The sequence below is a fragment of the Styela clava genome, chromosome 7 (assembly GCF_964204865.1).
Source record: "Styela clava chromosome 7, kaStyClav1.hap1.2, whole genome shotgun sequence".
Taxonomy (NCBI): Eukaryota; Metazoa; Chordata; class Ascidiacea; order Stolidobranchia; family Styelidae; genus Styela; species Styela clava.
In genome coordinates this window covers 22,247,698-22,303,662 of record NC_135256.1, presented here as the reverse complement: position 1 = coordinate 22,303,662, position 55,965 = coordinate 22,247,698, and the positions used below count along the sequence as shown (strand labels likewise).

Below are 55,965 nucleotides of genomic sequence, written 5' to 3'. Positions count from 1 at the left end.
GCATACTATTGCACCTATGGAAATTTGTTTTTTTATGGATATTCGAACCCATACTGACCCTAACCCATGAATTTTAGTACCCTCATGAACTCGCGGATATACGGGTGCAAATGTATGGGCTCAAATGTACGTGGGTTCAAATGTACGGTCACCATTCTTGCACTAACGTTCGCGTGTTTCTATATCCTTAGTGAAGAACAAGTGAGGTCTGTTAAAATATGGTGTTGTATTGCATGAAAGTATGAGGTGCTTTTACCAATTTAAGTCTATGCGCCGGACAAATTGAAACCAACTTTCAATATGCCTATAGTTTTCTACTGATGGAATTTATAAAAATCGCTATGATTCGAAAAACAATGCCATCATCGCAGCATCTCCGCTGAAGTGTTTGTATCCCTTTGTTATACGCACTGCAGTTCACTAGAAAAGGTTTAAATACGGTGTTGTGCTGTTACAAAGTTTACGAGACGGCAATCACACAGACTTTTTTGTTTGTGTATTATATTTGTAAACTGAAACACATCGGTGCCAAATTAAATTAAATACGGTAGTTCTCCGTGTTGACAGAGAAATCCTAAACTCCTCATTAATAAATCTTATTGATCATTCTTTTGTTAGTATGTCTGTGTTACTCATGTTTGGGTATACTCCCAAAGTATGTGAACCAATATGGCGGACATCGGAGCGTAGTATGCATACCAGGTTAGGGTTACTTAGGCCATAATTGAAGGTACAAATACTACGGGAGTCATTTGACTAGTCCTCGAACTCTTACTTGAGCTAAAATAAGGAAAATTGGAAACGTTCCGCCATCTTGGTTCACATACTTCGTGAGTACCCCAAATTTGTATTTTTTTTTTCTTTTTCCCAGCTAAATGTAGTCAATTATACATTACATCACCAGCTTGAAAAAGGTTTTCCACGCAAATACAAAATGAAGATAAACAACTCCGGTAAAAATGAATTTGGAAGTGAACGAAACTTTTATCCGTGTGCATTAGGGTTTGCCATCGCCATTGGAGCAGATAACGGTGAGAGAGAAATAATAATATTGACAGTTTGTAAATTTCGAAACAGTTGTGAAGTGAAGTATATATGGTGATTCATCTACATTTTCTACTTATTATATAATAAAAATATTATTCAGGTCTGGCGGCTTTACAGAGTAGCATGAACGTTAAAGGTGGAATCGGCACAAACTCTCTTCTTGTCAAAACCACAGCTGCAATCATTGGAAGCTTGATTGTCGTACCTGTTGTACTCCAAAGATATGGACCGAAAGTTGCTCTGATTATTGGAGTAATACTCAATATTTTCGTAACTTTGGCAAATTTTTACCCAGGTAGGTTATATGATATCGGAGAGCTGCTGGCTACCTTCTATTTCTAAATCGATATCAGAACTTGAATCGATGCTGAAATATAAGGATAAAGGGGCCAAAGAGAAGCAGTAGTCTGTCTTACCTTATGCAGTAACTTATTTAATCTGCTGTTCGGAACGGTCATAAAACTTCCGACTTCCGCGTAGAACGATAGTGGTCACAGAACCGCTACAAATGATTTTCATTAATTTTGAAGAGGTCATCACACAAAATTTGAAAGTGAAAAATGAATCGCTAGAGCCCACAGAAAGTTTTGAGATAAATAAAAGTAATAGCCTTCTGGCGAAAACTACAATCTTTAATCACTGAAAATTTTATTGTGCCAAGAGTTAAGAAGAGCATCTCTAATTGCTCTGAATGGGTTCGCAGGTTCGAATCCCGTGTGGGGTGTTTATGTGCGGGAGAATTACTGTACTCCTCCTCGTCGTAGGGTGGTTCACGTAACCGCTGGTCAGTTACGGCTTCCTCTATCATCAAGTCCATGCTTCCGAAACAAATAACTGGCTAACTAATATCAAACCCGACATGAACTGGTAACCGGACAAGAGAACGTGGTTCGCCTCATGATTGAGCCGTATAAGCGGTTTTCCTCTCCTTCGGGATAAATAGATAATCGTGGTCCAGTATTTAATGAGTAAGGCGATTTTTTTTATAACGATAAGAAGAAAAATACCAGCAACAACAACAACATAATAATAACAAAACGATATATTTTTAATGAACATGAAAATGGTGAATGTTGATGCATCATACCTGAGATTGATATGATCCATCCAATATGTACACTTCGTGCTTAATTACAGATGAGTGTTGATCAAATTACCAATGGATCATACCAATGTCAGGTATGAGGCGGTATTATTCGCCATGTTCAGTAAAAATAAAAATTATACTGGTCATTTTTAATCTATCTTGTGTACCCTATCATTTAGCATCTGTAACAAGCGGTCGTTTCACAAACACCACGCGGTAAATATCGAAAGCCCTGATAAGTTGGCGCAAAAACCTGAAGGTTTGTGTTGAAAAAAACTTAGTTTTGAGCTATGAATCGAAGGTTTTGCGTTTATCATAACTTGGCCTTCTCCTTCTCACATTGGATTGTTTGATTTAAATGCAACCAGTAGCGTATCTAAAGTATGGCAGTCATGGGTGCACTTTAGAAAAGGTCGCAAAAGTTTTATTCGTAAAATGTTCCATTAAAATAATTTAAAATTGGAAATGATTAAAACTCAGATTTTTACTTAAATAAAAGCGTACATGTATCTCAATTCAACAGCAGTCGTTATAAATTTTCAGTCATCGATCAAAAGGGCGCATTTTTAAACTTCACCACGGGCGCCATTTTTGGTGGATACGGCATTGAATAAAACGTGGATTTAATAAAATAAATGCTAGTGCTGTCAAATTCTCGACCATTGCAACCGAATTCAATGTTTTAGCCGATATGTGCAATGCTTTCTTTGATTATAAATCAACTTATTAAATGTCTTCTACCGGGACTCGAACAAACCTTGCTTGCAGCCTGCGTATAAATCGAGAATTTAGGTCGCGTTATGTCGTTCGTCAGTGAATTTATAACCGTTCAATAATAAGGATTAATATATACAGTAGGGGAAGGTGGGGTACGTTGGGACATGGGGCACAGTGGAAAATCAGCTATCACACTGATACTATATCCGCAATCCTGTCCGCGGCTCAATGTTCCAATCCGCCCTTCGGTGAGTTACAACGTCCCCGCGAACGGACAACGGACGGGTAGAGCGGCGCAAGCTATGGGGTGAAATTGGTTTTGGGAGGTTGAAAAAAAAATTTCACCGTTGCAGTTTTTTCTTTTTTTTAGTTTAGCCTTTCCAACGAGACAAACCATCGTCTGATATTCTTTAGCGGCAGTCCACTGTAAAATATTCCTAACGTTAGCGAGTGGCTGTGCCTTCCGAATTTTGCCGTGGGATGGTCTGAAAATATTTGTTTCCTATGGGGAACAATGGACCGGGGTTCAGTGGGACATGCTCTACAGGGCACAATTCGACAGTGTTTGATACAATAAGTGCTTAGAGACTTAGAGATGCGTTATATTTTGTGTAATATAATGGTTTCTTTCGACCCGTGGCCCAATATGGAATATATTCGAGAATCAATAATATTTCCAGATTTAGATTCGAGGAAGGAAATAATCAAATTTTTTTGCAAAATGTTTTGTCAAAATATCTGAACTATTTCAGTTGAACATTGATTTTAAAAATATTAAATCTTCAAATCCGAAGTCTCCCCGTACTTTAGACGATTATGCTGATTAATTGCTTATTTTTAAGGACATACTTCGTTGAATTTTGACAGACTGACCCATTGTGCCCCAGGGTCTGTCCGATTGTGCCCCACAAGTGGGGTACAGTGGGACACTTGACAGACGTTTTTCAAAGCATTTTGGTGGTAAGATGTATGTCGCAAGGGAATTTCTTTGTTGCTGAGTAAAAACTACATTTACCCCTCTATGCATTAGTCCCGCAAACTTAAGATAATATGCAGAACTAACGGCTCAAAATATGCAAAAGAAAAAAAGTGTCCCAACCTTCCCCACTTTCCCCTATGTTGTTTTGTTCAGTTTGGTACACAATGTATTCTACGGCATTCTTTGCTGGCATAGGAATGTCCTGTGCTTGGGTTGGATGTTCCGTGATAATTCAAAGTATTGCATCCAATGCTGATATGCATCAAGACGTAGATTCATCTTCACAAAAGTACTTTGGGATGTTTCTTGCGATATTGTCTCTGGCACAAGTAGGTCATTGTAAAAGTTAGGTTTAACGACAGAATTTGGATGATTATCAATATTACCATTACAAATAATTAGAAATTCTTATATAATTAAAATTCTGATCAGTTAAAAGATTTTCCGCAAATGTGAGAATAATGCTTTCAAAATTTGATCCACCATCTTTCTGTGCAGTTTCACAGCCAGAAGAAAAAGGTATTTTAACATTTCGGGTCGCTTATACACCAGGTATTCACAAATATTGTGACGCAAATGATACTTGACTGGAATAACATTGCACGATACATTGGTAACTTTGTTGATGGGGGCTCAAATCACAGCAGTACTTTTCTTTCGTATAATATAACGTCTGACCACCTGTTGACATGCGGGGCGAGGGATTGTCCGGTGAGTAGTCTCAAATTTTTTAGGTGTTTCGATGGAATGACCCATGTTCTCCGATTACACGAATGTATTATAATGCTGTAATACGCCTTGTCATGATAGATAGATAGATAGAAGTTTATTCATCATCCAGTCATTAGCCAATAAATCAAACACAAACAACAACATTCGATAGGTAAAAGAAGAATAAATCGACTAACAACGGAATTGATAGGAGGTTGGAAGGACCATACGGTCACTAAATCGAAACAACTCTCCTGGCATAAAAAGTTGTTTTGAACTCCCATTTGAGATTTATTATTCGTTGCGTTTGCTGTTGACATTTTTCACTTTGTCGACAAAATCACAGAGTTGTTGTCTTCATCTAGGCAAATATATATCAATGCTTATTTAGTAATTGCGTATTATCATATTATTATATTGTAGATTTTAGTTCTTATTGTAAACAACAGTGTAAAAACTTGCACAGCCTTTTTCAACGCGTAACAAAATGGTTGGTTTTTATAGTTCTGTGTGGCTATTGACAATTTTCCAGATTTACACCTGAACGTGGCATTGATTTAAACAATTTTTTAGATTGAGTACTCATTTCGTAAGACGTCTGGCAAATTTTCCGTGCTGATACCGGATCAAACATTGCTACAGGTTCTAGGGGAAAGTGGGGAAGGTTGGGACACTTTTTTTCTTTTGCATATTTTGAGCCGTTAATTCTGCATATTCTCTTAAGTTTGCGGGACTAATGCATAGAGGGGTAAATGTAGTTTTTATTCAGCAACAAAGAAATTCCCTTGCGACACACATCTTACTACCAAAATGCTTTGAAAAACGTCTGTCAAGTGTCCCACTGTACCCCACTTGTGGGGCACAATCGGACAGACCCTGGGGCACAATGGGTCAGTCTGTCAAAATTCAACGAAGTATGCCCTTAAAAATAAGCAATTAATCAGCATAATCGTCTAAAGTACGGGGAGACTTCGAATTTGAAGATTTAATATTTTCAAAATCAATGTTCAACTGAAATAGTTCAGATATTTTGACAAAACATTTTGCAAAAAAATTTGATTATTTCCTTCCTCGAATCTAAATCTGGAAATATTATTGATTCTGGAATATATTCCATATTGGGCCATGGGTCGAAAGAAACCATTATATTACACAAAATATAACGCATCTCTAAGTCTCTAAGCACTTATTGTATCAAACACTGTCGAATTGTGCCCTGTAGAGCATGTCCCACTGAACCCCGGTCCATTGTTCCCCATAGGAAACAAATATTTTCAGACCATCCCACGGCAAAATTCGGAAGGCACAGCCACTCGCTAACGTTAGGAATATTTTACAGTGGGCTGACGCTAAAGAATATCAAACGATGGTTTGTCTCGTTGGAAAGGCTAAACTAAAAAAAAGAAAAAACTGGAACGGTGAAATTTTTTTTTCAACCTCCCAAAACCAATTTCACCCCATAGCTTGCGCCGCTCTACCCGTCCGTTGTCCGTACGCGGGGACGTTGTAACTCACCTAAGGGCGGATTGGAACATCGAGCCGCGGACAGGATTGCGGATATAGTATCAGTGTAATAGCTGATTTTCCACTGTGCCCCATGTCCCAACGTACCCCACCTTCCCCTACTTGTTGTCCATGTCTTGATGCATATTGTTGGAGCTGCCATTCATTACTTTTTTATTAAAGGCACAAGCTATGCGACTGAACAGGGTATTTTAAATTAATCATGGCCATAGAAAGGGTTGCTAAAAAGGTATATTGTTCAAATAATATTTGAGTTTTGTTGCTTTGTCCAAACCGATCGTCGTCAAGCTTTAACTTCAGAAGAGGAAAGATTCAAAACTGCAACCTTTTACTTTAGCACTAGATTTGATTGCGAAAACAAGTCGAAAAATTAGTGTGTGAATATACAAGGTTCTTGTATGTTTGTATTTGAAATTTTCCCGGAGAGAAAATCTCAGAAAAATCCATCCGAGGTTTACTTACGCAAATAAGTAAGCAACGAGCAGTAACGTAATATAATAAAACTGATGTAAATCAAAATCTGCTTGTAAATTAATTATACGGCAGCGCGGATTTCGTTTTGTTTTTCAGTAGAGAACATTCCATCGATGACACAGCCATTGCTAACAGATGAAAGTAGCGATTTATTGTCCAGTATCAAAAAAAGATTCAAATATGCCATGTCTTTGCAAGAACTTTTGACTTGGCCTGTGAAGTTGCTATTCGGTATAACAATAGCGTATATTTGGACGGAACATAACAGGGCATTTGTGTCTTGCGTTGTTGGAGTCGATAAGGTTTGTGGCATATTTTACTTCAAATTTCTTGAAATGAGACGCCGTTCGGCATGAAAATATGCAGAACATTGACTAATAAAATATTACGACACAACGTAAATGATGTCAAAATTGAAATGGTTACCAATTATTTGTAAGACGCAACAATTTGTTATCGAACGCAGCCAAATTTTGAAGAAAGACCGTTTTACATAACTTTTCGAACATCAATGTGTGATAAAATAAGTTTTGACGTGCACATATTTAATGCAAAGTGGTACTACAAATTTGATAGTGACTGAATAAATAACCTGTTACGCATCAATTTAAGGTTGGAATATGTACTGCTATTGTTGATATAATGTCATTCGCAACATCTCTAGTTATTTCGAAAAATTCGAAGACTATAGGTTTACCAGTTATATTCACTGTGGGATTGGTTTACGATTTGATCAACTATACTTGTTCGTTGTTATGGAGACCAACAGTTTCTACTAAATTCGTTTCATACATTTTGTCGGTTACTTTTGGAATTACACATGGCATCAGACGTAACATCTCATTCTGTGAGTACAACTTCATATTTATACTACTGACCGGTCGCATTCAAAACCCTTAACATGAACTTTCGCAATCGACTAATAAGTTAGTAGCGAAGAAAACGGTTTTCCACGCTGCTAGAATTTAGCAAATCGATACATAATTATGTCTCTCTTCGTGTTCAACAAATAAACAAAGGGTGTAAATTTAACGACTTATTCATTTATTTGCAGTGGTAACGGCAGCTCATTCGCCAGATAAGGACACTGGGTTTACCATACAAGTGCTATTGCACTTTCTGGGAATAGTTATCAATACTGCCTGGAGTATTCCACTTTGTGTCAGTGTGAAAATATACATCAATATATCATTGACCATAATCGCTACTTTATGCTGGTCAATTGCAAAGGTTCTTCTAAACAGAGATAAACTGCCATAAAAGAATTACAGTACAATCACGAAATACGAAGAAATAAGTTCTACAACGGGAATATCAAGGCACTATTACAGGATACTATTTTTCTGGATAAAAAATAAGTTATGGCGGATCCGATTTTATTTTTCCGATGTTTGCAAAGAACTATTCCTCTGATGTCAACGATTCTGGGGTGATCGGTTTGGTGTATGATGTTTCTAAACAAGAAGTGAAATTGTGTGGTTTGGGAATCCAGCCATGATTTTGCGGCAGTTCTAGACGCCACAAAATACTTGCAACTGCACTCGCAAATTTTTGATTACTGCGACTAAACTCAAGCTCTTAGGAAGACATAATGACAATTAAATTACGACTAATTTTATAGAAACACAGCTGAAAACTGACTAATAACACGAAAACGAGCCAAAGTTTGATTGACCATGTTTGAATATCTGTCCGGGGGACTTTATAAATTACCATCATTACGTCATCGTAGATTTATTGCTGATTGCATAGTGTTAGGGAAATAAACAAAGTAATCCATTTTCGAAAAACATCCATGCTTAAAGATTCTTCAGATGCGTGTAATTTGATTTAATAAATTATTTATATTCTGGCGTACTTTGGGCGGCTTAATGATAACAAATAAAATCCCAAGTTTTAGGCACTATTATATCATAGCTAAAAAACCTCCATGGTAGCGGCGTCGCTAAAGTGTTTCATTTTTTAATTCTATTCAAAAATTAGATGGTGAGTTGCAAGATGAATTATTCGGCCCAAAAAGTGATCTAGAATGTCGTTCCGCATTTCAGTCATCGATTTCTTGATATACGAGTGCTCGCATGGTACCCACAAACACTTATGACACCATCACAAATCTTAGTAAGCAGCAAGCAAATTGTATTCACTAATTTACCTAACTTGAACATGACATCTTGTACAATTCTAAAAATCTGTTTGCTCATGTATTCGGAGTAAGACGTTTGGCTTGGATACTCTAACTCAGGGTGGTCCAAACCACGGCCCGCAGAACAATTTTAGCATGCAGTAAATCATTGGCAGCTATTTGTATTTATTGGCAGAATATTTTTGAATTATTTTTAAACTATATCAACTGGAAATAGCTCTTTTCCTAATCCCGATGTCGGGATTCATGCTGGTTGGAAACACGAAAATTCAATGTTGTATTTATAAACGCCACGACAGTGCCAATATGGGAATGACGTCCTGTGATCGATACAAAGGAGAATGGATTGTTTTGTGGACCAAGTTGGGTCGCGTTTTTTAACTAAATATTGTACCTTAATCTCGCGTCAAGTAACTCCTCATTTGGAGAGACGTTATGTGCCTTTATTTTCGGTAAAAACACTCCTCTCTTTTCAAGCGTTGGCCATGTGACATCAGTAACGAACCGCAGAGCTGACTTAACGTCAGACGGTCTAGTTTTTTTTTACTGGGTTCAGAGTCCCAACTCAAACAAACTTGAAAAGATATACAAATGAATTTTAGTGTGAAAGTAGACGCGATAAACCAGTAAGGTTATCGAGCAGCGCCCCCTACGCTACGAGGGGGTAGAGTACAAGTAACAAAATTAGTCAAATATAACAATTCATCATTCAATGAGTGTAAAAACGTGACCGAGGTGAACTGTGAGGAAACGTATTTTCTCACCCACAAAAACGTTTAACCACAGTATCTGGTGTGTTTTCAAGTAATATCTGTCACGAAAGAATATAATTTAAAGCGACATGACAAATCCAAACACGAGAAAAGATACCGAAAAATACCACGGTATTTCTCGGGAATCAATTTCAAAATAACCAAAGGCTTTATATATCTTCCTCAAAAAACTGGTTAGATCGGTAAACTCTCATTTCTACATACAGTATATGTAAAGTGGGTAAACGGTGCATTTATAGATCTGAGAGTGTCCGTCACAAAATAGTATTTGAGAACATTCCCTCATTTGAAGCACTTAATAGAAAAAATCTGTGTCTGTTTATAAGGATATGAGATAAGGTGTAATAAACGGATTGAATTCAATGCGTCATTTGCGTTCATGGAAATACGCCGAAGGCATCACAGTGGTGCGGCGGTGTGGATAATCCTGCTAAGCGCGGGTCGGTTAGGGCTTTCTCCGTCACCAAGTCCATGCTTCTGAAAAAAAAAAAACTAGCTAATGCCATACCCGGCATGGAATGGTAAGTGCGAGAGGCCGTGGTTCGCCATATGGCTAAGCTTTCTCAACGGCTTTCTTCTCCCCCGGGATAAATATGCAAATCCTATGACCTACACCACAGTATACCCTAATGTCTTCACTTTGGAAGGCATGACCTCGGCAAACATCCACTAGATAGCACGTCGTAATAATGTTTGTTTCTTGTTGTTGTTCTCCCCAACGGCCGGCTAACAACTTGCCTAATGGTATGCAAGTTCATAGACGCCATCTTGTGCCATATTTGGGGAATGCGAAACAATGGAGTCTTATGGGAAATTTTCGTCGTGTTGTTGTACCGAATCGAATAAGTCCGCTGTTATAAAGGCTAGAATGAAACCGAAGGGTGGATTTTGAACTTCAAGATATATGCTATCTAAATATATAACGCAATTAGGAACAAAAAACTATCTAATGTGTTAAATTTGACCACAAACAAAGCGTAGAACCATTTTTGGTCATTTTTTTAAAGATTTGAGAGTGATACGCCAATTTGAGGCTGTAAAATGTCTCCGCAACAATCCTACAATATCATTTGTTCTTCTAGCGCAGCTTGGAGCTGAGCAGTAGGGCATTATTGAGCTTGACAGACGAAGTATGTTAATCAGAAAATAGAAACGGCCATTGAAGCAAAGTTGGGTTGGCCGGTAATTTCGACAAATAAATACAACTTTTCATCTGTGACGTCATAAGGAACGCCATTGTCAAATGGTTAATTATGACGATTAGAATGGCTAATTTACTTCGGAAGCAACTCGGAACCGGTATAACTTGTCTTCACAAACAATTTAATGTACTATAAATGTAATTTGGCCAACATGAAAGGATATAACCATGTTCGGCCAAGATTCTACTTCAAAACGCGACCTTCAAAATTTTTCTACCTAAACTATTAGTGAAAATATTAGGTATGTTTCAATAATTGTGTTGGAACTTCTCATAAGGCGCCGTGTTAAATTGCCGAGAACAATAAGCACAAGATGGCACAAAGATGGCACACAAGAAGCACAAATTCTTCTCGACTATAGGAAAGAAGCTTGCAGACAAAATCCCATATAGCTCAAAATCTTTTATGGAATTCTTGGGTACTCCTCTGAAGAATTCTTTTTTCCTCGAGCAAACAACACCATCGGAAGTTTTTCATACCATTAAGAATCTGAAAAAGGGCAAAGCAGTTGGTCACGATGGCATCTCCTCTTACTTCCTGAAAATAGTTGGTGATATTATTTCACCAGCACTAAGTCTTTTATTCAATAATTCTTTCCGTTTAGGAATATTTCCTTCGTCTTTAAAGATAGCCAGAGTTATACCAATATTTAAAAATGGCAACAAAAATAATCCCTCAAATTATAGACCAATTTCTGTCTTATCTTCTATTGGCATTATTTTGGAAAAATTATTGCATACTAGAATGATCAGTTTTTGTACCAAATTTAACCTAATCGACAAAAGTCAATTTGGATTTCAGACTAGTCACTCAACAAGTCATGCTATTCTTGACGTTACTTCATACATTTATGATAAAATAGACAAAGGCGAGTTCGTCTGCTGCACTTTTTTAGATCTTAAAAAAGCTTTCGATACAGTGAATCACAGTATCCTTACTCATAAGTTAGCACATTACGGTTTCAGAGGTACCGCGGGCAAATTACTATGTGATTACCTGGCCAATAGATTCCAATATGTTGAATTGGGTTCCAATAGATCTCCAATGATGCCCATTCATTGTGGAATTGTGCAAGGATCTGTACTTGGACCTCTTGCGTTTCTGAATTTCATAAATGACTTATCTAACAGCTCAAATCTTTTGAGCAAATTATTTGCTGATGACGCTTGTCTGCTTGCCAGTGCGACAGATTTGACCACATTACAAAATAAGGTGAACACTGAAATAAATAAAATACATGACTGGATGACATGCAATAAACTTACAGTAAATATAGATAAATCTAAAGTCATGTTATTCAGTCCAAACTCTCGCATTAGACATATGAATTTTTCAATAAAAATTAAAGGCTCCGAATTGGAAATAGTCTCGTCTTATAAATATCTTGGGCTCCACATTGATAGTCAGTTAAAATGGAATACACACACCACTGAAATCCATAGAAAACTGTCAAGATCCGTAGGGATTTTAGGAAAGCTAAAAAATTATTTACAAAATTCCACCTTGAGAACCGTTTACTTTGCACTTTTTCAATCTCATATACAATATGCCATAGCTGCTTGGGGCTCTACAACTCAGTCCATATCGTTCGAATTTAAATTATTCATACCATAAAACTAGAGTGCTTAAATTGACTGACATCCATAAACTAGAAATCTCAAAAATTATGCATCAATTTCAAAACAATCAATTACCAGCAGCTTTTGACAATTATTTTGTCTCGCTAAGTTCAGTGCATGAACATAACACTCGTTCTTCAACAAGGCAAAACTACTTTGTTCCTCGCTTCTCACTTGCCAAATCCCAAAAGTCCATCAAATTCATAGGTGTGCGAATTTGGAATAACCTACCCCAAACCCTACGTGATTCTTCTTATGCCACTTTCAAAATAGAGTATAAAAAACTCATGATTTCCACCTACCGGTCCAGTTGAATTTGCAAAGTGAATTCTCCAGGATTACTTGATCATACAATGAGTTTACTCGACTTGATCCACAGTCCTCGAGTCCAAGTAACCTGTAATGAACATTTTACTATTCTTAATAAATGGAATTATCAATGTTTATTTGGCAAATTTTTCGGATATCTACTTAAAATACTTTTATTGATATATATTGTTAATATACTGACTCACTTATGCCCTCACAGATATATGTGGAGGTACATTTACGCTTTTTCAAAAAACAAAATGTCTCAAAAATTAGAGCCAGCATATGCCAGGATTCTGGTTCCAGTAGATTTGACAGCACAGTCTAGGCCAAAATGGGATTATGTTAATCAGCTGTCCGACTGACCCATACTATTAGTATATTTATTTTATATGTTTGTAATTCTGTGAATTTTCCATTTTTATAATTGAGTGACTTATATATTCTGCATGAATTGCTTTATCATAGTAGGCTATTGTACTGCTGTGACTTTAAATTTATGTAATTTATTGACATAAATTCTGCATGAACCGTCCTATTGAACTGTTGAACAGTTGTGTAGACTATATACATTTTTTTAATCAATGATTTCTATATTCTACATGACCTATTCGATCGCACTTCAAAACCGTTGTGATTTAAAATTCTGAAATTAGTTATATTTATGCCACACAAAATGACTATTTGTAAGTAATGTAACTCAATGCAATTACCTGGTTTAGTGATCTCTTAATCCGTTGCCCAAACCTGTAGATACATTTTATTCTTTTTTCTCTCTTCATATTATCCTCGTGTACAAATTCGTCCCCAGCCTTTATGAACCATGCATCAGCACAGTGCCGGTACCGTCCAACTCAGCTTGCAATATGGTGCTCCAGTCACTTAGACGTATTTGTGCCGTAGACTAGTTGTCATGGTTATCTGCCAGTCGGCGTTCGGAGTCGTTTGCTTAGTGAGTCCGGAAATATCCGGTCTTTTTAAACATATTTCTGCCAATGTTAGTATTTTGGCGTCCGACTCCTCACTTTAGTACTGTATTTAGTTCGATTTTTGTTCTTGTATAACCCAATGTTAGACTATTCATAGGTGTCGTTGCTCGATAACCAATGCTGGTTTATCGCGTCCCCTTTCACCCTGAAATGCATTATTTTCCTCTCTTTTCTTATCTCGTTCTGTATGTACAGTGTGTATTTCTTGGTGATAAAATAAATTACTGATTACTGATTACTGATGGCGTTCATGTCTGAGCGTTGATTCGCTTATATTATATATACGCTTTGGTTCTCCCTGCATCGATGTTGGTTCTACCGGTACGGTACTGTACCTTCTGACCGTACGTTCGATAAGTTGGGATTTTCAATTTTCCCTCCTGTTGTTGCTACTGATAGTAGCCTCGAGGAGAGGAAAAACTGTATGATGGCTTAATTCTATAATGGCCCTCCTCGCCATGGACCACTCGCCATGCGACGGCGGTTAACCACCTCAATGCGGTTAACGGGTACTGGTATGCCTGCAACTGCACGAAGACTCTTATTGTAATGGGAGATGGAAAGGTGGCTGTTTCACTGAGGAGGGTTGGTAGCATAAAAGTCATATTGGGGATGGCAAAATAGGGATGGCGAAATACGGTCGAAAGGTGGCAGATTAGGGATGGCGAAATAGGGACGAAAAGACAAATTGGGGATGGCAAAATGCGGTCGAAGCGTGGCAGATTAGGGATGGCGAAATACGGTCGAATGGTGGCAGATTAGGGATGGCAAAATGCGGTCGAAGCGTGGTGGCAGATTAGGGATGGCAAAATGCGGTCGATGGCTGTCAGTTTTTGCCAAATCGACTGTCATAATGCGCTGTTTAGTATACAGATAACAATAAACAATTGCCTCAAAATTACAAAGAAATATGGCCAAAGTGTTTAGATTTGGGGCTGATGAAATGGATTAGTACCTGTCAAATTCGGGCTTGGAAAACGACACTCGATGAGTGTCAAAATGGGATGGCGAAATGGGGTCGAAGCGTGGCAGATTAGGGATGGCGAAATGCGGTCGAAGCGTGGCAGATTAGGGATGGCAAAATGCGGTCAAAGCGTGGTGGCAGATTAGGGATGGCAAAATGCGGTCGAAGCGTGGTGGCAGATTAGGGATGGCGAAATACGGTCGAAACGTGGCAGATTAGGGATGGCAAAATGCGGTCGAAGCGTGGTGGCAGATTAGGGATGCCGAAATACGGTCGAAGCGTGGCAGGTTAGGGATGGCAAAATACGGTCGAAGCGTGACAGATTAGGGATGGCGAAATGCGGACGAAGCGTGTCAAATTGGGGGTGGCGAAATATGGTCGATTCCTGTCAGGTTAGAGATGATGAAATATGGTCGATGCGTGTCAGATTAAGGAGGGGAAATAGGGCAGTGGGTTGACGGGTGTCATGTTAAGGATGGCGAAATGCGTGTCAGATTTGGAAACGAACATTGTCAAATTTAAGGAACTAATCTGATCAGTGTTTCACATTTTGAAATTCATTTGAAAGGTATTGTCCATCGTGTCTTTATTTTATGATTAATTTTAATGTTTTATATATTATTACATTTTTCTCATCAAGTCTTGAACATTTTTTTTATATTTTTCTGATTAATAATTTTAATACAATCTTTTAATGTTTGATATATTATTACGTTTCTCTCATCAAGTTTTGGGTACTCCTGAAGTATGCGCACCAAGATGTCGCACCACCTGAACCCTAACCTGGTACACAACCTGAGTTCAGGTTATGCGCCAGCTTGTTGCGCATATTTCAAGAGGTCTGCATTGGCTGGCATAGCATTGTGGATCGTGCCATCATTTATGAGGTCATATGTTTTATCTCTTTCGTCATGGAAATTTCAATTTTTCCCTGGTATTATTGTCCCTACAATTTTTTACACCACCCCGAAGCCTGCGATATTTCTATTCCAAATACTGTTATTAAACAATTCTTTTCAATTACAAATATTTTAAATTGCTCAAGTATATATGTAGAAGAATCCTGTTTTGCTTTAAAATATTTTTGGCATAATTCACGCTCACACTGCATGAAGAGTTCATTCTCCGTGTTTCGTTAATTTCAATTCTCAAAATTTCTTTCGAAGTTAATTGGTTTTATAATTTGAATATAACCTTTTGATGTAAAGATGTGTTCGATATATTATGCTATAAAATGATTTTTATGATATTGGGTGAATTCCTATCTAGAGGAGAGTCTTTCAATAGGAATATACGTTGTAGTATTACTCACTTTTGTATAATATTATTCATGAAAACGCGACAAACTATTTGAACTGCGTAAAAATGAAAATGCGACTTTTGTATAACACTGGCAAAGAATCTACAAAAGGCAAGGTAATTAAACATAGGGATTTTGGTATAAACAGTTCAAAAACCAACTAATAGAAGATTTCAACACAAAATGTTGGAAACCACCAAATTCATCCATTTTATCGTTTTTCAGAGAGAAAATGTCGAAGACTAGTTTGACTTTTTAGGAATCTTCTTGCATGCTTTACTTCTTGAGGAACATAATTACCATTACCTGGTACAGAATCCAACCCATGTCTTACTGGATAGCGAAGGAGCAACTTATAAATTAATGTGTTACGTGTAACGCAAGTCTTGTTCTCTGTTGCAATTGAATTCCAAGGAAAGACGCATTTGCGACAAATTTTCCGTGCTGTTTGGAATAAAGTGGGTTAGACCTTGGTGCTATATATATCCGCATTGTTTAATATTTAATAGTGCTTATAACTGGCGTAGTTTCGTGCACCGTTATTTCGCGTTCAAATGCGTTTGATGAGGGATTAATTTTGAGCTAGTAATACGTTCCATATTCATATCTAATGATTGTAATATTTGTTCTGGTGAGTATAAGATAAAAAAAGCCTTTCTAGATTTTCAATTGAAATCAAATGAAATTATACTTTCAAAAACTTATAGGCGAAATGTTTTGAAAACATTCTGCGCTGAGCAGGGTCTCTATAATTGTACGGACATTTAGCGAAATAAAGCTAGTGAAATACTTCCCTGAATATTCGACATTTACACTGGAGTCAAATTACTACTAATCTGCAACTGAAAAGTTTCAATCTAATTGTTTTAGAACTTTACAAAACAATCTCAAACATTTGATGGTCAGAAAACGCTAATGTTTCATGTAGTAGTCAGGGAACACGCAATTTGATGGGTTAGTCTAGCAGGAATGGCGAACCTTTTTAAAGAATTGGGTCGAAAATTATTGTTGTATTGTAGAAAAGAAGACTGTGGTTCGTAAATAGGATTGTCCAAAACGAATCAAATATTCGAATACATTTTCGGCTGATTTTCGAATAATATATAGTCTCTTTTCATCGTAAACACGGTTTTTCGTTTTTGCGGGAATCTTCAAACGATTTTACACATTCATTTCCATTACGTCAAGAAATTGAAGATTATTCAATGTCGTAATTGTTATGATACCCAATAAATTGTCGCAAGTCGGAAAACAAGTCGATTTATTAGAGGAAATAATCAATACTTTTTCCCGCTTTATGGCAAATAATTTTGATAATGATATTTGAAAGTTTCGACTTTTTACTGGGATGATTTTCTGTTGTGCAAATTATTTATATCCATGACCGATACTAGCATATAAAATTATTATGCGTTATTAATTTAGTTTTGTTTAACTTAACTTATGGTTGCGACGACAATTTGTGAGCATAAAATGTGTAGTGAACTGCCCGATATTATTCATTTTTGATTCCTATTTTCGGATTTACTGAATAATAAAAGTATTATTACTCTGAAATCTACTGGAATTTGTGGACTTAAAATGTGTGGCAAGGTGCCAGAATATAATTAATTTCTGATTCGTATTCACAAAATAGTATTACTCAAAAATACACTACACGGACTTAAAATGTGTGGTAAAGTGCCCGAATATAATTAATTGCTGATTCGTATTTTCGTATTCACAAAATAATAAAAGTATTATTACTCCAAAATACAACGGCAATTTGTGGGCTTAAAATGTGTGGTGAAGTGCCTGAATATAATTAATTGCTGATTCGTATTTTTGTATTCACAAAATAATAAAAGTATTATTACCCCAAAATACAACGGCAATTTGTGGGCTTAAAATGTGTGGTAAAGCGCCTGAATATAATTAATTTTTGATTCGTATTTTAAGACTCTTGGAAAAATTGTCCCAAGTCGGAAAAATAATTAATACTTTATCCCGCTTTTTGGCAAATAATTTGAATAATGGTTGGTATTTGAAAGTATGAACTTTTTACCAGGATGATTTTGTGTTGCGCCAAATGTTCAAATCCATGACCGATACCACTATTTCAAATGCCTTGCCATATTAATTTAAATCTGTTAACGTAACTAACTCATGATTACGTCGACTTGTGAAAAAATAAAAGCGTTACTATTCTAAAATATATATCGCAGTAATCTGTGAATATGAAATGCCTGGTAATATAGCCAGTTATTCCATTGTTTATTGCATGCAAATTCTTTCGCATATTATAGATAAGCGTTTTTTGAACTTCAAATGTATTCGAAACAGTGAACTATTCGGTATTGGCCACTCGTAGGTAAACCCGCTACCGCAATTTTTCCGTTAGACTCCTAATCTTTGACGTTGAAGGACTAAGGTAATATCTTGTACTTGATTTTATGTAATTTGTGTAATACTAATTACCGAAATATGTTCCAACGCTACGGACTACGGTAAATATTCCCGTGGTTTCAAAAGAGCTTTGAAACGGGATTTCACTGTATGAGAATTGCATTTTTAGATTGGCTTTCTGCCACGTTGAAGTCACTACCACTCTAATCACAACCCTCTAACGACTACGTGATTGAAGAGGCGTTATAAACTCTCCATTTCATTTTCAGTTTTCCACGATAAAAACAGTGAATGAGGAGGCCTCTTTATTTCATTTTATTCAGTTTTCCACGATAAAAACAATCTCAAAACTTTCCAAGACTAGACTAACATTGAAAACATATTGAACGGTATATATGTAGGGATGAATTAAATGTCCCTGAACTAAATGACCAGAGAGTTTGACAAGCCCGTGAATCGATGCTCTAAGAACGACCAGAGATCGTAGGTTTTATGGTATTTTCAAATTTGAGGTAATGGCATTGGTTACTCAAGATATGTAAATGGTGAATGACTCAAAGTAAGGTATAAGGCATTAAAAAGTAACTATAATGGTCTAGTTGTTGTAACTAAGTAGGTTTAAAAAAATCATCATCATCAATCATTTCAAAATTGAGCAACATTAAAGTTGGCTCATGTAATATGATATGATTTTGAAAGCTTTATATTATAGAAACGAAAGCGCACTGACATGAGAGTGAGCGTATATTCCTTCAAATGGCCAGAATGAATCATATATACAGCACCTAATGAAAGTGATGAATTGAATATTTCCGTTTTTGAAAAAATAGTGTTCACAAGCAACAAGAAATATATGACATTGGAAGGCATAGAGAGTGAGGGTTAAATGCTAATTGGAGTGCTTAGTATCAGCAATAGTGTCAGCATCAGCATTTCCCTGATTACAGGGAATTAATAAAAATAGAAGAAAGAACACCAATGTTAAATTATAAATTACAATAGTTTTTCATTCTGCTTTTAAGAAAATTACAAGCAGGACATTCATGAGAAAACATGCAAATGTTAGTGAACCATGCATGTTTATTCATACATGCGCGCAAGAAAGAAGTCGTAAACGGAAATAAAGAGATGACATTTGAGATAACATGAAGCACATAATTTGAGATGACATGATGCTATAAAGATATCGGGTATAAATGCAAAATGGGAAATCCTACATCATTTACAGTAAGGTTCAAAATGTGAACACAAAAATTGGGATATCCAACCAATAAAAAATTATTACATTATTGAGAAATTAATTTACAATATTTTATAATAATGAAAGCATATAACACCAGTATATCATATTGATTCGAAATGTTGTCACACAATTACATTGTGTTTCCATGCATAGTTTGGCATATTAAAACATGAACTTAACCAAAGGACTTAGTAAATGCTAGGACATTATCTGGGGGAAGACATATTTTCACTGCAAGATTTCAAGATTACACACTGAAAACTTTTGCTACAGAAAGTAATCAGGAACTTCATTATAGAATATATATAACAGCATATCGACGCATGAAATCCAAATTGGGCTAAGTCCATTTTTCTAGTTTTGAGAAAAACGCAAAAAACGTTTTTTTTTTGTTTCTTTTTTTTATTTCTCTAATACCTTACATCAAGGATGTCTAGTTTTTATGGTCCACCAAAGTTACAATTAAGGCCATATTTAGATGGTATAAAAAAATTTGTGCTCCGCCCCAATTTTTTTTTGGTTTTTTTTTTTTGGACTTAACCCTTTTTGGCTCTCAATTTTCTGGACCAGAAACAATTTTATTGGACTTAGGGCCCCTTCATTATGTTATTATAGAGGCTGGTATGGACTTAGCGCTTTGTATTATATTTTTTGAGAGGAGCTATGTCCAAAAAATGGACTTAGCCCCAACTTACAATGCAGTTATCCAGAGCTAAGTCCACTATAGTAGACACAGCTCTGTTTAGTTCTCAAATGCCCTAAAAAAAGCAGGGTTATGTCCATAGCTGTCTTGAGATCTAGAGCATAGGTTCTCAAAGTGCTCCGTACGGAGCCCCAGGGCTCCGCGAAAGAAACCCAGGGGCTCCGCGAGCTATTCGATTATTTTTCAAAATACTGACTTGGCTAATTTAAAACTGTTCCTAGAAGCAATAACAGCTTTGATAAAATTTGACAGCAATATAGCCTCGAGATATGGCAAAGAGGCGGACTTAAAAAATGACATTATTCATAAGCAGGAGCGCAGCCAGGATTCTAAAGAGGGAGGAGGTTCAAATTTGGAATCGGAAATTTACGCGCAACATTCTTGGCGATTAAAAAAAACGGATAACGAGATTTCTGTTGCGTAAAATATTCAATTCATGACCGATGAGAGTATTTAAAGTGTCTTGTCGTAATAATTTAATTGTGCTCATCGTTACTCACGGTCGATTCGAGATTACTTTTAGAATTACTAAAATGAAAGTATACTATTCTAGAATAACATAAACTGCGTGATGAACTGCTAACTATAAATAAATTGGAGTCGTATTTTTGCGATCTTGGGATTTGTTAAACTTGATTTGTTCTTTCGCACTCGAGATTATTTTTAAGCAAGATATCGCCGTTTGAAAAATCACAAGGTCTTGGAAAAATACGAACGATTGAAATTTATTTTAGTGCATGCGGCTCCGTCGGTAGTTTCAGAGTGGAAAAATGATATATCGCGCGCTTGATTGACTGTGTTTCAATTTCGCATTTACCACGATGAATAACCGAAGAAAACCTAACATAACACCAAATTTTTTTGATTTACAATGCCTATAAAAGCGTTTTTATTCTGACGTGAGTCTGCCGAAACAAAACTTATAGTCTTATTTTCCATTTTAAGTTTTATTTCTAATATTTCAGAATGCCGCTTTTTAATCAAGAAATTTGACTAGGATTTACCTCTTTATTAACTATTATTTTTAGAATTTCGTCGCCGATGATTATGATTTGGTAACATGTTTTTCACATTGAACTCATAATTCCCCACGAGAACAAATAAGCAATTATCGTCGTCATTGTGGAACAATACATGTATATGCCGAAGGAAATTTTTGATTTAGGGAGAATAAACACCGGCGTAAAGATGTTTGAGGTTTAAAAGCACGCCATGCTGACGAAAACAATCGGCGATTTGAACAAAATGCAATCGCGCACGTTATTAACGGCCTTTTAAGTCTTCCAAAAATGTGAAAGGGGAAAATATTCGACCCCTAATTTATTAATATGTTTGTCATGTGTCAAATTTACAGCTTTAGTATATACAATTTATCTTTAAAATTTAGATTTATTTATGACTTGTATTAACCCTATTAAAAGGGTTTAGTATTTAAATTGAGTAAAGTACTTTTAACTTACTCAGGAATATTAATCGGAAAGTAACAATTTTAACATTTCTTTTGGGGCTCCGTGAATAATAGTCAACCTTTTCAAGGGCTCCGCAACACCAAAAGTTTGAGAACCCCTGATCTAGTCTAGAGCACCTAGAGATAAGGCAAATAGACCAAAATGTAGAGCTAAGTCCAGGAAAATCAGCCATTGAAAAATGTCATTTTTTGGAAAAGTGGACTTAGCACTGTTTGGTTTTGAGGTGTCGATATGCACCCACCCACATAAATAACAAGTTTATCTTATAACAAGAACAAAATAACACAGTATGGAGTAGTAGCAGAGAAATTGTTATTTTAGGATTGCAGACAATGCATTAGTACAAAGTGGTTATGATTCATGAATGAAATCAGATCTTATTGATTGACTTCAAAACAAACAAGGACTAGACAAAGTATATAATATCGTGTACACAAATGCTACAGTCCCCATAAATAGTGTTTAATAATTGGCAAAAAATACTGAAAGCAAATTAAAACATAATTCTGTATCTTGGAAAAATGAATCTCAAACAAATACAATTTAGTATGTTGCACGTTATTTGAAGCAAAAAAATAAATATTTGGAATTTGTGTACACAAGTTGAAGTCAGTGACATTAATTTGAACAGTAGCACAAATAGAGCTATTAGGTTATTAAATGACGCTCCTGTAGTATGTGCACTGAGATGGCGTACAACCTGATAACCCTAACATGGTAAACATACTATGTTCAGGCTGTGTGCCATCTTGGTGCACATGCTGGGACGGGATGCACACACGGGAGCACCTATTAAACATATAAAGGTATTCAAACTCAGCGATTGTGTGATCTCAGTGATCTTAGGTAGGGTTAGGAACTGAATTTTATGAGAATGTCTTCAAGACACGAAAATGGAAATCACAAAAGTAAGTGAGATTGCATACTAGTAGCAAGTCGAAATGATAAAATATTCGTGGCAGTAAAGGATCAGACCAGGAGACTGCACTCTTTCAAATGTTTGTGTAAATAAAATGATAACTATAGGGCTGCCTATGTGCTATTAGGTGAAATCTATGAAAAAGTTGATCTGTCATAAAAATGTTTAGATTAGCTGGATGGATAACCTTGGATGCAACAATTGGAATACAGTTTGCATAAAAAACAGTAGCAATAAATAAACTATAAAACAAGATTAACAATGAGAGTGATTTTTATGATTGATCCAAGTTACATTAACAAAAATAGGATTATTATTTTAATAGAAGCAATTATGGCAAATAAACAACTCTTACTAACATGGATTAGCAAACATACACTAAAGTTTATTGTTTTACATGCCCTTTACAAATAACAAGTATCTAATTTCTCATTTAACATTTGCCTTATAAGCTAAAATGCTGAATAAATATTAAATATTACTAGATTAGAATGGTTCCTTTATGAAATTTGAACATAATCATATTCCAAGAACTTGTGAAATACTACACGAAGCTATTGTGTTAGAAAGTATCTTCAATACATTTTTGTACCAGGGTAAAGTTAACTATAACAAAATAGGAACCTCCGTCTGCTGAACGATTATTATTACTTTTTAATGAGTTGTCCGAAGCAATGATCAGCAATGATACCAAATCTGAACTGAAACGTAAGTTTCAGCACTTCAAATTCATAAACATTCTCAAGTTTCAGAATATTTGCAGATTGAACCAATACACAGTAGAGTATGTGAGCCGGTCATCAACTTCAAAACACAGTTTTGAAGTACAAAGATAGTTTTGGAGATAAAACTATATCAAGTCCCATGTCACAATTCATTTGTGGGCATGTAGTGGACCTATGGATCGTTTTGTTATTATGTTGTTGTTCTTTGACACATATTGAAAAACCGCTTTTCTTGTTGATTACTGGACGAATTGCTTTGAAATTTTCAATGGTTTAAGATTGATTTGCCTGAAGGCTATTACTTTCATGTATTTCCAATATTTCTGAGAGCTGCATGGAATTCATTTCTTTTGTGCTATGACCTCATCAAAAATTGCCACCATGTGGCGGTTCATCGTGCGCAGCGAGTCACGAGGTCAGCGAACATTGGTGCTTCTAGTGCAGGGGTCGGGAACCTTTTTGGTCAAGAGAGCCCTACAATATACATATTTTCAATTGCATTTCCGTGCGAGCCATATAACATTTCTTCACTTAATCAGGCCTGAAAGGTTTACTCAAAAGTCAACACATTCCATGTCAATATACATTTAATGTGACTTCTGATGCTGCATGTTGTCGCTGCGGGCCTTGAACGGTTGCTCACATGCAGCCCAAGTTGAAATCTACGATACTTTTTCGTTTAGGAATCTCCGTAGTATTTTAAAACTCTATCGCTTTGTGATGTCACAATATATGTTCCAGAATCCCCATGTTTTGTCACAATGCCTGTCTGGTAATTCTCTTACATAACATAGACATGCGCTGGTCCCGCGTTGTCAAACGTATTGGGAATTTTTTGCCAAATTTGGCCATAAAATAGTTTGATGTCTAGTAACAATAGTAAGCTTAATCTTAGAATAATAGATTTTCCTGGGAGCCATATGCCGTCACCAAAAGAGCCATATATGGCTCGTGAGCCATGGGTTCCCGACCCCTGTTCTAGTGTTTAGCGAACCGTCAAAGGTAAGCTGGACTACTGCTTCGCTCAGGCTGCATGTCCATATATTTGAGCATCGCTCTCTTGTTGAAAGTGCAAACTATAAAGTTCTTGATCCCCTTTCTGGCACAAATAGACTCACTTCAGTCATTGCAGCAATATCCCTGAAGACTAGATAACCTTAATCTTCATATCTGAAATTATATCAAAATACTTGACAGAGTTTCAAGTAGTCATTATAGACTTAATGTCATTTACGATCAAATTTTATAATGGAATTGGAAGTTCGGGGCTTTTACTACAGTTAATTGACATGACATGTGTCTCGCTCGGATTAACGATAGGATCTACATATCTATCCCAGGAGAGAGATAATGGACCAGATGGTGGAGGAAGCTGTAACCGACCAGCAGTTATGTGAACCACCCAACTGCGACAGGAGTCCAGTAATCCTCTCGCACATAACCATGGGGTGACGAGCGTATTCCTAACAATCTCCACATTTACCCTGCGAACCTACACAGACTGACATAGTGTAAGTAATAAGAGGTGCGATGCCAAGCTTATTCCGCTCACAGGCTTAGCATGATGAGCCACACCACTGCTAATTTGAGACAATTCAGCAATTAAATATATCAAATGGTTAGAATGCATATTAACTTTTTGCTTAGGTCTGCGGAGTTCACTCAAACAGTCAAATGGCCTTAGCAGTTTCACTTTTTAGTTTATCGCTTGCTCCACACAATGCTGCAATGTTACCAGTCCCAATTTGACATACCGTGTTCGTGCCTACATCTTGCCACACAATAATTCCACCGCGAAGGCATACCGGTACCGTAGTCCAATGATACGGTACCGTACCGGTAGTCTACCGTTACCATATTAATTAAAAGTCCAAGTCTTGGTACGGTACCGGTACCGTACTGCAGTACTGTCCTTGTAATTACCACCAAAACAATTGCCAGAGTAGCCTAATTTGAACCAGAAGAATGTAAAATCTCTCATTTTCTGTCTACTGCCATTCTCTACGCTGCCCATGCCGTCAAGGACTGGATTAGCATTAACAGATTAATGATGTAATGGGCCACATACCGGTACCGTACTCACTACGGTACCGTAAAAGCAGGTAACTTCGGATGATTTCACTATATTATGAACAATTTCTCCGCCGTTTATGGTTCAATTGAAGCCAAACTTGGAATATAATACATTGAAGCCTTTCTCCTCGCGATAAACTCGGTTTCATATCAATCAATACTTTTTTTCATTCAAATTATTGACTTTATTTGCCTGCCGATCTGTATTCCAAATGTTTATAACTTCGGATGGCCACTTTTCGCTTTGCGTCACTTCGTCGTGAGAGAGAAATGTCTGCGTGATCAGTGACGCGTGATAACGTCGCTGCGTAGAACTTACGACGCCGTGATTCGTTTTGCGTGTCGCACACTGACGTTCATCTATGACGGCTGTTTTTGTGATTATTAATTCTTCCGGGTCGGCGGACATCAAAGTTTTATATATCTGGTGTACCCGTGTGTTTACATCGGCAACAGCTCTTGAAGACAAGAAGGACTGATTTCAAAACCCAAATTAATTTTGTTCTGATTTAATCTTACGTGTTGGCTTTGATCTTACTTATCACCGTTTTGTATACTATTAATCGTTCGAGTTTAAAGCGAACGGTGATATTATTATCGTCGCCGAGATGGAGATATTTATTAAGACGATGATTGATGTTGTTATGCTTTGCACCCGCGATTGTGCGAATACTGAATTTTTATTTATAATAATGATTGAATAAATCGGCCGTTATGCATTTATACTTGTCATAAGGCTCTTGGTCCTGATAGCGGGTCGGACACTAATTATAACTATTTCCCTCAAGTTTTAACTTTTTTTTTGAACAAAACAATACCCCAACGGTTATTATAGCTAAAACCGTTACCGACTAATTCACAATTTTATCTGCGGAATTTGCGAACTCAGCACTTTACTCGACGATTTTGACAGTGTCGCGCCATAATTATTACCGCTAAATGCTTCAAAATACAACGCATGTAATAATTTTGCCCAGCCCCATTCCTGACGTTTCGCAAAACTAAACCATTTATCTCTTGACTATTCTTAATTTCATGAAAGTGCTATATCTTGCTATTATGATCGTTTCAATACGAAACAAAAATGAGACAACATGGGACAAATGAAAATAAAAAACGGACGAATAAAATAAGTCGTAAAAGTAAAAATGGAAAACAATTTTTAATACAAAACAAAAATGAAACGAATGAAAATAATAAAAAAGAAAAATGGATGATGAATTACGGTAGGTAGTAAAAGTAAAAAAAATGGAAGTGGACAACAATATGGAACAGTGTAGCTTGTGGCCGTGTTGATAATTCAGATATAATATATTCACAGGCAGATAGACATGAAACGGATAAAAACGCCAAAAACCTCCAATCTCCTGCTGTGTGCACCTGTGCAGAGTTTCATGCTCACCTGTGCAACATTCTACTCTTAATATATTATCATCGCCGATCGTAAAACCTTGTCATTGTGATAGTATAGATACGCGTATCTGGCTGTTCATCAGCCTTACGTATCAACAACATCTATACGGTCGAAGAATGCCGAAATGTTAACACACAAATTTAATGTGCATTAATCGGATTCACAATAAATAAACAGCATATGACCGGGGCTATAATTAAGTTTTTGTAGGATTTGGTGACGAGGATCAGGTAGGAGTTTTCACTTTATATTTAACTACACGTGGCGCCGCATAGTCTGGCGTTCAAATGTCGCAGCGAGTTACGCACGAGCTACGCAATGTGACGTCGGCCTTAAATGGAGCGAAATTGAATCACGTTGTTGACGTCACGTTCAGCGTAAGCACCGTAACGTCGATATTTTGACGAAATTTTTAAATCAAAATAATATATTTTACTTGAATCTCGTACGACATCTCGTGATCACTGTAATTTTCCTTGTACATTGTGTATGCCCTCTAGCGATTGACGGTCTTTTAGTGAAGTTAGCGTCGATAGAAGTCGCTATTTTAGCCGCTCAAAAGCGAGGTGTCAATTTTCGGCAAAAAGGTGATTTTTTGTGCAAAAAATAAATCCTATTAGGCGACTGAATATGATAAGAGATTAAGATATATAAGGACTCTCTATAGAAACTGCCAGAAGCAGAATATGACGTAATTTAGTCGAGATATAAACGATTGAAAATTTCATCCGAAGTTATAAACCATCCGAAGTTACCTGCGTTTACGGTACGTGGTACCGGTACCTATTACCGTATCCTGGCATATGCAGGTACATTCAGGCTACATGCTAAACTTAAGAACCTTAAAATGTTCGTACGGTACCGATGTACGGTACGGTAACACTGACACCATGCCCTTCACTTTCTCAAACGTCGCCATCCCTAGTCTGCTCCACAATTCGACCGCATTTTGCCATCCCTAATCTGCCACTACGCTTCGACCGCATTTCGCCATCCCTAATCTGCCACCACGCTTCGACCGCATTTTGCCATCCCTAATCTGCCACCATTCGACCGCATTTCGCCATCCCTAATCTGCCACCCTTCGACCGCATTTCGCCATCCCCAATTTGACCTTTCGTCCCTATTTCGCCATCCCTAATCTGCCACCTTTCGACCGTATTTCGCCATCCCTATTCTGCCATCCCCAATATGACTTTTATGCTACCACCACTATAGGTTTCACTTACAACTTCAATAGCGAGGATAAATATATTAAATTAAATGTGTTTGGTTAGAATACTGTGCAAGGGATAACAAAGTGACAGGGTAACGTGCTCATATACCGGTACCGTACGGTAGCCTACCGGTACCCGACACGCAAAGGATGTCTCAACCTATCATTTTCATCTAAGCATGCTAAATATATCACTATATTAATTGGCCGTGTGAGCACTAAATCAACAGTATACAATCTAACCATGTCATTGATCTAACCTATAGTTAGTTACAAAGTTTTATTTTGCTACCTTTTTTTTTTTTTTTTAAACGCTCACACATATATTTGTTGATCGACATCGCGACTTCAAGAGAGAAGGCTAACTCGCCATGTCTATTTTCTTTGTACCGTATTTGTTGATCGACATCGCGAGAGAGAGCGAGGGCTAACTCGCCTTGTCTATTTTCCTCATATTTGTTGATCGACATCGCGAGAGAGAGAAGGGGGGCTAACTTGCCATGTCTACTTTCTTTATATTTATTAATCGTCCTGATGCCGGCTTGATGGTGGAGCCGTGAAGGGACCGAACAGCGCCGCTTATCGTACCGGTACTAGTACGGCAATCACCCTACGGCGGCGAGGAGTCCATCGATTTCGCACATATTTACCCCCTGCCCCCTGGGATGCGAACCTTAAGCGCATTCCTTAAGTACGGTAGGTACCTGTACCGTACCTGTCAGCTGTTAGGTGATTTTTAAAAGGGATGGAGTCCAGAAATCTTCTCGTATACCGGTATAATTACGGCCCATGCTGCCATGGGCTTCGAATCCATGCAAGGGTAATCAGAGTTGCAATGGCGAGCAAATTCTGGAATTCCTAACGCTGGTCCTTTTTCTGCTGTTTGAAAATGTATTAAGGCATATTTATCAAAGTTAACTTTAACCTTATCTGTTATGTGATTGTTACTGTTAATTTTCAATTATGCTAATTAGAAAGTCTTGAGTTCATTTTCTATATTCTGTAATTTCCAACCTTCTGACCTTTTTCGAATCGTGGAACACCTTTTACTGTTTTAGATGAATTCTTTGTGGAACATCAAACAAAATTTTTGATTTTAATCAAAACTAACCAATAGTCGCTATCTCTTTAGCATGGGAATGAAATTACAAGAAGACCAATGACTTATGACTAGAGATGTAACAAATTCAAATTCGAGACTACAGAGAACTAAAGTTCGCTGAAAAACCAATGAGAATTATTTGAAATTGGCGGTTCATAGCCGTTAATAATAGCAATGCAATATTTATATGATATATCATCTTGTTTAGATGGGCTGGGATTTAGTAAAGGCAAACATGGTTCCTATTCGAGATTTTGGTATTTCGGGAATCGCCTTGTTGATAGAAGTTATTGTTTCACCGAGCATTGATTTGTTTATTACGGATTGAGAACCAGTCAGCAATACCCTAAATTGTAATTAAGGCAACCGTTCAGAATTATTGTCTCGATTTTACATGCCATTTGTCAGTTTTCAGTAGTGTTTGTAAAATTTACGCATATAAAAAATAACTCTTCTTCTCTCTCGTCAGGATAAATAAGTAACTATTTATTTATCCTATTCTTTTTGACTGTTTAATGCCTTAAAAATATTCTATTGCTTCTTCCAGCTATCACATTTACCATATTCTGAAATTATTTTTCTAATTCATTTGTTGTAATTTATCATGGTCCACATTGCATAAAGCATTTTTCTTACTTTTTTATAAAATATTTTGTCAGACCATACACCTACTGTATCTTTTGTATTTCGGATATTATGTTTCAAACTTGGTGATACAAAAAATTTGAATTAACACTAGGCAGTGGAAATATGACTTGGGTGGAGGCACTGCCCGTAGTCGGAATATTTACTGGGCTGATTGGTGTGATTTTTACAGCAGATGTTCTACATTTCAGATGGAGTTACAGAGGGCTCACAGACAGCAGGGTAACTTTTTTGAAATTATCAGAATTAGGTTTGAATTGTAATGTGTCATGAATGTAATCAGTAGCTAATTCAATGAGTTTAATTCCTGAATGTAATAAGTTGATAAAATTAATTATACAACTGACAAAAAAGAAAGAAAAAGTCAAACTGTGTCTCCTCTTTGTATAATTTAACTCATGTCTGTTTTGTAAATCAAAGCATTTCAACAGCACAATTGATTTAATTGGATATATTGGCAAGCATGATTATATTTGAATTTATGTGAATGTTCTATTATTTCCATTGTTAACATGCTTTTCCATATTTTCACCAGATAGCGCCTAGAGCACAAAGTGGTCAGAGAGAAACAATTGGATACAGATTAGCAGAAAGAGATACAAGAATGTCATTGTTTCCACAGAAGGTATATATATTATAAGTGACCATATTTATTTTTCAGATATTTTAGCAGTTAAACTAAACTAAATGTTGTTAACCTATCGTGTTTGAACAAAATATAAATGCTTAGCATATAGAATAGGAGAGCCTATCGTCCAGTCACCAGTCCAAGTCCTGTTTGGGATTAATTAGCCTGTTATTCATTTCATATGCATGGACTTTATGGTGGAGGAAGCCGTAAGCGACCAGCAGTGAAGTGGCGTACGGCAATCACCCTACTGCGGTGAAGAGTCCAGCAATCCGCTCGCACATATTTATTCCCCACAGTGAGAACCTGCGAACCCACTCTTGGTAATTGGAGCCTGAGAGGTACAGTGGTGAATGTATTCCTAACGCCACACGATCAAGCCTATGAAATGTTGGGTCTGGTATAGTTTAGTACCACATCCACTTCTAGTTGGCCTGGCTCAACAATTTTTGCATATGTCAATCCTAACCACCACCTGACTACGTCACCGAAAAATTACGTCATTCCGACGTCACAGTGGCGTAATAAGGCCCACCGAAGTATGCTGATGGTCGTCCAAAACGCGCAGACGATAACCCGAAATCGAGCAAGCTATTTCTCTTGGTTTCTCGTCGCAACGATCTCGATAGGAGAGAGCTCGCTGGCTTTAGCAAGTTTTTATCGGCGGCGCAGATGCCATTTCGGGCGATCGTAATTATACTCTGGCAATCCCTATGACGTGATGGTGACGTCGTAGTGACATAATTTTTGGATGGCATAGTCAGGTGAGGGTTAGGAATAACATATGCAAAAATCGTTATGCTACGCCCACTGGAAGTACTTGTGGTACTAAACTATACTAGACCCGAAATGTTTTAGTGAAGTAAGCGATGTGAACGGTGAAACTGGGACATTTCAAAATCCCAGAAAATGGATATTCATATGTTTTTGGGGATGCCCACATTGCCCAGCTTCAAGTCGTGAACATAACTTTAAACATCTTGAGGCCAAAGTTCTAATTTTCCAAAATGAGAGATGCAGACTTTGTTCTTAATAATGTCGCTCCTAAATATAAATAAAATCTATATCTGCTATATTGTCTGGAACTGTGCCTTTCCATCTGTTCGATATTGTGACAAATCAACTTCACATAGCTAAAACACAATTATTGAATCAATGATTACCGTAATTCTTTTTTCTTGTAGTTTTTATTGTTATGTTGCAGAGTAAATAGTTTTTCAGTCTAGTGGCATCAAACCTGCTTGTAGATAAACAGTAGAATATATTCCAATATACTAACACATTATAAATTTAGAATCCCATCGCTGAATACCGATATATTATTTTTCAGGTGGAATGGGTGCATCCAATATGGAGACCCAAGGGTTACCCCGAAGAAAAATAAATTGCTTTTTGATGATATAAATTAGTTTCACCTTCTTATATTTCATGTTTCAATGCCGAAATAACAACAAAAATCATTGCTTGTTGTCTTGATATGTTAAACCTATTTAGCAATCATTACAACAATAGCCGGTAGGACAGTGTGAAGGTGGAAGATCACATTCCTGTTTCGTGATGTGGTAAACCCATGTCATAGGTTTGTGGATTCTGACCTTCACTTGTTGGGGTCGAGCTAGTAAGATAATTCGCAAGGTTGTGGATAAAATTTGCGATCCACTGGGATTGTACAAAATCTGATCTATGAGGAAATCAAATCATGGTAATGGAAAATCGTGTATGCAAGCCTCTGTTAGCATACTGTTAGGATTCTTAGGAACAGATTGGGATTTTTATCACAATTTACATTTTACAGCCTTACTGACCACGTCTCGCTGACGAACACAATCGTCATTTTAACAAAATTATCACAATCACAGACTCGGAGAATCGCACGCGTCATTAGCGACAATTTCAGCGTTTTCGTATTTGACCGACTTTTTGTCCATTTGCTGTCATTATACCCTCCAGAGCAGTGGTTCTAAACATATTTCAAGTTATGCCCTCCTTAGGATGGGTATGGAATAAATAGGCCATGCAAGCAAAACTGACAATGACTATCAAGTTTTTTGCACATGGTCACGGAAAGAGAGTACAGACATTGAGAATGGGGGTTGCGGGAGAGAAACTCAATTATATATTTTGGCCAAACAGCTCGAGAAAATAATACATTAATAAACCTTCATTAGTGATTCTCGTGACTGACTGGCAACTGGATCTTAGAAGATGTATTGCATTGTAAAATCCACTAATATTCGATTGAAATTTTCTTTCATTAGTAGAGATGGTATTACTGATGAATAGCTACAAACAGGTAGGAATTCTGTTCCAGGCGATGCCGTTAGCATACATCTTGAATAAATATACCAAAGATATACAGCCAAGTAAAATCATCACGAGAGAGTTTTAGTTTTTAGAAACATCATTCCCCTTTAATTGACCAAAGGAAAACATGAAACTGAAAAAATATTTTGTGTGAGAGACTTTGCATAAAACTCTAATTATGAGTCTTTATCTCCAATGATTTCAAGTTTTGTCGAATATCTGTCATGACCAAGCGCTCCATTGAGTCTCACTGCACCTGAACTCTTCTCCTTTTCAGAGACAAAATCGAACTGTTGGCGAAAGATTTGAAATACATTTAGCTAACATTACTTGATATTGGAAACTGATTAATATTGCACATGCGTTTCCAGAGGTAATATATCATGATCAAATTGAAGACATGTGAATTTGAGCTAAATCGTTCACATGTCATGTAGGAAGATATACCAACGCACTCCCAGTCAAAAATTGCATAAGTGTGTTAGCTACAATCAGGCAAACACAACATGTAGCATGTTTTTACCATTTTTTCGACAGATTTATTGCAAAAAATTTAAAACAAAATATACTTAACCCCAGCATCATTTTCTTCAAAAGAGATAATATACGAAATAAGAGATTGTTATATTAGGATGTGATATAAGGCATAATCTCGAACAGTGATGTGGAACAATATCTACACAAAACAATGGCATAACACGGATAATATCACAAGAGTGAATTGAACATTGCCTGGCATAACATTGTAGTTGAATAAACATAAGATAAGAAATGAACTCGGAACTGAACTTTCATAAATTTCTGAAGAAACATTCTCAGAATCCCAGGGGATGCTTTTGTATAATTCCCTGCTTGTCGATAATCTCTGTCGCAATTGCCGACATGTCCGCAAATTGTTGTTTTGCCGCCTTGCTCCCGACTATGTCGAGGTTGTCTTCAATACGCTTTGCAGCTTCGGCACACCATATGTTACACATACGTGCTTCGTTATTTGCTCCATCAGTGCCCTAAAATAACATTAAACTTATTAAGTTTATCAAGTCAAGAAAATATAAACCCTTTCATTAAAAAGTTCCAGAAGCGCAGTGTTTTATTGTTATACCAGCATGTGCCAAAAGATTCTGTTACCATATACCCAGTATAGCTCTGCACCATTCGAGACCAAGATGCATAAGACTAATTAAGAAGATATTACAATCCTAAACTTACATCGCTCAGTGCCTTGGAAGATCGGGAAATCACAGCCATCATTGAAAATATATCAATTGCAGAATTACCGACTCGATTTAGGAGGAATTGCTCATCTAAAAACAAATACAATTTCATATACAGATATATATCAAGGAAATAGCCAAGAATGTATGTAGGATTTCTACAATTTTATTAAATGACAGTTTGGGATCTACATATTTATCCCAGAGGAGATAAGAACGATAAGACAGCTTCATCATATGGCGAACACGGCCTCTCGCCGGTTACCAGTCCATGTCGAGTATGGGATCCTCTAGTCAGTTATTTGTTTCAGATGCATGGACTTGATGGTAGAGCAAGCCGTTACTGACCTATGGTGGCAAGTGCAGCAATCCTCTCACCCCGATTTAACCCCACGGGATTCGAACCGCCAATCCCACATAGAGTAGTCAGAGGTGCAATAGCGAGAGTGTTCCTAACGTTTAGAAAATTGAGTTACACCGCCGAGCCTCCAACAAGACTGAAGTAACATGCTCAACATTATGTGTAATTATGAAATTCCATCAGAGGTGGACGATGATATCGCCATATACTTCAACAATTCATTTCAAATTTTGAAAAAACTTTTCATGCACACATATACTTAAAGGTAGAAAGAGGTTGATTGTTACTGCTGCTTGTCTGATTATCTGATGTTCCTGGATGAGATGAAAAGTCTGTTCCAGCACATAAACACTGATTATCCCATGTAAATTTGCTCAGAAATAACATTGTAACCTACCAACCAACTTCTTTCCATATTTCAACATCAAATCTTCTGAAGCCAAACTAAATTTGAAGATTGCTTTTGTGAGAAGAGCTGCAGAATTCGACACATCTGCATGGATGTCTGACGGTATTTGAAGGCCTCCACCAATGCCCAATGCTCTGCAAAAGTATATGTTTAGATAAAAGCTAGAAAAATGTTTTTGTGTATGACTTGTGTCACAATATTGGGCGCTCCAGAAGTGTGTATCAATATTAAAGTAATTTTGTTCGCCTACTATACATTATGTTGTGTGAAGGGACGGAAGCCTATGGGCAGGGGGTATATTCAGTGGTGGGATTCAAATTTTTTGTCAGCCGGTTCCATCACAATCGCGAGTTTTGCGCACTTCAAATACGATTAACTGAAATTGGAAAAAGCTTTTCAAATACAGCTTTAAACAGAAACGATGGGGACATTCATAACCATCACATTCTTTAAAACCAAACTATCTAACAACCTTTTCTTGAGATTAAATTACCGGTAGTTGCGAGAACAAGATGCAACCCCCGCAAATGGTGCGAACCAGCTCAATCCCATCACTGCTTACAGCCACACTAAAAAGCAGCAGTCGTCTGTCTAATGACTTGTACTTATGTTGCAACTCGCAACAATTCAACTTTCAGACAAACAATCACTAAAGAAAAATTACTCCAATTATAAAAGTTCACACAATGTATAACTGTTACGTGCGGTGCGAACTTGATCATTTCACATTAAAAAAAAAAACTGATCTCAAAGATCGATGTGTCAGATAAGATGCAAAAATCCATTGACAGTAACCCCAACTGGTTCGCTGATCTCATAAAATTCTGTGAGTCGGTTCTATAGAACCGTTGCGAACCGGCTGAATCCCAGCACTGGGTATATTCCCTTGGTTGACACAGACAGTCCCCAAACTCATAATAGAACTAAAATAAGGAAAATCAATAAAATTATGCCTTAACCCTAACCTGGTACACACACTACAGCCCAATATTGTGTTAAAAAAAAAGTTTTACATTGATTTCAACAGGTTATTTGTTGCTAGTCACTCTACCATCGATATTTTCCAATAAATTGATTGTAGATAGGCATTCGCTCAGGGGACACAAGAAGCTACTGTTTTGTAACTTCTTGCATCTTAAAGAAGCGTATTAGCATAATGTAACCAAATTCAATCAAATGCAAAAAAACTTGTTCACACCAATCACTATTTGTGTCATCATCAAGCGATATTTAAGGACCAAAAACAAATAAATTTCAAATAACTGTTTCTGTCCTAACTTTTTACATATAGGTGACTTGTTCATATGACACTAACACAAACCTCTTTGTTCTTTTTGTAACATATTTGGTTCCAAATCCAAACAGTGTTCCCATGTTTGTGATTGGTGATTTCATGGCTTTTGTAACAGGTTCCATTGCTTTGGCAGCATATTGAATACCTGTCATGTTTGAATTACCATCAAAAAAAAATTCTCTCAATTCAAGCAAATAAATAATATTACCACCAAAACTTAAACAGGAAAAAATATGATATCTATATTATATAGAAAAAAATATATATAAATACTTGACTTAAAAATAAGACTATCAATGAGAAATTTGGTACAGAAAATGGATCTCTTACCTGTAAGGGCAACAAAAAGTCTCAAAATTTCATTGGTTCCTTCAAAAATACGGAATATCCTGATGTCTCTCATGAATCGTTCAATTCCAGCATCCTTCATATATCCCATTCCACCCATAATTTGAAGACATTCGTCAATCACTGTCCATGCAGATTCCTAAAAAATAAGGGGATTAAAGTTCATTCAGGTTGACTATATATTCGTAGTCCATACTACATATCAGTTGCCTACGAAACATGCCCTACGCCAGTGGTTCCCGATTTGATATGGCTCATTGTTACTTCACTATGACAGTTTAAATATGATGTGTATATTCGTTAACAATTCAATAATATCGGTATCTTAATTATATGTAACGGCATCAGCACCTGGCGGGTGCTCGCCTCCCCGGCACGCAAATATCCCACCGCTTTTGATTTAAGTTTAAAGATAGGAATCCTTCAATTGATTAATCTACTGTACAATTAGTAGGATCATGGTACAGGGATACACTATAAAAAAATTTTGATCATTGATTTGTTGTGAGGGTCAGTATGCAAGGCTGATGAAAGTCATCAAGGCCAGCATTAGCAACAAAAAAAGCATATGAAATACAACTAAAAAATTAAATACATATGTGATTTAATATTTGAAAATTTTAAAGATTGACAAATTATTTGAATTCCTACAATAAAAAGTTTATATGGTTTACTATCGGCATGCCAAGCAAATAAAAAGGGAATAAATGGAACAAGTAAATGACTAAGGGTGAATTTAAACAAAAAATTTATTTCACTCTTATACCAATAGAACATACATCACCACCATTTTGTACAACGAAACCATTTTTTCCTGAAATTGAGTGAACCATACAATAATCTATTGATTATGGCAGTGGTTCCCCACCTTTTGGGGCTCGTGGCCACACCTTCCGAGGGCTCCCTTTTTATCATAACAGTGATATTTATAATGTTATTTTGATTGATAGATTCGAAATCCAATTATGTTCAAAAACTTATTGCTCAACACAATGGAAACACCCTGTGAATGGACCTTATCATCAATAAAACAAGAATGATAAAGAAAATCAGTTTTGTGCCTAGAATTGCGGCCCCCCATCAACTGCTCTATGGCCCTCGCTCGGTTGGGAACCACTGGATCAAGGTATAACCATTGGTAATAAATATTAGCTATTAACACAAGCAATATAGAAAATATTATGCGAGACCAGTGAATTGTACTCACAGATGCAAATATTTTAGCAATGGCAGCTTCTAATTGAAAATCTTCATAGCCGGCATCCATGTTTGCACAAACAACATATGCCATACATTCAGTTACATACTGCATCATTTGCATACGAGCAAGTTTTTCTTGAATTGTACCATATTCGTGGATTTTGCTACCAAACTGTGTCCTGTTGGACGCGTGTTCTGCCTTTTTAAAAGTCATTGTAAAATAAGAAAAAAATTTGAAAGATAAAGCACGAGTTGATAAACTCGCTAACAACGTAAAAAATAGTGTTGTATCATAACCCATCAGTGCCATTCAGGGTATAATTAGATTGATAAGGGTCAAACAAACAGAACCCATAAATTTCTTAATTACTTCTACAAAAATTAGAAAAACTTATTCAACACACACGTATACCATTCAAGCATGATTGTACCAAAAAGTTTTAGAAAACTAGGACGCTTTGCACATAAGTTATGTTCTTATTAGAATATGTTTCAAATGACCTGGGTTCTGTTTTTGGGTCACCCAGTCTATCATATAGTTCGCGATATCAAAAGAGACAACAGCCTGTTCCAAGAGCCACAAACCATAGATGGCAACATGGTAATTCACAGAAGTCTAATAAAATTTTTGCTTTTTTTATATCGCATACACCATAGGATTTCTATAACAAAGGGAATATTTACCGCTCTGTAGATCATAGTCTGCATCGTTCCAGAAAGACCAGCACACATACCAAACCTCCCATTGTTGAGAATATGCATAGCAATCTATTATAAAAAGTCAATATAAACGAATTTTCATTAGAAAAATGAAGGAGTTAAATAAAAATACCAGATAAGGCATTCTTAAAAAAGTAACACATCAGAGATGTGGTAGTGACTTGTGAGTAAACCATATAACTGGATATACTCAGGAAAAATACTAGTACTGGCATTGCTATTTGTATTCAATATTTCCATTTGACTTGATTTTTAATCGAAATTACCTTAAATCCATCTCCTTCTTTACCGAGCATACATTCCACAGGTATTTTTACATCCTCAAAATAAACTTCTGCTGTGTTAGATGCTTTGATTCCCATCTTTTTCTCTGGGGGACCACTGTTTTTAAAAGAAAGTGGTGCCAAAGTTGGTTTATATTAATAAATTCATCCTCGTTTTTGAAGAAATTTATTCATCATATATCATAAATAAAGTATAATAATACTAAAATGTACACGACACCAAAACGAAATATACTAAAAATTAGCAATTTTTTTTTAATTCTTAATATCTGTGAAAAAACTCACTTTCACTTACTTTCCTATTCGTCAATATTTCAATAAAATGTAATTAAACAATTCACCTTGTAACTCCACCAAAATCCCTCTCAACGATGAATGCAGATATTTTATCTTTCGTTGACCCATCGTTCTGTTTCACCGCAGTTTGTGCAAACACAGTAAATACATCAGCAACTCCTCCATTACTAATCCAAATTTTGCTTCCATTCATGATGTAATATTTTCCGCAATCACTCTTCACTGCTCGTGTTTGAATCGAAGCTGCATCAGATCCACTGAAAATTTCAACAAGGATTCAAGTACAATGCATGATATACAACAGCTGGTAATGTCATAAGGATGATCTACTTGTAAATGCCAAGCAGATATATTGAGAGTTGATTTTGGAAGACTTCAGCATATAACATGGCACTGTTTACTAAAAATTAAAATACCTCAAATATGAAATTTCAAAATATATCGGGTGATATTATAGTCTTGAAGTTTTCTTTAAATTGAAACGGGAATTTATCAATTACATATCTAGTTTGTTGGCCCCTGCCCCTGTAACTGATTTTATAACAAAATTGAAATTGTAACAAGACTTTACAAACACTCTATATAGTTCGAGGCAACACTCAGCAGTCATACATATGGATTTGTTTAGAGTTTTGAGACATGTTATCTTAACTACTGTATTGAAGTTGATAAAAGACCCCCAATCGTTTCGATTCTTTATGTCTGGATTCAACTTAATTTTTCTGTTTATTACAAAGAGCTGTTGTCATTGTTCATTCAAAATGTTTAACATCAAGTGCTCTTGGGAGTTTTAAGGAAATTGTCTTGCTTAAAATAGGTTCTCTGATTCAGATGGCTATACCTCGCAGGCTCAGTTAAACAGAATGCAGCCAACTTTTCTCCACTTGCAAGTGTTGGAAGATATTTTTCTTTTTGTTGCTGAGTTCCCCGAAGTAAAATCCCTTTGAAGCCGATTGACTGATGGGCACCAAGAGCAATACCGACACCTTGAAGAATAAAAGATTCAAGTACTCACAGTCTATAAGTGGTATTCTTAAAATCTACTTTGGTGAACTATTTCACAATTTTGAATACCTTTTTATACTCAAGAGAAGAGTGAAGACATTCTACATCAGGGGTGGGCAAGGTTTTTGGACTAGGGACCAAAAATTGTGCCCACCCAGACTGGCGGGCCATGTGAGTGTGACGTAAAAAGTTACATTTTACAAACAATATTTACAGTGTTACAAAAGTGAAAAGCCTCATGCCAGAACTAAATTTGAATGCAATCTCAAAATATTCCGTTAGCTATTTTTAACTAAAGCATCAAAATTTTGGTTTTAGTTTGGATGTAGCAGCATCAGGCGGGCCAGATCAAATTACCCAATGGGCCGAACTTAGCCCGCGGGCCGTAGTTTGCCCATGTCAGTTCGACATCGTCACCCAAGTTATGCTCACATCAAAAATGTCAAAAACGAATAATTACCCATGTCCTGTCCTCCAACAATTTCAACTACTCTTGCATATTGTGTATTGGATAGTCCAACTCCTCCTAATTCTGCAGGTACCTACCAAAAAACACATAAAATGTATAAATATTACGGTACATTCATCACTAAGCACTGATGACTATAAAACTTCAGAATATTTTGCACAGAATATAATATGTTATATAGAAAAGGTGAATAACAAAGTAAACTAGCATGGGAAGTCACCTGCAAACCAAATGCACCCAGTTCTTTCAATCCTTCAAATGTCCCATCTTCTACTTTTTCCAGGGTATCATTTGCGGCAGGATTATTGACCTCCTGAAATGATTTCAAAAAGGCTATAATAGTGTGATACGGGTACACACCACCAATATCAATTAAAAAAGAAATTTTTCGAGTATTAGAATTTAAACAAATTTAAAAGAATTACAACGTAATATATTGACATACTTGTAGTATAATACAACATATGGCTAGTCTTTATAAAATATGTACACAACCAAGGGTTTTACAAAAATACGTCAATAAGCCAAACCATCATCAAATATACACTTCACCATAAAACCTAAAATTTCATCATTCAAGTTGTTGAGGCATGGCCCATCTATGGCCAAGACTTGTTTATGAATGATTCAGCATAACTTAAGGATGCTGTGACCTGAATGTGTACCATTAACCTTTACCTGTGTCATTTGAATAAATAAGGGAAATGTGGACTTTGGACATGTTGGTTGTCTTTTCTCAAGATGGTGTTTCATCACAGGGGACAGAGGCTTATTAATTAAGGATTACTATAAAACATGATTTTTATCACGTTCTCACTTTCCCACTATCCACTAGCATTAGGAGTGATAATTTAGTAAAATACATAGGATACTCTTGAATTTAGTTATTTACAATTACTCTTAATAGTAATATAGTAAGCGTTATTGAAGATGACCTCATTTGACCTTATGATGTAATGTCACAGAAAATGAATGCACTCAAGAATTTCAATTTTCCTGATCAAGATTTCCACAATCCATTATTTCAGAAAAAATAAATATATATTGGTATCTGAATATAATATACTTCAAATTATGGTATAAGAAGGAATTTACACTATTTACGAATATAAGTGAAATAAAAAAACTTCTATCAATCAACAATCAAATTTTCTGATATGTCTTCTGTTCTGATGTAAAGTTCATAAGACATAATGTCAAAATAATTTTATTATGAGAAAATTTTATACCATTAAAAACTATTCCAAAATGGAATATGTACTATGCGGAATATGACTTCAAGAATGAGTCATTTCTGTATGGTCACTGGAATTTGAAAATACTCACATTCATAAATTTAGTAACTGGATCAATCATAGCTTTCACAAATTCCTCTTGTTCTTCTGTTAATGCTGAAAAATATGATTAGATTAATAATATACTTCTTTTCAATCACCGTAGTTTTCAATTAAATCCATATGAAAATAATAAAATTTCTGAAATAGAGGGATGTTATTAGGCATTAAGACAATAGAAATGAACCTATAGATAATGGTATAAAAAAAAACAGGAAAAATAAAACCCAAATCTAATCTATTTCAACAGGTTGTTTCAATTTTATGCCAGTGTTTTGGATGAAAAATGTAACAAAACAAAGGTGCGGATTATCATGTTGTCACTAACAGGTTCTGTTTCATTGCTAATAAAATTGATTTTGGCAGGCACATTACAAGAAATTTGTGTTCTGTAAAATCATATATTTTTGTGTCAAAATTATCAAAAAGACAGATGGCAGATGAGACAAAAATAATGACATTTCTAAGAAATAAGAAATCAATGACAATTAATGAGAAAATGGCAGTTTTGTATATGTGTCTAAATTCAGCTAGATTTATTATTGTGAGTGTAAAAAAAATTCTTTGTTTACTCACTTTTTGGGAATGGTAAAATCTGTTCTGTGACAAGTTCACCTTTGAAGATATTCATTACAAACGATTTTGATGTCTAAAGAATAAAATATCCAATTATTTCATTATATGCATTATAAATATTATATGTATTGGTGTGATACACAAAATAATAAAGAATAATAATAAAGCATGTTTGACATTGCTCCAAAAGAAATGTAGAAAATCACATCTATATTTAGGTTACCATAAACAAAACAATTTAATCCAAATTAAGATGTATTTAGAATAAAAGTTAGTTATTTAGAAGGAAGCCATATAAACACTTTGGTGATAATATGGAACTTAGCTTGCGCAAGCATGATTGCCAGGAGGTTTATTCATGTTGTGAATATATAATATAGAGCAGAGCATAAAGGATAATAGCAATGCGAAATTTCAAAGAGATTTGCTGTTGTTTCGAATTTACAACAATAACAATTTAGAGCCACAGTTACACTTGGCCCTCCCAATTGATTGCTTATAAGATCGACTTTATATCGATAGTAATATCAAAAGCGACAAACATATTTCAAAAGAACTTACTGGAGCAGTTGTGGCATTGCTTTTTTCACCTTTTACATTTTCCTGCAAATATACATTAGATATAATATAAAAATTAACAATAAAATTGATTATTCAATATTTGAATTATATATAAACAATGAATTATTTCTGAAATTACTTTTGCTATTTCTGCAGTATCTACTGCGGCCGTTGCAGTGCTTTGTGTCCGAGAAGCACTGGTACTGGAGGATTGTAATCTGATATAACATTGTGATATTCTGTAAAAAAGAGAGCAAAATATATAAACAGATATACCTGGAATATGAAAAATTGAATGAATAAATAATAGCAATCCGGATAATTTCACCATCAATATTTAATAAATGTTAGTATGAAATTACACTAGTCATAGAAATTGTTAATAAACATAGAAAAGCTTTTAATTGAACACTCAATTCTGATTTTATAGTTTTTGAATGCCTCTTATGGTAGCATTATTATATATTGAACTAGAACCTAGTCTCCATATAATATAAATACACATATGCCTACCATTGCACATCTGATTATTCCGCACAGGTTAGAATGTCGCTAGAGATATTTATGTGCGAGAGGATTGCTGGACCCTGCACTTTCATAGGGCAGTTCAAGTAATGGACTAGTAACCGGACGAGATGCCATGGTTCGCCATATGATTAGGCCTTCTTATTGACTTTCCCTTTCCCCGGGATAAATATTGAAATCCTATCCATAAGATGGGTTCTTTCCAGTAAGTTTTTTTAGTTCATACTTCTGGCATAATGCATAATATTCTATACCTAATCTTGTTGAGTTGTAAAGAAATTTTTTCATACTCTGTGTAAATATATACTGATATAACATTGAGTTTGGCCAACAAGACACTAAAAATATAAATACTTGTCTTACAATAATTACCTTGGAGCTTCACTAAACAGCAATTGTCTTGCTGGCATTGATGTAATCAATTTGACACTTCGAAACATTTTTGTTGTTTCTATTAAATTAAATTGAATTAACAAATACTTAGCCAAAATTAATTATAAACTAAAGTAACCAAATGATTAATAGAAGCTGAACCATTATTAGGCCTATATCATTGCAGAAAATATCAACTAAAGTTCTGAAAAAGCAACCAGTTCTGAAAAAGATAACATGGGGTCAGTCAGGAATGATATATGCAAACATTGTTACGCCACGCCCACTTGCAGACTAGATAAGTCATTGTGGTAAGACACTACACGAGACCCTATTAATCTAATTCCGATTTTTACCTTGTGTGCCTGTACTTAGGAATAATCACAATAGCTACAGAACTACAACTACCAACGACAAAACGATTGCCATTTAATCTACGACCTCTCAGGGCAGAACATTGTAGAATTATTGTGGGTCAAAACGGGCGCAACCCGATTCCAAAGAATATATAGACATACATGCTCGGGTCAAAGTCCGATCGCAAAATTCTCAAATTGTTACGCACGAGCGACATCTAACGATACGTACCAAAGGACTAATCTGACCTTGTATCGGAATCCACGCGCTCAGCCTTCAGTATTCAGTGAATCAGCATGAGAATGGTGCATTATTAACAATGGCACATTATCAACAGTACATAGGGAACAATGCGTGGTTAGGTTAGAAATGGCACGTTATTAACAATGAGGACGTATTTGGATGGCACACTATTGACAATTCATTCATGCATTTTACTATTGTTTATGAAATCTATAATGAATCGGGCTCGATTTGATTAGGATTAGGATTTACATATTTATCCCGGGGAGAGAAAAGCCGATAAGCCGAGATTAGTTATATTGTTTGTTTTCGGAAGCATGGACTTGGTGGTGGAGGAAGCCGTAACCGACCAGCGGTTACGTGAACCACCCAACGACGGCGAGGAGTCCAGCAATCCTCTCGCACATAACCATCTCTGCATGGGATTCGAACCTTGCGAACCCACACGGGGCAATCAGAGGTGGTGTGCGTATTTTCAACGCACGATGCACCACACCGCCGAACCTATTCAAGCCAAAGTGACTACAAACTTTGATTCAAGCATGATTGTAAAGATTGCCTCGTTTTCGTAGTTTTACGTGTTATTTGTCAGTTTTCAATTGCGTTTCCAAAGAATAGGTTTTAATTAGACAAGAAAACTACGCTCAAAAACTATGTTATGTTTATTATGGAGTCGAAGTAAACTTATACTTAAATTAAAATTTATACCGCAAACGTTGTGATTGTGATAGATAGGATAGGATTTACATATTTATCCCGGGGGAGAGGAAAGCCGATAAGACGGCTTAATCATATGGCGAACCACGGCCTCTCGTCCGGTTACCAGTTCAGGTCGGGTATGGGATTAGTTAGCCAGTTATTTGTTTTCGGAAGCATGGACTTAATGGTAGAGGAAGCCGTAACCGACCAGCGGTGACGTGAACCACCCTACGGCGGCGAGGAGTCCAGCAATCCTCTCGCACATGATCATCCCCACATGGGATTCGAACCTGCGATCCCACGAAGGGTTATCAGCAACGAGGTTATCAGAGATGCGGTGGCGAGCGTATTCCTAACGCTTAGCACGCTGCGCCACACCGCCGAGCCTAAAATTTTCTACCAGTACCTGTGCGGCACGTGGTTTAACGTTTTGAATAAAAATGATAGTTTTCTACATGTGAGTCAGTTTGTAAGTGCTAACTCTACAAAACACTTTCAAAATAAGTAGTTACAATTTTGCAACGGGAAGGAATAGAAAGAATTTTTCAGGGATCAAGGGTCGGTGAAACCACAGAGAATGATTGACCCTCTATAGTGAAACTATGTGAAACGTCCACGCGCGTCATTGCTGATAATGCGCTGCTTGCAAGTTGCTACAGACTTTTAGGCTGCCGTGAGTGTAAGCATCGTGATTCGCGACTAAGTACGGTACCGGTAATTATAATCAGACCTACCGTTCTCTTCAAGTCGTAAGGTACCGGTACCGCATTACTGCATTATATATTACACTACACTATTAGTTCAGTTAGTCGAATTGGGCAATGGGTAAAGTTAAAGGAAGACTTCAGAAATCCAAGTTCGCTGACGATCCTTTGAAAAAGAGATCATATTACAAGTACAAAAAACTGCTTCGTAAGGAGGGATTGCAGACACAACAAGATTCATCAAAACAAAATGAGGGAAGAAATCAACAAACATCCGGGACTAAAATGCCCAAAAAGAATACTAATAGACTAATACAAACCTATGAACAATCAAAAACAAAACGAAAATCAAGAGAAGAAATTTTGAAGGAACAAGAGGAAAGAAACCGAATTCGTCTTGAAAAGAAAAAATTAAAAAAGATAGACCATCAAAAATTGAGTAAATGGACCAAAAAGGGCCAGCCGGTTATGAAAAATAAAATGGAATTTATGTTAGACAAAATAATGAATAATAAGGAAACTTATTTAAGTTGATCAACACTGAGATGACTGAACTGATTTTATTCATTTATAATAGTTGAGAGCACCACAGAATAGCAATTTTCAATTTGTGTCTGATACCTAATACTGCCCCTATAAGCTGAAATACATAGATTATTTGATTTTATAAAATCATAAATTAGGAGTTAATGAAAAGACATGCTGAAAGGGTTCCTAATACCGCTTGAATATCTATATTTGTGGGAAAGTTCTTGCATAAATTGATATTTCAGTATTAATAAAGCAAAATCAAGACTAAAAATTGATAATTTTAGTAACATATTTGTGCCAAAACTTTATCTTCTGAATTTGAATTATACATTGATTGATTGTCAGAAACTTATAACATGATATAGTGTATATCGTTTCAGAGCCCTGCATATTTATGTCAAACAGCTCTGAACAGTGCCTATGCCTTAAAGCTTGTGAAAATTAATATAGATCATCATTTGTATTCCTGTTAATTGGTATAATAGTTGGTGGACTTAGTTTAGAAATATTTTTGGCATTTTTGTATTGAGCTGTTTTAATAACTGCTCGGTATAGTTAACACCTGTTGTATAATTTTTTAGTGTTATTATCCATCAGAAATTATTTGCTTTTAAAATGGAAGGAGATACAGCTGGCAAAACAATACAATGTCGAGCAGCCGTGGCTTGGGAAGCCGGTAAACCCCTCACTATAGAAAACATAGAAGTTGCCCCACCAAAAGCACACGAAGTTCGTCTTAAAGTGGTTGCTACAGGAGTATGTCACACTGACGCATATACCCTTGGTGGGACAGATCCTGAAGCTGGATTTCCTGTTGTCTTAGGACATGAAGGTGGTGGAATCGTTGAAAGTGTTGGAGAAGGTGTTGTTGGATTCCAGCCAGGAGATCATGTGATTCCTTTGTATATTCCTCAATGTCGGGAATGCAAGTTCTGTCTTAATCCAAAAACCAATTTGTGCCAAAAAGTCAGAACCACTCAAGGTAAAGGATTTATGCCAGATGGTACAACAAGATTCACATGCAAAGGGAAAAAGCTCCTACATTACATGGGTACTTCTACTTTCAGTGAATACACTGTTGTTGCTGACATCTCTTTGTGCAAAGTAGATAAAAGTGCTCCACTTGATAAAGTGTGTTTACTGGGTTGTGGTATTTCAACAGGTTATGGCGCTGCCCTCAATACGGCAAAGGTTGAAAATGGATCCACTTGTGCTGTTTGGGGCTTGGGTGCAGTAGGTCTTGCAGTCCTAATGGGATGTAAAGCGGCAGGGGCCTCCCGAATTATTGGTATTGACATCAATGAAGCAAAGTTTGAAACGGCAAAGATGTTTGGGGCTACCGATTGCATTAATCCTCTAAAATATTCAGATCCAATACAGGATGTTGTTGCTGACCGCACTGATGGTGGTTGCGATTTTACTTTCGAATGCATTGGTAACGTCAAAACCATGCGTGCAGCATTGGAAGCTGCTCATAAGGGGTGGGGTGTCTCTACAATTATAGGTGTCGCTGGGGCTGGTCAAGAGATTTCGACTCGTCCTTTTCAACTAGTGACTGGAAGGGTGTGGAAAGGTACAGCTTTTGGTGGATGGAAGAGTGTTGACAGCGTTCCAAAACTTGTTGATGAGTACATGGCAAAAAAACTAAAGGTGGACGAATTTGTGACTCATCAGCTGCAACTCGATGAAATTAACAAGTCTTTCGATTTAATGCATAAAGGAGAGAGTCTGCGTGCTGTTGTTTACTTCGAAAAGCCTGCGTTGTAATGAAGATTCGGTAACTCTATTATCTCAACGTAGTGCAATGATTGCTGCCGTACGCTGGCAGCTTATGCTTTTAATTAAACATCCCCTGCAAATGAATGTCTTTCTTGTAAGCTGTGAGCATAACATGACCCAAACTCCTCAATACCAAATTCATATCAGTTTTTTCGACAGCTGCTATTGTGATGGCTTGTGAAAAGATATAATAATGAATGGTGCATGTGCCAAAAGCTCAAAAGGCATCAATGTAAATAATTCACTTAATTTATTGTAATGAATAATAATAAAAAACTGCAATTGTGTAAAATGGATGTGGATGGAAGTCAAGGGTCCAGATAGTAGCAGCGTTTAGTCTTCTCCTCCATAGGACTACCTTCACGTGTCATGCTTGTAATATTTTTCTACCATTAGCAAGAGAATGAGAGCATATCCAGATTATGGCTATTTATTTATTTATTTAATCAGTAATAGAGGAACGGAATGGTACAAAGTTAAACACAAACACAGTCATGCTTCAAAAAATTACAAATAAGAGTGAGCTTCTTATAATCAGTGCAATAAATATAAAATCTATAGAACAAGATATTTTGTAACAAAAGCTTCAAATATGTGCTACCTCGCAGTACTCCATCTAGCATGGAACCCAGCCTGGTTCAATGCAGAGTACGGCAAAATATTTGAGACATGCCCCTTCAGATTGCTCTCGAATTGTTTGATAAGTGTTTGGATTGAATCATCTTCAACCAATCGGCACAAAAATACAGGATTTGAAAATTTCACCAACACAGGTTGTCATCAAGAATACTAGCTAGCACATTTGGATGAGGAATAATTCCTAATTTCCATCATTGGGAGACATTCTGTAGATTGTCTTCTTTCCAAGCGATCTTGCTGTAACTATTTTTAGCGTAGATATTTCTCTATGATACACCAGAAGTACTATGTTGATGGGAAACTCAATAAAACTTTCCATCAATTCTAAAATGTGGAGTTGAGCCGTCTTCTGGATTAAGAAAAACAGATATACTCTTTCCTGGATTTTCATCGACTAATTTACGCATCCTTTCAGCTATGTCCATTTCTTGTCTAGAATTTGAACCAACTTTACCACCCACACCATTTTGCCTGAAAGGTGGTTAAGTTCTTGAATAGATTATCATAAATAAAAAATTAAACACTAGAGTAGAATGAGAAATTACCAACAGGAATATTTAATATCTAAGTTCGATAGTGAAACAAATGCCAATCATTATTGTGGGTTTAGGGTAAGGCTAATATTAACTCACGCAGGTTTATTATGAAGTGATGTTCTTCTTTTTAAATTATTGTCTCTGTATTCCTTCGTCATTTCCCGAGCAGCTTTCACTTGATCAACTGCGTTTCTCACATGTTCAGCTGGATCACTCCGAACCTGTAGCGGAGAGAAAAAATGGAACTTCATTCAAAAACTCAAATTTTCCATGGAGATGTGTTTGAATCACATGCTGTGAGCGTATTTTTCAATACATATTAACATGTATTAAATCAATTTTATTCACGAGTCTCTCATGTTAATATATTATCATTATCAGTTACATCTCAAAAAGCAATTTTAATTTCAGAAAGTGTCTGTACTTTGCTTAAATTGCCTCACGATACTCACCATTAAAACAACTTGACATAATTTTAAAACAGTTTGATCGTCTAAATGGCTCAGCATATTGTATTGCGGTATGAAGTAGTTGGGACAAGATCTGTGATAAGAAATTGCAAAATTAACAAAAGTTATTTATAAGCAAACATTGTACGGCATACTTTGTTTGCACACTATCTTAACCGACCTGATTACTTTGCAAAAAAATGATTCATAGCAACTTCTATATAATAACTAGAAAAACAACCAATTTATGGACAGGCCACACTTCAGATCAATAGTCAAAATAATTTGCTATATCAATACCAACTTCTACCATTTCAATATTAAGGTTTTGTGTTTTACAAAAGGTAAATCAATTAAAATGTAGTTTTGCTTTGCTACATCACGACCACAAAACAGGATGTAAATCCATTTCCTAATATACATACCGGTAAGTTTTGAAAACTCAAAGATATAGTTCTGCTTTAAATGGCAAGAAAACAATAGCAAAGCCGTTGTTCGGCCATCTATATTTTTTGGAAGATAGTGGACTCACTCAGAGGTAATGAAAACTCCTCTCTGAGTAAAGTTACAGACACCATGTAAAATAACGGTGGCACATCACACACCAGTGATGGCCGGATGACATGAGACTTGATCAGATGAACATTTATAAGGTAGGAAATTGATAATTACCGTATACGGAAAAGAAAGGAAACAGCTATTTTGATATCACCTATAACATTATATAGTAACATTTACCTGCTCAATAAACACTGAAGTACATCATCTATCAATCCAAGTAATGTATCTGGGACATTATCATCAGATGCCAGACATTGAAGTTTGACTCGATCGCATGCCCATAATAATAAAGCTCGTAATATGTAAGGTTTGACAATCTGTAATAAATTCACAGTAGAAATTAATTTTGCTTCACTTGTTTTTCAAAGTATAAACATTGTGTGAATATTACAGATAAAACAATAACAGAGGTAATCTCTTGCCTTTTAATTATTCATTGATCTGAAATGTCCTAATAATATACTTATTCCTTAGGATATTACAAGTGCACAGCGTATCATCCTATGATGTGAATTGACCATACTGGCTATACTATTGAATTTTACCAGCTTGTCAAAAAGTAATGACATGATTACCCAGGTGTTTCAAAATAAAAATCAATCAACAAGCCCACAAATCCAATCTAATGATATTATGATTAGGATTTTATGGTAAAATACTGAAACAGCTGTTACTATTATTTCCATCTATTCTCTATAAAATTATATTAGGTAGCAAAAATTTTAATCGGCCCAACATTGACATAAATAGCATAAATCCAAGCAAATGCCTTATGTTTATTAGTAAAAGAATATTACTTCTACAAGAGATGCATTTTACAATATCTTGCATCTGATGGCCAAAACTGAATTATTATTTCAAATACATTCAAATATTCTGAACTGGGTCGCGTTCAACATGGACATGTGTGGAAGATGCAGATAGACCACAATATGATCCATTTTTCAAGTTTTATAATATGAGGCATTTTGATTTTGGTCTTGCTATGGAAGTTTTAATTACTTTCATTAATTAATAATTTTTCAAACGAAACCACTCTAAGTTATTACTAAAATCAGGAATTTATATATCCAATTTAAATAATTTCACATCGATTCAATATATTCTATCAATTTTGGGCGATGCTTAATTATAATACAATTACCTTTGTGTGCCTCCCCAGTGCTCTGTTCATGATAGCCTTGAATGCATAAAATGTTTTCATGAAAGCCTCTGGTATGAATCTTTTCAGTTGAACTTCACTCCGAGAAAATGATAAACGCCATTCAACATCCTTGCGACCAACTGTGCTACATGCTGGCACCAGATGAAAACCTGTTATCACTGAAAAAAAAATGGAATTGATATTAGGAATTTACCAATAACAACTATTCAACATAAATTATGGTCGATAAATGATTGCAGGCTGCAGCTGAGTCCAGAGCAGTTAAAATCCATATCGTCAAGCAACACTGAGTCAGTAAGACGGGCATGATTTTCCACTCGGAAGAAGTAATATAGTGAAATACCAGGCCTTTACTTTTGCATATACATATAATGCCAGAGAACATTTAGGTCACACAAAAACCTCGCTCAGCTAGTTCCTTGTGGCAGCCGAGCCGTTCAGATAGGACATTGTTCATGAGGTGTTTATATGAAATCCTTTCTGATCTGTATAGATGAAGTCCCGCAAATTTAGAAAGCGTATCTTCCTATTGTGAGTTGTGCAAATGGAAACAAATGATGTTACAACATACAATGTACCTTCTTCTTCTGGTATGATTCCATCCCAATAATGATTTTCTGTCAACCAACCCATTGCCACAGCTGGCCATCCACGAAATGATATTACAGGAACAAGATCATACATAATTCGAGTTCCACCATACGCAAGTATAATAGTAGTTACGCTTCCATTTGAATGAATCTCTGTTATAAGAGGGTCACCTTGCCTGTGTGATTTTTGCATGGACTGGACCACCTGAATTTCAATTTTTAAAAAATATAATAAAAAGTTTGCTTATAAGAAACATAAAAACAGACACTAATAAAAAAGAGATGAAGGAATCTCATCATTATATAAATCTCAGGACAATATAGTGAATGTTCATTTGAAAAAGTACGCATAGCATGAAGCTATCATGCCGTACATATATAAAAATAAAACAACATCAACAGCTGGACAAACTTGAATGTGAGAAAACAGTGTAGTGATATTTATTGTCTCGAACATTCAGTTTGATAAAGGTGGTTCAGAAACAACTGCTCTTATGGAAGCTTAGACACTGTCATAAATTTTCACATCAACAATAAAAATAAAAACTAAGTCATCAAAGACCTAGTTTCACTGTCAACAGAGGGTTAAGTAAACTCTCTCTAAGGAATCAAAAAACATTCTAAAAAAACATAACATTTTGGATTTTAAATCTTACTTGTGTAACTGTTTCTGAAAACCATTGACAAACTTTAGGTGGCGACAGATAATGATTCTTTTCATTTTGATGTTCTACAATGCAGCAACATGATTCCCATTTCATTACTGTGTCATCATCAAATAATCTGTAACAGGAAATTTATTATAAATTTCTTTTTTTTATTGTTTTGTGCCGCGTTTTTATAAACTTTTCCAACTTACACAAAACAGTTCGCTGGACACAGCTGAGAGCTGGACTTTGCACACAACAGTCAATTTGAAGGCAATTAGGATGTTTTACATAAACCTAGGAGGATAGGTTGTCAAGTATTATTTTGACGAGGACATGGGGTAAACTTCAGTTTCGCATATTCCCTCATAATATAGTTAATTTTAACAACCAATTTCTGTGCAGAATAACTTAATCTCTATTACAGAGTAATTATTTGAAAAGTATGAGGAGATTTGAGAAAATTAATCATTTAACAAGAATAAATGATATTTTAGAGATAAAATTGATGGGTATGAAAGAAAGTTGAAATACTAACTAATATATAAAATAGTCATACAGTCCAGTGGAAAAACTCTCACCGCAAGCTCAGCCATGAATGGCAAGGTGTAGAATGCCGCATATCAAGAACAACTGGTTGATTTCTATCATGAAGTTTAAGTATAGGAACAAGTAAAGTATAATCAAGATCAAAGTCATTCCCCCTATAAATAAAAAAACAAAACTTGTAAGAATTTGAATATTTCCTTAATTTAAACTTAAATAAACGTAAATCAAAGTATCATTTTGTAGGGATCCAATAAACCCAAAGGTCTAGCCCAGTGGTCACCAAACTTTACCCACTTACCGTAATCGCCACATAGAACCTCAAATAATAGAGCACTCGCGACTTCTATTCCTGTATTAATTGCCTGTCATAATGAGGGCATGTATGTGGCCGTTTCCTATTTATTATCAAATACAATACATCGTTTTTATTTTCTTATCATCAATTTGAAGGATGCTGTTTTGGGGCGATGAACAGAACATTAAAATTAACTGGCAACTTTGTTGATGATATCTGCAGTATGCTGCTGAAATAGCAATTTGACAAGCGAGTACGAAGTTAAAATTTGACATTACATGCACGATGCACATTATACATTTTGCATTGCCATACAGATGAGGATAGATGAATTTCTGGGCATATTTTTTTTTATAAAAGTTTATCGGAATCGGAACTAAAATATAATTGGGCTTCAACATATTCATTTGCAATTCATCTGGCACAGTATTGACATCAAATGAAAATGGCATGGCAAATGATACCAATTTGTCCTTTGATTTTACATATGCCTATCACAAAACCGGATTTCAAACTCATTACAAACGCCGGATAATATACATGCTTTAATGCAGCCCTAGCTTTTTTTTTCTCAGTTAGAGAAGCAGAGTTCAAATTGTCATCATCCTGTAACACCGTCAAAAATTAATCTACTGGTGGCTGCCATATTTTATATTATTGACTCCTGGGTTTTGACCATTCATTCCCAATGTAGCAGTGTGTTTTAACGGGAGCTTTGCCTGAGGAAGAAGCAACTTTCAAACAGCAATCAATTTATTTACCTGGTGTATTCACACTGAGCATCTACTTCGACATCTAATGTACCATCTCTACTACCCCCTGATAGAAGAAGATATTCGTTTGCCACCGGAAGTTTCCCATCAGCCTTCTGCACATCACCTGAAGCATTAAAAAACATAATATGTATAACAAGTGGAGAATGGAACTTCAAAATGTTTCTCATATCAACAGAGACTTGTTCATCAGCAAAATTTGCTGCATTTCATTAGGTTCAGTACGACACAGTTCTCAGATTCTAAGAATAGCCCCCACATTGAAAGACATCAATTATAACACAGAGTGCAAACCCCTTCTTTGCGAGACAGTTTGGGCATCCATAGTGCCACAAATCAAATTCGCAATAAACTAAAAAGGAGTGCAATTTAACCATTGAATTGGAAAAAAATAATCCGATTTAAATTTTACTGTAGTTTTTTACTGTTCCAGAGCTTTTCGCAAATAAACGCAATTTTGGTCATGTGGCCGACGCACGTTGTGATTGATTTAAATTATTATCGAGGCAAGCATGGCACAATCTGGCGCATCTGCCATTGTTCAAGATGCCCCCTGTTTCAGAGACAAATAAAGTTTGTTTTATTGAACCAAATGTCGGGATATCTTGGAATAGGGGAACTGTTCCCTACTCAGGAAATTATAATTTAACCTTCTCCTTCACAAACTAAATAGTAATTTAAAGTACACTTGGTAGCATCGACAGCAACCAATATACAATATAAACATACCTAATATATTGAAAATGTGTTCTTTCATTGAATGTACTTCCATTGCCATACAATCATCAAATTCATGTCGGTCATATTCATCAAATACATTTACAAGATTTTCCAATGACTTCATATCACACCCCGATCTGTAAATATGTGAAATCATATTTTAACTTTGCAATTTTTTAAATCATAAATTTCACATCCAAATCATTTAAAAATTGTACGACAATGTTGACAAATAGTTATCTAATCAACCATAATTGAAAAAAATTTTTGTATGCCGGTATAATAACTGTAGAAATCTGTAATATCTGAATATGAACTGAGAAATGGCGGCAAGCCACGGCATCTCAATTCTTTAACAAGCGATAGATTAAACTATTGCAGTATTGTATCGCCTCCAGACGTCAGCCAATTAAACCTTGAAACGACTAACGTCACAATGAACAACAACTCTACCTGAAATCAACTCTGTCCATATCGGTCATGACAAATGAAAGGCGGGACGTATGCAGGCACCTTCAAATTCCTGATAGGTATCTAACGTACTACAGAAAGACTTAGCAGATCTATCGAGCCGGAATACTGGAATACACACAACAAAGACAACCGTTGATTCAGAATCAATTCACAAAATTTTGGCGAATCGAATCACGTGGAATGCTTCACCATACTAAACCACACAGCCCCCAGATCACAAATCCCCCACTTTTGGATTTTCCTCCCACTATGACGTCACGACTATTGGAGGTGCACTTGAAGTGAGTCAACATAATGGTATTCTGTATATTTTTCAGTGAATTCATTTAATGGTGAACGATCGTATTTAAAAGTGAAAAATATTTCATAAATGTATGTTTAGCTTCATTCTGTCAAAATAATGCTTCCTTAGAGAAAATAAAATCTGTTCAACAAACTTGGGTAGAAATTAGCTGTCACTGCAGAGCCATTAATGGCTCTGGTCACTGTATGAAAAATTATGCCATTACTAATTTCACTGCCCGTTCATGTATAAAGCAAAATGTCATTTTCAAATTCTTTTCAAGTGGAATTGTCTTTTATTTTCGTAATTAATGCTGCAATGTGAATTTAATAAAAATA

At 36.1% G+C, this 55,965-nt stretch overlaps 4 protein-coding genes and 3 long non-coding RNA genes across 9 annotated transcripts; 3 read left to right on the top strand and 4 right to left on the bottom strand.

Moving 5' to 3' along the window:
- Positions 1–876: 876 nt before the first annotated feature.
- Positions 877–9,421, top strand: LOC120328926 (protein unc-93 homolog A-like). Its single transcript, XM_039395515.2, has 9 exons — positions 877–1,031; positions 1,148–1,342; positions 3,984–4,159; positions 4,383–4,541; positions 5,115–5,189; positions 6,167–6,251; positions 6,636–6,841; positions 7,152–7,386; positions 7,594–9,421. The coding sequence occupies exons 1-9, from the start codon at positions 935–937 to the stop codon at positions 7,797–7,799; spliced, it is 1,434 nt and encodes a 477-aa protein (XP_039251449.2). The 5' UTR covers positions 877–934; the 3' UTR covers positions 7,800–9,421.
- Positions 9,422–11,005: 1,584 nt separating this feature from the next.
- Positions 11,006–13,468, bottom strand: LOC144425153 (uncharacterized). Of its 3 annotated transcripts, none has more exons than XR_013477321.1 (4): positions 13,299–13,468; positions 12,579–12,673; positions 11,654–11,876; positions 11,006–11,194 (listed from the first exon to the last, which is right to left on the bottom strand). It is a non-coding gene; the product is annotated as an uncharacterized LOC144425153 (long non-coding RNA). The 3 variants fall into 3 exon arrangements; XR_013477320.1 differs by having other exon boundaries at positions 11,006–11,146; XR_013477319.1 differs by having other exon boundaries at positions 11,006–11,876.
- A 5,054-nt stretch (positions 13,469–18,522) lies between these two features.
- Positions 18,523–25,367, bottom strand: LOC144425115 (uncharacterized). Its single transcript, XR_013477273.1, has 2 exons — positions 21,755–25,367; positions 18,523–20,263 (listed from the first exon to the last, which is right to left on the bottom strand). It is a non-coding gene; the product is annotated as an uncharacterized LOC144425115 (long non-coding RNA).
- Positions 25,368–29,732: 4,365 nt separating this feature from the next.
- LOC144425121 (uncharacterized) lies at positions 29,733–31,823 on the top strand. Its single transcript, XR_013477275.1, has 3 exons — positions 29,733–29,954; positions 30,268–30,357; positions 31,691–31,823. It is a non-coding gene; the product is annotated as an uncharacterized LOC144425121 (long non-coding RNA).
- Positions 31,824–33,263: 1,440 nt separating this feature from the next.
- On the bottom strand, positions 33,264–43,770 carry LOC120328435 (very long-chain specific acyl-CoA dehydrogenase, mitochondrial-like). The gene is made up of 17 exons (XM_078114472.1): positions 43,634–43,770; positions 42,876–42,975; positions 42,737–42,778; positions 42,176–42,248; positions 41,592–41,656; positions 40,486–40,578; positions 40,257–40,338; positions 39,633–39,777; positions 38,836–39,048; positions 38,477–38,591; positions 38,175–38,258; positions 37,498–37,689; positions 36,273–36,429; positions 35,970–36,087; positions 34,637–34,782; positions 33,874–33,968; positions 33,264–33,671 (listed from the first exon to the last, which is right to left on the bottom strand). Exons 1-17 carry the CDS (start codon positions 43,699–43,701, stop codon positions 33,480–33,482), a joined length of 1,980 nt encoding a protein of 659 aa, XP_077970598.1. The 5' UTR covers positions 43,702–43,770; the 3' UTR covers positions 33,264–33,479.
- Positions 43,771–46,782: 3,012 nt separating this feature from the next.
- On the top strand, positions 46,783–48,253 carry LOC120327724 (alcohol dehydrogenase class-3-like). The gene has a single exon (XM_039394070.2). It carries the CDS (start codon positions 46,783–46,785, stop codon positions 47,932–47,934), a length of 1,152 nt encoding a protein of 383 aa, XP_039250004.2. The 3' UTR covers positions 47,935–48,253.
- Positions 48,254–48,360: 107 nt separating this feature from the next.
- On the bottom strand, positions 48,361–55,587 carry LOC120327722 (nucleotidyltransferase MB21D2-like). The gene is made up of 11 exons (XM_039394069.2): positions 55,324–55,587; positions 54,880–55,007; positions 54,139–54,256; positions 53,115–53,237; positions 52,543–52,669; positions 51,875–52,091; positions 51,276–51,454; positions 50,309–50,448; positions 49,574–49,664; positions 49,218–49,342; positions 48,361–49,056 (listed from the first exon to the last, which is right to left on the bottom strand). The coding sequence occupies exons 1-11, from the start codon at positions 55,350–55,352 to the stop codon at positions 48,888–48,890; spliced, it is 1,446 nt and encodes a 481-aa protein (XP_039250003.2). The 5' UTR covers positions 55,353–55,587; the 3' UTR covers positions 48,361–48,887.
- Between the last annotated feature and the right edge of the window lie 378 nt (positions 55,588–55,965).

Excerpts from the sequence above, each read along its gene's own strand:
- LOC120328435 (XM_078114472.1), bottom strand. The coding sequence starts at position 43,701 with ATGTTTCGAAGTGTCAAATTGATTACATCAATGCCAGCAAGACAATTG. Across the intron at positions 39,049-39,632 it reads TGTTTAACTGAGCCTGCGAG|TGGATCTGATGCAGCTTCGA; the intron begins GTATAGCCATCT and ends TGAAATTTTCAG. Across the intron at positions 33,672-33,873 it reads CTTCCAAGGCACTGAGCGAT|GGCACTGATGGAGCAAATAA; the intron begins GTAAGTTTAGGA and ends ATGTTATTTTAG.
- LOC120327722 (XM_039394069.2), bottom strand. The coding sequence starts at position 55,352 with ATGACCGATATGGACAGAGTTGATTTCAG. Across the intron at positions 55,008-55,323 it reads ATGGACAGAGTTGATTTCAG|ATCGGGGTGTGATATGAAGT; the intron begins GTAGAGTTGTTG and ends ACATATTTACAG. Across the intron at positions 52,092-52,542 it reads TTTCAGAAACAGTTACACAA|GTGGTCCAGTCCATGCAAAA; the intron begins GTAAGATTTAAA and ends ATTGAAATTCAG.
- LOC120327724 (XM_039394070.2), top strand. The coding sequence starts at position 46,783 with ATGGAAGGAGATACAGCTGGCAAAACAATACAATGTCGAGCAGCCGTG.
- LOC120328926 (XM_039395515.2), top strand. The coding sequence starts at position 935 with ATGAAGATAAACAACTCCGGTAAAAATGAATTTGGAAGTGAACGAAAC. Across the intron at positions 4,542-5,114 it reads GCGGGGCGAGGGATTGTCCG|ATTGAGTACTCATTTCGTAA; the intron begins GTGAGTAGTCTC and ends ACAATTTTTTAG. Across the intron at positions 6,842-7,151 it reads GCGTTGTTGGAGTCGATAAG|GTTGGAATATGTACTGCTAT; the intron begins GTTTGTGGCATA and ends CATCAATTTAAG.